The 72089-nt window shown below is 43.9% G+C and overlaps 1 protein-coding gene and 1 pseudogene across 1 annotated transcript; both read left to right on the plus strand.

Annotated features, from left to right (window-relative positions):
* The first annotated feature begins 5475 nt into the window (after window positions 1-5475).
* Window positions 5476-27100, plus strand: LOC140185458 (F-box/LRR-repeat protein 6-like; annotated as a pseudogene).
* Window positions 27101-38846: 11746 nt separating this feature from the next.
* LOC140185461 (transmembrane protein 107-like) lies at window positions 38847-54461 on the plus strand. The gene is made up of 4 exons (XM_072238798.1): window positions 38847-38933; window positions 49489-49558; window positions 50299-50395; window positions 54392-54461. The coding sequence occupies exons 1-4, from the start codon at window positions 38847-38849 to the stop codon at window positions 54459-54461; spliced, it is 324 nt and encodes a 107-aa protein (XP_072094899.1).
* Window positions 54462-72089: the final 17628 nt, after the last annotated feature.

The raw sequence follows: 72089 nt of genomic DNA on the forward strand, positions 1-72089 counted from the left end.
TTTTGCATCAGTCTTCACAGAGGAAGACATTTGCAGTATACCGGACATTCAAGAGAGTTAGGGAAGTGAAGTATTGCAGTGAAAATTACAACTGAGAAGGTGGTCAGGAAGCTTAATGGTCTGAGGCTGGATAAATCTCCTGGACCTGATGGAATTCACCCTCAGGTTCTGAAAGAAGTAGCTGGGGAGATTGCGGAGGTATTAACAATGATCTTTCAAGAATCGATAGATTTTGGCATTGTACTGGATCATTGGAAAATTGCAAGTGTTACTCAGAATCAGAATCAGGTTTATTATCACTGGCATGTGACGTGAAATTTGTTAATTTAGCAGCAGCAGTTCAATGCAAAACATAATAATAAATAAACCAGTAAACCAATTGCATATATTGAATAGATTACCAAAAAACATGCAAAAACAGAAATACTGTGTATTAAAAAAAGTGAGGTAGTGTCCAAAGATTCAATGTCCATTTAGGAATCGGATGGCGGAGGGGAAGGAGGTATTCCTGAGTTGCTGAGTGTGAGTCTTCAGACTTCTGTACCTCCTACCTGATGGTAACAGTGAGAAAAGGGCATGCCCTGGGTGCTGGAGGTCCTTAATAATGGATGCTGCCTCTCTGAGACACCGCTCCCTAAAGATGTCCTGGGTACTTTGTAGGCTAGTAACCAATATGGAGCCAACTCGATTTACAACCTCCTGCAGCTGCTTTCGGTCCTGTGCAGTAGCCCCTCTGAACCAGACAGTGATGCAGTCTGTCAGAATGCTCTTCGCGGTGCAACTATAGAAGTTTTTGAGTGTATTTGTTGACATGCCAAATCTCTTCAAACTTCCAATAAATATAGCCGCTGTCTTGCCTTCTTTATAACTGCATCGATATGTTGGGACCAGGTTAGATCCTCAGAGATCATGACACTCAGGAACTTGAAGCTGCTCACTCTCTCCACTTCTGATCCCTCTGAGGATTGGTATGTGTTCCTTCATCTTACCCTTCCTGAAGTCCACAATCAGCTCTTTCATCTTACTGACATTGAGTGCCAGGTTGTTGCTGCGGCACCATTCCACTAGTTGGCATATCTCACTCCTGTACGCCCTCTCATCACCACCTGAGATTTTACCAACAATGGTTGTATCGTCAGCAAATTTATAGATGGTATTTGAGCTGTGCCTAGCCCCACAGTCATGTATATATAGAGGGTAGAGCAGTGGGCTAAGCATACACCCCTGAGGTGTGCCAGTGTTGATTGTCAACGAGGAGGATATGTTATCACCAATCTGCACAGTTTGTGGTCTTCCAGTTAGGAAGTGGAGAATCCAATTGCAGAGGGAGGTGCAGAGGCCCAGGTTCTGCAACTTCTCAATCAAGATTGTGGGAGCGATGGTATTAAATGCTGAGCTGTAGTCGATGAACAGCATCCTGATGTAGGTGTTGTCCAGGTGGTCTAAAGCCGTGTGGAGAGTCATTGAGATTGTGTCTGCCATTGTCTATCACCACAATAGGTCAAATTGCAATGGGTCCAGGTCCTTGCTGAGACAGGAGTTCAGTCTAGCCCTGACCAACCTCTCAAAGCATTTCATTACTGTCAATGTGAGTGCTACCGGGTGATAGTCATTAAGGCAGCCCATATTAGTCTTCTTAGGCACTGGGATAATTGTTGCCTTTTTGAAGCAAGTGGGACTTCTGCCTGAAGCAATGAGAGGTTGAAAATGTCCTGAATACTCCCGCTAGTTGGTTGGCACAGGTTTTCAGAGCCTTACCAGGTACTCCATCGGGACTTTCTGCCTTGTGAGGGTTCACTCTCTTTAAAGACAGTCTAACATCAGCCTCTGAGATAGAGATCACAGGGTCATCAGGTGCAGCAGGGATCTTCACAGCTGTAGTTGTGTTCTCCCTTTCAAAGTGTGCATAGAAGGCATTGAGTTCATCTGGTAGTGAAGCATCGCTGCCATTAGTGCTATTGGGTTTCACTTTGCAGGAAGTAATGTCTTGCAGACCTTGCCAGAGTTGTTGTGCAGCTGATATCACCTCCAACCTCGTTCGAAATTGTCTCTTCGCCCTTGAAATAGCCCTCTACAAATCATACTGGGTTTTCTGGTACAGGGTTGGGTTGCCAGATTTGAATGTCACAGATCTAGACTTCAGCAGACGATGTACCCCCTGGTTCATCCACAGCTTTTGGTTTGAGAATATACAGTAAGTCTTTGTCGGCACACACTCATCCACACAGGTTAATGAAGTCGGAAACAACTGCAGCATGCTCATCCTGGTTGGAAGATGAATGCCTGAATACAGTCCAGTCCACCTGATTCAAAGAGGTCCTGTAGGTGCCCCCTGTGCTTCCCTTGTCCATACCTTCTTCATCCTTCCTGCTGGTGCTGCAGTTTTCAGTCTCTGCCGAAACTCAGGGACTAAAAGTACACCCAGGTGATTAGGCTTCCCGAAGTGAGGGCATGGAATAGCACGGTAGGCATTCTTGATGGTGGTGTAGCGATGGTCCAGTGTGTTGTTTCCTCTGGTATTGCAAGTACAGGTTTCCCCCGCCATCCGAAGGTAGAGCGTTCCTATGAAACAGTTCATAAGCCAGAATGTCGTAAAGTAAAGAAGCAATTACCATTTATTTATATGGGAAAATTTTGAGAGCTTTCGCAGACCCAAAAATAACCTACCAAATCATGCCAAATAACACATAAAACCTAAAATAACAGTAACATATAGTAAAAGCAGGAATGATATGATGAATACACAGATTATATAAAGTAGAAATACTTTTCCACAATCATTGCCGCGCTGTTCTCGGTAGCGAAAATCTCACGCAAGCACCATCGGCAAAAACACTCTCTCCAGTAACCTTTAAGCTATGAAGCTGCCAAATCATACCAAATAACACGTAAAAATACACAGCCTATATAAATTAGAAATATGTATGTACAGTGTAGTATCACTTACGGGAATTGGGAAAGCTTGCCGAGCACACTGATGATGGTGTTAGGCTCAGTCGTCGCAGGTTGGGGTGGTGCAGTTGCCCCCACCCTCTAGGCAGCAACCAATACTGATCCGCGAAGCATGCAGGGCTCCAGCGGTAGCTGGGAGGCACCCAGCACATCTTTAAGAAAAAAACCGAAATAAACATGCTAATTAATTAGGTGCCGCCTCTGATCTGGGCTGACAATTATGTGTCAGGCGGGCGGCACCTAATTAATTAGCATGTTTATTTCAAGCAACACACATCAAAGTTGCTGGTTCAGTTGAGTGAGGCTTCAGATCATAGATGGCATCTGAAGAGCCTGTGGCTCATTCAGGAAAGCAGAACTGATTTGGGGGTGGCGGTGGTTGTGAGGAAAGGAAAGAATGTGAATGAAATACAGGCCATAACATACAACATTAGAGAAAAAGTAGAGTAGGATTGCGTAACATAGACATTCGTCTCCGTTTTAACCCACATACCCCGTGGGACTGGAATGCTGCACAAGCCAAACCAGTGAGGCTGAAGCAGCAAGAATGAGAGCAGCTCATGCTAAATGTGAAGTTGAAATGCTGATAGGAAAAGCTCATGTAGGAGCTACATTGAGTGTGTTCAAGGGGGAGTGTGAAGCTGAGACTGCCTTAGCAGAGGCAAAGGTGTATGAAGCAGCCGCTGACTCTGAGAAAGTGACTGAGAAGTAATTTTGTATACTTCTATCAAATTTCCTTTCATTCTCTTACACTGTAGGAAATAAAGCTGTAACCTATTCAATCTTTCCTTATAAATCAGATCCTCAAGTGCCAGCAAATTTTCCCTGATTCTTTCAATCTTGTTGATATCTTTCCTGTAGGTAGGTGAGCAGAACTGCACACAATACTCCAAATTAGGCCTCACCATCATCTTATCTCTTTTGTTCTCATTATGACACTCAGTGGCCACTTTATCAGGTACACCTGTACACCTGCACATCAATGCTAATATCTACTCGGCCAATCCTGTGACAACAACTCAATGAATGAAAGTGCGCAGACATGGTCAAGACATTCAGTTGTTGTTCAGACCAAACATCAGAGTGGGGGAAGAAATGTGATCGAAGTGACTTTGACCGTGGAATGATTGTTGTTGTCAGATGGGGTGGTTTGAGTATCTTAGAAACTGTTGATCTCCTGAGATTTTCACATACAGCATTCTCTAGAGTTTACAGAGAATGGTGTGAAAAACCAAATAACATACAGTGAGTGGCAGTTCTGTGAGTGAAAATGCCTTGTTAATGATAGAGGTCAGAGGAGAATGGCAGACTGGTTCAAACTGACTGTGAGGCAATAGTAACTCAAATAACCACGTGTTATAACAGTGGTGTGTGCAGCAGTCTGCTGGTTGAACGGTATCTGTGGCTAGGGGACTGGTGAGGAATTGGGTGGAGACATCACCGATTCCTTACCACTCCTCTCCCCACTGGGATGCTGCTTGACCTGCCAAGTTTCTCCAGCAGATTGTTTGTTGCTCCAGATTCCAGCACCCGTTGTTTCTTGCGTATCCAGTAAATTCTTTAGTGGTTGGGAGCTCTTTTGCTGATGGTGTGGAATCGGCCCTTCAAGCCGACCGCCTCAGTAACCCCCACAATCCCAATTTAACCCTAAACTAATCACTTAACAATTTACAATGACCATTTAACCTACACAGTATGTCTTTGGACTGAGGAAGGACACTCAGGGAAAACCCACACATTCCACGTGTGGGACGTACAGAGATTGCGTATGGATGATGCTGGATTTGAACTTGAAACTCCAACACCCTGAGCTGCCATTGCTTTGCACTAACCGCTACGCCACTGTGGCATCCAAATATACGAAGTGTGTTTCTGTACGTGTGTGGTCTTCTGTTGCTATAGTACATCCACTTTGAGGTTCAACGAGCTGTGTGTTCGGAGACACTCTTCAGCACACCACTGTTGTAACGCGTGGTTATTTCAGTTACTGTTGCCTTCCTGTCAGCTTAAGCCAGCCTGGTCATCTGCCAGGTAAGACGCACTAAACATTCAGTAAACCCTTCAAGTTATACTCTGTTACTACTGCTTGTGCGCAAGGCCCTCTCTTCCTGCAGCAAACTTCCACTTTCTGTGGCACCATCTGTGATTTGGGTCACAGTGACCCACAGAGCAAAAGGAGAGCGGTTGCTTTCCATGTGCTAGATGTGAACTCCAGTGATGCCGTGGTCTCATCAGCTAAACAGCATCTAGTGAGATGGGCTGTGATGCTTCTTAAATGGGCCAGTCGCTGGCTACCACGGGGGAGTGGCTTTCGATGATGGACGCTCACTGCAACAGCATCGTAGTTGGTACAGATACTGTGGGCCGAAGGGCCTGTTCTATATACTATTTTACCTCACTGCCACGGGTGATATTTCAGTCAGCAAACAGTGAAATGATTTTTTTTTCTTTCTCTAGTGACACTGTGACGTTCCCCTTGGTGCTTTTGCTGTTGGATAAGGACTTGTCCAGCCAAAGTATTTCATGAGGAGGACTGAGAGGGGACACCCCGATAAGAGGCTATTTGTCTCTCTACACCTCCAGGCAGGCATCTCGCAAACGGGAAGGGAGTGTGGAAAGTCGGGGTGGAACACGCAGCTGGGTGACAACCAAGCCAGCGAAGTAGATGGTGCGGACAAGGCGGTGCAATGGCACTAATGATACGGTCCATGAGACCGACAGTGACAGGCTCCTGATGACTTCCAATGGGGGCAATGGGCAGAGGAGGCCCAGGGCCAGAAAGTCAAGTGGCAAGAGAAACAACTGCCGGCTGAACAAGACGCCTAATGCCCGTGCGGTGAATCTCTCTCTGCCCAAAACAAAGATGAGGGGCAACAGCTCCGAACGTGCTGAAGGTCAGGACAAAGCGACAGATCCAGAACCAGAGGACCAGAAAGAAGAGGAAGTCGACTGGTGGGGTCAACAGCTTCCGATTGAAGTGTTGGTTTATATCTTCCGTTACGTGGTGTCATCCAGAGGAGCTGTACCAAGTCTCTGCAGGTGAGGGGCCAAGGTGGGAGAGGGTGCAGAGGAGATTTACTAGGTTGCTGCCGAGATTAGAGAGCATGTCTTATAAGGATAGACTGAGTGAACTAGGGCTTTTCTCTTGGAGTGAAGGAGGATGAGAGGTGACTTGATAGAGGTGTATAAGATGATAAGAGGTGTAAATTGAGTGGACAGCCAGAGACCTTTTCTCAGGGCCAAATGGTGAATATGAAATGGCGTAGTTTTAAAGTGATTGGAAGGAAGTATAGGGGTATTTCAGAGGTAGGCTTTTTACTTGGAGAGTGGTAGATGCATGGATGTGTGGGTGGTGGTAGAGGCAGATACATTAGAAATATTTAGAGTGTAGAGAAAATTTGCAAGGATGTTGTCAGGGCTTGAGGACCTGAGTTATGGGGAAAGTTGAACAGGTCAGGACCTTATTCTCTAAAGTGTAGGAGAATGAGGGGAGACTTGATAGAGGTATATAAAATTATGAGTGGTATAGATGGGGTAATTTGTAAGCAGGCTCTTTGCACTGAGGTTGGGTGAGACTAGAACTAGAGGTTAAGAGTGAAAGGTGAAATGTTTAAGGGGAACATGAGGGGGAACTTCACATAGAAGGTGGTGAAAGTGTGGAACAAACTGCCAGTGCAAGTGGTAGATGTGGGTTCAAATTCAACGCCTAAGAGAAATTTGGATAGGTACATGGATGGTTATGGTCCAGGTGCAGGTCAATGGACTAGGCAGATTAGTTTGGCATGGACTAGATGCGCTGAATGGCCTATTTCTGTGCTGTAGTGTTATATGACTCGACTCTCAACTCTTAGGTACATGGATGACTGAGAAATGGAGCACTATGTGGGAGGGAAGGGTTAGATTGATCTTAGTGGGTTAAAAGTTTAGCACACCATTGTGGGCCAAAGGGTCTGTACTGTGATATACTGTTCTATGTTCTGCGTTGAGGTATTGACGCACATGTGTGGTGACTAGTGGTATGTGAGTGTAGGGCTGATGAAAGTGGGATTTGGAGATGGAGGGGAGGGTGGGGTGGATGGGAGGTGGATGGTGATGAGTACAGAATTTAGACAAGGACAGGAATTTTGTCCCAATGTCTGTGCTAATTATTAAACACCCATTGATGCCAATCCCACAACCAATCCTATTTCATTCTCCCTGCACTCCCATTAGCTCCCCTTTGATTCCACCACTCAGCTACAGTATACATTGGGGACCTCACTTCATTCGCCAAAGCAGAAATTCCTGGTGACCAACCATTTTAATTCCTATCCCTATTCCTGTTCTGACGTGTGCCACAATGAGGCCACTCTCAGGGTGGAGGAGGTCTAGGAGCCTCCAACCTAATGGCATGAACATCAATTACTCCTTCGGGTAACTTTTTTTCACATTTTTTTCTTTTCCCCACTCCCTTCCCTCTTCGAGACCCCACTCTGGCCCCTTACCTCTTCTCACCTACCTATCACCTCCTCCTTCCCTTTCTCCTATCCTCTCCTATCAGATTCCTGCTTCTCCAGTCCTTCAGCTTTCCCACCCACCTGGCTTCATCTATTACCTTCTAGCTTGTCCTCCTTTCTCTCCCTGCCACCTTTTTATTCTGGCATCTTCCCCCTTCCTTTTCAGTCCTGATGAAGGGTCTTAGCCCAAAGCGTCAAATGTGTTCATTTCCATAGATGTTTCCTGACCTGCTGAGTTCCTCCAGCACTTGGTGTGTGGTGCTCCAGGTTTATACTAGTTAATTAACCCTTTGGGTGTTCTGTACCGTCAATGAACTTGGGAGTACTCTGGATTTGGTAGGTGGGAGGATCGTGAGAGGGCTCGAAGTTGGAGGTGGGATGGTGACTTTAAATTTCTGTTTCATACAGTTGAATAGAACAAGAATGCCTCCTGAGAGTTACAGACTGGATATACACGGCATGGTAGCGTGGTTAGCACAGTGCTTTACAGCGCCAGCAATGGGGATTCGATCCCCACCACTGCCTGCAAGGAGCTTGTACATTCTCCGTGTGACTGTGTGTTTCCTCTGGGTGTTCCACTTCCCTCCCACATCCCAAAGGTGTACGGGTTAGAGTTAGTAAGTTATGGGCATGCTCTGTTGGCACTGGAAGTGTGCGACATTTGTAGGCCACACATTTTCTTTGGACTGTGTTGGTTGTTTCAATGCATTTGGATTTACGTGTGACAGTTAAAGCTAATCTCTATCTTTTGGCTGAGGTGTTCTTTTGATCTGATCTTTGACCCTGCATTTTGAAACAGAATGGCTCGAGTGTGTCAGCTATGGAACGCAGCCGCTGAAACCCCCACACTGTGGCGCAAGGTTACCATCTCTCGTTGCTGGGCCAGGCCTGGAAATAAATTGCAGCCTCCGGTTCAGCAAAAAATCCAGAACACCTTAAGCTGGCTGACAGAGAACAGGTTTGTTAAGGCAAAAGTGTTGTCATTAGTGGTTTCGACATGATGGGTTGGGGTTGTCAGAGCTGATGTATTTTCAGCTGGGGGACATAAATGAGGGCTCTGATGTACCGTGAAGAGAGATGAAATGGTCTGTCTCTGAATGGACTTAAACTTGAGGACAAGAACTGCAAGTCTGCAGAGGAATCGAGTCATACCCCAGGAGGGCATCGAGGACGTCTTTAAAAGGCAATGCGGCATCAGTCACTTAGGACCCCCATCACCCAGGACATGCCTTCTTCTCATTCCTACCATCAGGGAGGAGGTACAGGAGCCTGAAGACACATATTCAATGTTTCAGGAACAGCTTCTTCTCTGCTATCCAAATTCTGAATGGACCCTGAACACAAACTCACTATTTTTTACTTTTTTCTTTGCTCCCTTTTTCCATTACTTATTTAATTTAATTTGTTTTATGTACAGTATGTATTTCATATTGTAATTTATTATGTATTGGCATTGTGCTGCTGCCGCAAAACAATGTTTTAAATGGACATCCTTCTATTCTGAGGCCTAGACTCCCCCACTATAGGAAATATCCTCTCACATCCACTCTATGTAGGGCTTTCATATTTGTTAAGTTTCAGTTAGATCCCCCCCATTCTTCTAAACTCCAGTGAGTTCCGACCCGGAGCCATCAAACATTCATACGGTATTTTAAACATAGTCCTATGGCCCACTGAGTCTGCACCTATTTTCACTAATCCTGTTTTATTCCCCCCTTAATCCTGTCAACCCTTTTACCTGGATTCTACCTCTGAAAGAGAGACAATAGCAAAGGTCGTTTGGCCCACTGAGTCCTTGCAGATCCATTTTTTGATTCTCCCTGCCCAAGATTCCACACTTGCCTACATACATTGGCTAATCACCCCACCAACCTCCATGTCTTCGGGATGCAGCCCAGCACATCATGGAAACCAGCCTCCCTCAATGGACTCGCTGATTTGATACAGCGGCCAGCATAATCAATGACCAAACCTCCCCACCCCCCCCCGGACATTCTCTCTTCTTCCCTTTCCCATTGGGCAGAAGATGCAAAGACCTGGAAACACGTACCACCAAGCTCAAGGACAGCTTCTATCCCACTGTCCCACTGTTATAAGCTGTGGAAGCCAATTTATTGGGTATATTTAAAGCAGAGGTTCATGGGTACTTAACTAGTAAAGGCATCAAAGGTCACAGAGAGAAAGCAGGATTGAAAGGGAAAATAAATGGCAGAATGGCCTAATTCTGCTCCTGTGTCTGGCCGTGCTACCCAAGTTGATAAGAAACGTGCAGTGAAATGAGTTTAATGTGCAGATAGTTATTGGTTCTCCGAATTCAGGTTCCTTTCCTACTATAGAGGTAGGGAACAGAGAGAGAAGTTGCCAACTGATTGATCTGCATTGATGCGCTTTTTTACACACAGGTTTTCACAACTTCGCGTGTTCTCTCTCTGCCACTGGAACAGCCTAGTGGGTTACACCCTGAAGGTAAGCCAGTAACTTCCTCTCCTGACACATCAGCAGCATTACTTTGTTTCAGTTCGGCTCCTCAGAATTTTTTATTAAAGTACCGATATGTCATTGTAATTTTTTATTGGGATGCAACATGGAACTTCATTGAAGACCTGCACACGACAGAAATGGACAAACAGCCAGTGTGCAAACCACAATAAGCTGTGCAAATATGAAATAAAAGAAAAAATTAAAAATAAATGAGCAATAAATATTAAGAATATGAGTTGTATAGTCCTTAAAAGTGAGTTCATGGGTTGCAGGAAAAGTTCAATGTTGGGGTAAGTGAAACTGAGTTGAAGGCATCCCCTCTGGTTCAAGAGCCTGGTGGCTGAGGGGTAATAACTGTTCCTGAACCTGGTGGTGTGTGTTCTACGGCTCCTGTACCCGCTTCCTGATGGTAGCAGTAAGAACAGATCATGACCTCAGAATCAGAATCGGTTTTAATATCACAGGCATATGTCATGAAATTTGTTAAATTTGAGGCAGCAGTACAGTGCAATATGTGATAAATATTGCAAAGAAAAAACTGAATTACAGTAAGTATATATACAGGGCCTATAAAAACTATTCATCCCCTTGGAAGTCTTCATGTTTTATTGTTTTAGAATATTGAATCACAGTGGATTTAGTCTGGCTTTTTTGACACTGATCAATAGAAAAAGACACTTTTGTTTCAGAGGGAAAACGATCTCTACAAGGTGATTTAAATTAATTACAAATGTAAAACACAAGATAATTGATTGCATAAGTATTCACCCTTTTTAGTATGCCACATCAAATCGTCACGTGCAGCCAATTGGTTTTAGAAGTCACATAATTAGTTAAATGGAGATCGCGGTGTGCAATCAAGGTGTTTCAATTTATTGTAGTAAAAATACACCTGTATCTGGAAGGTCCAACTGCTGGTGAGTCAGTATCTTAACAGGAGCTATAGCATGAAGACAAAAGAACACTTGAAGCAACTCCGCAAAAAGTTTATAGAAAAGCACAAGTCAGGAAATTGATACAGGAAAATTTCCAAGTCGCTGAATATCCCTTGGAGTACAGTTAAGTCTATCATCAAGAAATGGAAAGAGTATGGCACAGCTGTAAATCTGCCTAGAGCGGGCCATCCTCAAAAACTGAGTGACCGTGCAAGAAGGGGACTGGTGAGGGAGAAATATAAGATGATGAGAGGCATTGATCGTGTGGATAGCCAGAGGCTTTTTCCCAGGGCTGAAATGGCTAACACGAGGGGGCATAGTTTTAAGGTGCTTGGAAGTAGGTACAAGGCGGATGACAGAACTAAGTTGTTCTACACAGAGAGTGGTGGGTGCGTGGAATGCACTGCCAGCGATGGTTGTGGAGGTGGATACAAAAGGGTCTTTTGAGGGATAAATGGAGTTTAGAAAAATAGAGGGCTCTGCAGTAGGGAAATAGTAGGCAGTTTCAAGAGTAGGTTACATGGTCAGCACAACATTGTGGGCCAAAGGTCCTGTAATGTGAGATAGATTTCTATGTTCTTGGTCATGCTAGGGTCGTTCCTGTCATATACATGCTCGTAGCTTGTTAAGCAGCCTTATGTGTGGCACCTTGTCAAAGGCCTTCTGAACATCCAACTACACAACATGAACAGTGAAGACATGCAAAACATTTATTCAGTTCATCCCCTATTACTACTTCTTCAGCATTGTTTTCCAGCAGTCCGATATCCACTCTCACCTCTCCTTTACACTTTATGTATCTGAAGAAATATTTAGTATCCTCCTCAATATTATTGGCTGGCTTACTTTTGTATTCCATCTTTACCTTCTGATTGACTTTTTTAGTTGCCTTGTGTTGCTTTTTAAAAGCTTCCCAATCCTCTAACTTCCCACTGATTTTTCCTTTATTAGCTGCCCTCTCCGGCTTTTTTGCTGGCTATGACTCTTCTTGTTAGACACAGTTGTTTCATATTTCCTTTAGAATACTTCTTCCTCTTTGGGATGTATATATCCTGTTCTTTCCGAATTTCTTTCAGAAATTCCAGCCATTGCTGCTCTGCTGCCATCCCTGCCAGTGTTCTTTTCAACTCCAATCAAGTGAACTTTATTGTCGTTTAACTGCATAAATGTATATAACATATATAATGTATGTAGAAATGAGACAACGTTTCTTCGAACCAGGGTGTAAAGTGTCCAACACACTTAAGGGAAATAACATACAGTTCAAAGGGAATAGAATATAAAAGCCTTTGAGGAGACTGTTAGATAGGGACATGGAGCTTAGAAAAATAGAGGGCTGTGCGGTAGGGAAGTTCTAGGCAGTTTCTAGAGTAGGTTACACGGTCGGCACAACACTGTGGGCCTGACGGCTGTAATGTGCTGTTGATTTTCTGTTTCTATGTATGGTGTAAGCCAAACACACACCATCCTTAACGTAGAACGTGGTGGTGGCTGCATCATTTTGTGGGGATGCTTCACTGCTGCAGGGTCTGGAAGGTTTGTGAAGGTGCTGGTAAAATGAATGCAGCAAAATACAGGGAAATCCAGGTGGAAAACCTGATGCAGTCTGCAAGAGAACTGCGACTTGGGAGAAGATTTGTTTTCTAGCAAGACAACAACCCCAAGCATAAAGCCAAAGCTACACAGGAATGGCTTAAAAGCAACAAAGTTAATGTCCTAGAGTGGCCAAGTCAGAGTCCAGACCTCAATCCAATTGAAAATTTGTGACTGAATTTGAAAAGGGATGTTCACTCATGATCCCCATGCAATCTAACTGAGCTTGTGCAGTTTTTTAAAGAAGAATGGGGAAAAATTGCAGTGTCCAGATGTGCTCAGCTGATAGAGACCTATTCACACAGACTCAAGGCTATTATTGCCACCAAAGGTGCATCTACTCTACTAAATACTGACTTGAAGGGGGTGAATACTTGTGCAATCAATTATTTTGTGTTTTATATTTGTAATTGATTTAGATCACTTTGTAGAAATCTGCTTTCACTTTGTCTTGCTCTGTTGATCAGTATCAAGAAAGCCAACTTAACTCCACTGTGATTCAATGTTGTAAACTAAAACATGAAAACTTCCAAGGGGGGTGAATAGTTTTTATAGGCACTGTATGTATATTAAATAGTTAAATTAAATAAGTAATACAAAAACAGAAATTTTGCAAAGTAGTGCGGTAGTGTTCATGGGTTCAATATCCATTCAGAAACCGGATGACAGAGGGGAAGAAGCTGTTATACCACCAGGTTCAGGAACAGCTACTACCCCTCAACCATCAGGCTTTTGAACAAAAGGAGATAACTACACTCATTTAAGGACTCTTTTATGTTGTTATTTCATGCTTATTATTTATTGCTATTTATTCATATCTGCATTTGCACAGTGTGTTGTGCACTGACCCTGTTTACAGTCACTGTTCTATATGCTCACAGAAAAAGATTCTCAGGTTGTATTGCGGTGGCCCATCAGCGGCAGGAGCAGGCCACAGCGACGAGGTTTGTCACAGATCAGCAATGCTTGTTTAAAAGGAGAGCTTCGTGGCATTCAGGGTCATTCTGGTGGCACAATCAGTGGCAGGAGCAGGCCATAGCAACAAGGTTTCTCGCAGTTTAAAAGTAAAAAAGGGATGGCCATTGTTGGGGCAGAGTAGGCCAGTGATGAGAGTAGAAGTGTCAGGCTTTGGCTCAAAGAAGCATTGGCTCTGGGTTATCTTCTGTTAAGGTTCCCTTTTTTCTCTCTTGCTGTACCTGGCTGTTGTGTGTTCTCCATACCGGATATCGGAGTCCTGGGAGACCCAGAATCTCCCAGGGAACTAAATCTGCGTGAAATACGTGTAGCTACAGCACCTTGAGACTATGTTAAGGATCTGGAGCAGCAGCTGAATGTCCTTCAGCTTGTACAGGAGAGTGGGGAGATAATTGATCAGAGTTACAGGGAAGTAGTCACCCCTAAGTCGCAGGAGGTGAGTAGCTGGGTGATTGTCAGGAGGAATGTAAATGTGAATAGGCAGTTAGTGCAGAGCACCCCTGTGGCTATTCCCCTCAAAAGTAAGTATACTGTTTTGGATACTGTTGTGGGGTATGGCCTCCTTGAGGAATGCCACGGCAGAGTACTGGTACAGAGCATGGGTCTGTGACGCAGAAGGGAAAGTGGGAGAAGAGGGTTGTGGTAGTGATAGGGAAGTCAATAGTCAGTGGAACAGACAGGAGGTTCTGTGGACGTGAATGGGATACCCGAATGGTATGTTGCCTCCCAGGTGCCAGGGTCAGGGACGTCTCAGATCGCATCCATAACATCTTGGAGAGGGTGGGAGAGCAGCCAGATGTCTTGGTACATATTGGTACCAGTGACATAGGAAGGAAAGGCAAAGAGCTCCTGAAAAGAGAATTTAGAGAGCCAGGCAGAAAGCTAGCCAGCGTCATGCAGCAATAAGGGTAGAAAAAGGATGATTTGGCAGATTAATGTGTGGCTGAGATGCTGGTGCAGTGGGGCAGGGCTTCAGGTTCTTGGATCATTGGGATCTCCTGGGGGAAGGTATGACTTGTTCAAAAGTGATGGGTTGCACTTGAACCCAAGGGGGACCAATATTCTCGCGGGCAGATTTGTTAGAGCTGTTGGGGAGATTCTTATCTAATCTGACAGGGTGGAACTGGAGTGAAGGGACTCAGGATAGGAAGGATGGTAAAAAAAAAGCAAAGGTTGCATGCTGTCAGACTTAAGATAGGGCAGGCAGATGATGGGACAAAATTGTAGCTATCAGAGTGAGTAGCAGTGCATTAGGGATGCAGAATCAAGAAGGGTAGCGAATACAGTACTCTTAAAGTGTTGTATCTCAATGCACAGAGTATAAGAATTTAGGTGGATGATCTAGTTGCACTATTACAAATTGTCCGGTATGATGTTGTGGCCATCACTGAATTGTGGTTAAAGGATGGTTGTAGCTGGGAGCAGAATAGCCAAAATTACACCTTGTATCGGAGGGATAGGAAGGTAGACAGAGGGGATGGTGTAGCTCTGCTGGTGAGGAATAGCATCAAACCAGTAGAAAGATATGACATAGGATCAGGAGACGTTGAATCCTTGTGGGTTGAGTTAAGAAACTGCGACGGTAAAATGACCCTCATGGCAGTTATATACAGGCTTCCCAACAGTAGCTGAGATGTGGACCACAGATTACAATGGTAAGTACAATGGCGTGTCAAAAGGGCAATGTTATGATAGTCGTGCGAAAATTTCAACATGCAGGTCGATTGGGAGAATCAGGTTGGTAATGGATCTCGAGAGTGAGTTTGTTGAATGTCTACGAGATGGCTTTTTAGAGCAGTTTGTCATTGAGCCTACTAGGAGATCAGCTATACTGGTTTGGGTGTTATGTAATTAAGCGGAGGTGATCAGGGAGCTGAAGGTAAAAGAACCCCGAAGCGACAGTGATCACAATATGATTGGGTTCAGCTTGAAACTTGATAGGGAGAAAGTGAAGTCTGACGTAGCAGTGGATTAAGAAAATGACAGTGGTATGAAAGAGGAGTTGGTCAAAGTAAATTGGACGGAGCTGCTGGCAGGGATGTCAGCAGAGCAGCATTGGTGTGAGTTTTTGGGAAAAATGAGGAAGGCGCAGGATAGGTGTATTTCAAAAACAAAGAAATACTCAAATGCCAATATAGTATAACCATGGCTTACAAGGGAGGTCAAAGCTAATGTAAAAGCAGAAGAGAGGGCATACAGCAAAGCAAAAATTAGTGAGTAGACAGAGGATTGGAAAGCTTTTTAAAAACCTACAGAGAGAAAGTAAAAGAATCATTAGTAAGGAAAAGTTGAAATATGAAAGCAAGCTAGAAAATTCAAAAAATCTGAGATGCAAAGGTACTTGGGAGTCTTTGCGGAGAACACCCTAAAGGTTAACTTGCAGGTTTGAGTTGGTGCTGAGTAAGGCAAATGCAGTGTTAGTATACATTTGAAGAGGACTGGAATACAAGAGCAGATGTGGTGCTGAGGTCTCACCTTGAGTATTGTGAACAGTTTTGGGCCCCTCATCTATGAAATAATGTGCTGGCATTGGAGAGGGTTCAGAAGGATGATTCTGGGAATGAAAGGGTTATTTTACGAGGGAAGTTTGATGGCTCTGGGTCTGTACTCGCTGGAACTTAGAAGGATGAGGGAGGGGAATCTCACTGAAACCTTTGGAATGTTGAAAGGCCTAGACCAGGGGTAGGCAGCATATTCCGGCCCGTGAAGGTATTTTGACTGGCCCACAAGGTGGTCCCAACACCGACCCCTGTGGAACTCCACTGGTCACCAGCAGCCAGCCAGAATAGGATCCCTTTATTTCTACTCTCTGTTTTCTGCCGATCAGCCAGTGCTCCACCCATGCTCGTAACTTCCCTGTAATTCCATGGGCTCTTATGTTGCCTAATGTGCAGCACCTTGTCAAAGGCCTTCCGTAAATCCAAGTACACCACATCTACTGCACCTGCTTTGTCTACCCTGTTTGTAATTTCCTCAAAGAATTGCAGTGGGTTTGTCAGGCAGAATTTTCCTTTCAGGAAACCATGCTGGCTTTGGCCTATCTTGTCATGGCTGATTGGAGCTGAGAGGCAGCAGCACTGTCCAGTGTGTCATCGTACACCTTGAAGAGTGAAGAATTAATTTTCAGTTTCACCTTGGTGAGACATCAACTCTTGGTTTTCTGTCCTCTATGGACAGAGCTGCCTAACCTGCTGAGTATTTGCAGCACTTTTGTGTTTTCTTTGTTCAATTTCCTCTCCAGTCAGACTCCTCTTTTAGCAGTGAGACCTCTGTTGGTCAGGGTCGACCATGGATGTTGCCAGGGCAGCTCAGTATGGAGAAGAAGCTGTTGTCCATGTAGCAAGCTCCCCCCTTCCATGCATCTGATGAACTCAGATTGGCACCAGCAGCACTGCAGATATTGCCAGTCAGTGTTTTTATTTTTTACTTTAAATCTTTTTATCAATTATTATTGAAAATTCACAACAAAAAATACATTAACATAATCAAGTCAATATATCAATATGTATAAGAGTCAAACTATTAACCAAGCTAAACAGTATATCAATAATAATAATTTTAAAGAACGTTAAAGCTACTTTTTTTGAAAAAAGAAAGAAGGAAAAAAGAACCCCTACTAACTAAAACAAAAAAACCCCAGCTAACAAAAAAAAATGAGGAAAAAGACCCCATTTGGAGCACAAACCCGGAGCTATACGCTATAAAAGCTTCTATTAAAAAAAAAGACATCAATCCGCCAACCAAATCTATTTACCCAAGAATCATAAGGGGACCATCTTAATTAACTCAAATCAAATGATAGTAGCAGGCAAAAGAGCCCCACCTTTTCTCAAAATCCAATCGAGGATTAAAAGTTCGACTTCTGATTTTTTCCAAATGAAGACATAGCATCACCTGAGAGAACCATTGTGGGAGCAGAAGCATCTTTCCGTTTTAATAAAATAGCCCTTCTAGCCAATAATGTAACAAATGCAACTACATGTTGGTCTGATATAGAAATACCATGTATATATTGAGGAATTATACCAAACAAAACTGTCAATTTATTAGGTTGTAAATTAATTTTTAAAGCTTTAGAAATTGTAGAAAAAATAGATTTCCAAAACTGTTTCAATACAGAAAGGCCTTTGACAAGGTCCCGCCCTCTGACAAAAGAAATTCCTCATCTCTGTACTAAGTAGGTGTCCCTCTAAATTGAGGTTGTGCCCTTCAGTCCTAGACTCCCCCAGTGTAGGAAACGTGTCAGTGATAATAAACCTGATTCTGATACATACAATCTTATTCAAATGTTTTCAGAGGAGAATTTCATCTATATGATCAGACTACAGGTGATTTAAAGTTCAAAGTAAACTTATTATCAAAGTACATATATCATCATATTTATTTATGGCATCCGTTAGTCTCATGAGACCATCAATTTGTGCCTTGGAAGGTTTCCAGGACGCAGGCCTGGGCAAGGTTGTATGGAAGACCAGCAGTTGCCTATGCTGCAAGTCTCCCCTCTCCATGCCACCGATGTTGTCCAAGGGAAGGGCATTAGGACCCATACAGCTTGGCACCGGTGTCGTCGCAGAGCAATGTGTGGTTAAGTGCCTTGCTCAAGGACACATAGGCTGCTTCAGCCAAGGCTCGAACTAGCAACCTTCAAATCACTAGACGAATGCCTTAACCACTTGGCCACACACCAACACATCATATACAACCCTGAGATTAATTTTCTTGCAGGCATTCACAGTAAATACAAAGAAAACAATAATACATATCAAAAACATGAGATGAAAAGGCCTTGAAAGTGAGTCCATAGGTTGAAGGGACAGTTCACTATTGGCGTGAGTGAAGTTATCCCCTTTGGTTCAAGAGCTTTATTGATGGTTGAGGGGTAATAACTGTTCCTGAACTTGTGGTGAAGATCCTGAGGTTCTTGTAACTCCTTCCTGATGGCAGCAGCAAGAAGAGAGCATGCCCTGGATAGTGGGGGTCCTTGATGATAGATGGTGCTTTCCTACGATAGTGCTCTGTGTAGATGTGCTCAATGGTGGCGAGGACTTTATCCACAATGGACTATCTCTGTAAAGTTACTGGAGAGGAGTTTTGATATAGGTGAGATCCAATCTTCCAATCAGCTGACAATCACCATGTTTTATTTGATGTCTTTAGCAGCTGGTTGGTATTTGGTCCAGTTTGCTAACAGTTTCGTTCACCTAATCTGTGTGCTCCTGTCTCCTAGTCTGGCTGCTGCACTGAACTCAGTGTACTGGAGATCAGCTCCGAGATCAAGCAGACTAATCCCTTCTTCCCGTTGTGCATTGAGATGCTACAGACTGGCTGCCCCAAACTACAGGTACTTGGGGTGTTGAGGGTGATGGCACTGTAACGTAGCGGTTAGTGTAATGTAATTACAATGCTAGTGACTCGGGTTCAATTCCCACCACTGTCTGTATGGAGTTTCTGTAGCATTGTGGGTTTCCTCTGCGTGCTCTGGTTCCTCCCATATTCTGAAGACGTATGGGTTAGTGGGTTAATTAGTCACAGGAATCTAATTGGGTGGTGTGGGCTTGCGTTAAGGTGCTTTATTTCTAAATGAAAATAAAATTACTGCCTGTCTATTGAACTCTCTTTCAATGACCCCTCATTCATAAAGAACACCCTTGCCTGTCGATTTACGTTCCACCTACAAAGGCTGAGGGGAGACCTATTGAAGTTTATAGCAACAAAAGATTCTGCAAGTGCTAGAAATCTTGAGCAACACAAAGAATATGCTGGAGAAACTCAGCAGGTCAGGCAGCATCTATGGAGGGGAATACAATTATAACATTTGGGCTGAGACTCCTCATCAGATGAAACGTTGATCATTTATTCAGCTCTGTTGATGCTACCTTATCCTTTCAGTTCCTCCAGCATTTTGCATGTGTTGGAAGTTACAAAAATTACAAGGGGTATGCAGTATATATAAGGTAGACATCTTCCTCCTCCCCCCCCCAGTATTTTTTAACAGGCATCCATTAGTCTCCTGAGACCATGGATTTGTGCCTCGGAAGGTTTCCAGGGCGCAGCCCTGGGCAAGGTTGTATGGAAGACTGGCAATTGCCGATGCTGCAAGTCTCCCCTCTCCACGCCACCGATGTTGTCCAAGGGAAGGGCACTAGGGCCGATACAGCTTGGCACCGGTGTCATTGCAGAGCAGTGTGTGGTTAAGTGCCTCGCTCAAGGACACAACACGCTGCCTCAGCCAAGGCTCAAACTAGCGACCTTCAGATCACTAGACAAACGCCTTAACCACTTGGCCAACCCCACCACCCCGCCAGCATAGAATGTCAAATATCACCAGTTCAGGAACAGTTATTAGCCCTCAACCAACAGGCTCTTGATCCGAAGGGGATAACCCCATCACTGAACTATTCCCACTATCTGTGGACAACAGGAATTCTGCAGGTGCTGGAAATTCAAGCAACACACATCAAAGTTGCTGCTCTATCCATGCTAGTATAGGGTTATGGGCTGAGTGCAGGTCGGTAGGACTAGGTGAGAGTAAGAGTTCAGCACGGACTAGAAGGGCCGAGATGGCCTGTTTCCCTGCTGTAATTGTTATATGGTTATATAGTATCTTTCCTGTAACACCATGGGCTCTTCTCGTGTTTAGCAGTCTCAATTGCTCATTATGTTTACTTTAATTTGGTATTGTGGTTGTCATAGCCATGATGGCTAAAGGGTTTGTGCCTGTGCTGCGTTGTCCTATATTGTAGAAATGCATCACATCACTTTGCATCGAAGCAAGCCTTTTTGCTCCCGTACTGATCAGGAGGGCTCCTGTGTTACTGCCATTTAGCAGCACTTGACTTGTGGTTTTCTATGCTAGGGTGATTCAGGTGCTCAAATCCTTTGATATATAGAAGTTACTGTCTGTGCTAACTTGCCTCTTTGCAGTAAACCAGCTACTGCCAGTCTTTAACCAATTGTGTCATTTGGTGCAGGTCCTAAGACTGCTGAATCTGGCCTGGTTCCCAAGGGTTTCCACAACGATCGTTTCCCCTGAGGTCGGCTTCTCTGAGTTGGAGGAGCTGTGCTTGGCCACCTCATGCTCGCTGGTCACAGATGAGGTTCTGGTAAAGCTGCTGCACCTGTCGACCAAGCTGCGGAGCTTGGACCTCCGAGGTTGTTATCGGATCACACCGGCGTCGCTACAGCTTCTGCCCTGCCAAGGTAGGGAGAACTGTCTCTCTCCTCTGTTTGATTCCTCTCTGAGGATTTGTGTGTCATGAGAGACTTTTATAAAAATGTAAGACACAATTATTTGGTCTCAAATATGTCAAATTGTCACTGAGTGCATTGAGGTAAAACAATAACAGTTCAGAATAAAGAGTCATGGTTCCAGAACACATTCCACACAATCAGGAAAGCTCAGGGCTCATACGTCCAAGGATAAATTAGCTCGTTATTACTCTCATATAGATCCTGTATGTGATAGATGTCATTCTGAGATAGCTTCATTAACTCATATGTTTTGGTCATGCCCTTTGTGAAGAAATATTGGGATGACATCTTTGATATTATTTCAACTGTTTTGAATGTTGATCTACAACCTCATCCTATTACTGCAATCTTTGGTTTACCAGGGATAGAACAACGTCATCTGACCTCCTCGGCTTGTCGGATGATTGCTTTTGTTACACTAATGGCTAGAAGATCCATATTATTGAATTGGAAAGAGATGAAGCCTCCTACTACATTTCAATAGTTTTCTCAAACTATGTCTTGTTTAAATTTAGAAAAAAAATTAGAAGCGTCATTTACGACCCTTCTATTAAATTTGAAGAGGTTTGGAGACCATTTATTCAATACTTTCATATGATGTAATTTGACCCTTTCCAATTCTGTTTTGTTACTTCAATGTACGGAGAGAGGAGCAGAGTTAACGACACTAATGGTCTTATCTGAGGTATCATAATAGCCAGTATCATAGACCTGACGAGTGTATGGTCCTGATGAAGGGTCTCGGCCTGAAACGTCGACTGTACCTCTTCCTAGAGATGCTGCCTGGCCTACTGTATTCACTAGCAACTTTGATGTGTGTAGCCCATTCTTTTTCTTTTTTTTCTTTAGTTTAGTTTAGTTTTCTTCTAGTTGGTTTAGGTTTTTTTTGTTTTGGGGTGTACACATATATTTTTTCTTTTTTCATGATATTTTTATATTTTCACTTTATATTTTCCTATATTATGTTTGTACTTTTTGAGATTTTGGGAGGCTCATTAATTATGTGTCAACTGAGTTTATACTTGTATAAACTATTTATCAATAGTGTAATCCCAATTGCTCTGTATCTATTTTCTGTAATGTTTATGATGCTGAAATTAATAGAAAGATTGAAAAGGAAAGCTCACTGATTTTCTGAGGAGGCTGACGAGAGCTGCAGTATGCACATCTATACTCACATCATTCTCCAGATGCATCATTGCATGGTACGGAAACTGCACTGCTGCAGACAGAAGGGTTCTACAACTGGTAGTCAAAACTGCCCAGCGTATCACTGGCACCATCAAGGACATGTATATAGAAAGAGTCAGTAGCATCATGAAGGCTCCCACCCACCTTGCTCGTGGACTGTTCGTCCCACTCCCATCAGGGACGAATCTACGTAGCATCCACACCAGGACCACCAGGCTCAAAAACAGTTACTTTCCCCAAGTACTAAGGCTGATCAACACCTCCACCCACTAACCCACCCCTCCACACCCCCCAACCACCATCATATCCTGTCAGTCACCTTATGCACAGACACTCCTGTGTCTGGCATCATTTTACGGGCATGCATGTAATCTATATATCAAAGCTAGCTATGTATTTATCTTTATTGTGGTTTTTTTATTATTGTGTTCTTTATCTTAGAGTTTTTTCATGTGTGTAATGGAAAAGCTACAGAGAAAAGCAGGTAAACAGATCACAACGAGGTAGATTGTGAGGTCAATTGTCTATATTATTGTACAAGGGAGTCCATTCAAGACTCTGATAACAGTGGGATAGAAGCTGTCCTTGAGCCTGTTGGGAGAGGGGAGAAGAGAGAATGCCTGGAGTGGGTGGTGTCCTTCTGCTTTACTGAGTCAGCAAGAAGTGCGGACAGAGTCCACGGTTTCTGTGATGTGCTGAACTGTATCCACAACTCTCTGCAGTTTCTTGCAGCCGTGGGCTCAAGACAGCTTCTACCCTGCAGTAATAAGACTATTAAACGGTTGCATAGTACGATAAGATGAACACTTGACCTCACAATCTACTGTGTTATGGTCTTGCACCTTATTGTCTAGATGCACTGCACTTCCTCTGAATGCAACACTTTATTCTGCATTCTGTTATTATTTTCCATTGTTCTACCTCAATGCACCGTGTAATTAAATGATCTGCATGAACAGAAGACGAGCTTTCACTGTACCTCAGTACATGTGACGATAATAAACCAAAACCAGTACATGTGGGGAGAGCAAACATAAGGAAAGTTGGATCTTACTGAATGGTGGAACAGACTTGAGGGGCCGAATGGCCTGCCCCTGACAATCTGAGGCTAACGAGCCAAAGTGATTTCTTTTGAAGCTCAGCAGGTCAGGCAGCACGTATGGAAAAGAGTCAACAGTCAACGTTTTGGGCCAAGACCCTTCCTGAAATGTTGACTATTCCTCTCCTTAGATGCTGCTTGACCTGCTGAGCATAATTTCCAGCATCTATGGAATCTCTTGGGTTCTTACGAAACTCTCTGCTTGTTCCATCACCAGACCTCTCGCGGTTGTTCCTGGGACTGGATTATAGCACGCTACAGCTGGTTAAGCAGGGCTCACAGCAAATAGCTCTGAAGTGGAGACACTCTTTGGAGGTGCTGGATATCAGTGGTCAGTTTTACAAGGTGAAGGACCTTGAGCTAGCCATGGAGATCTTGGCAGGGACCGAGGGCAATGTCATCCTACGCTCCCTCAACCTGGCTGGGACAAAAGTCACCCTGGATGCTGTCAGGTAGTCATCAGTGTGGTATATTTGCTATATTGTAGATCTGAAGTGTGAAAAGACCAATTAATATCAGAGACTACAGAACACCACAGCACAGTACAGGCCCTTCAGCCCATGATGTGGTGCAACTTTTTAATGTGCTCTTGAAGATCAATCTAACCCTTCTCTTCCATATAGCCCTCCATTTTTAAACATAGAACATAGAAGAGTACAACACAGGATCAGGCACTTCAGCCCACAATGTTTTGCCGAACCAGTTAAAAAGCAGATTAAAAACACCCAAACACTAATCCCTCCTACCTATATAGCATGTCCTATGCCTCCACCTTCCTCACATCCGTGTGCCTGTCCAAGCATCTCTTAAGAGACTCTAATGTATTTGCCTCTACCACCATACCAGGCAGCACATTCCAAGCATCTACGACTCTGAGTAAAAAATCTTACCCCTCACATCCAGTTTGAACCTACCCCCTCACCTTCAAGGCACGTCCTCTGGTATTAAACATTTCAATTCTGAGAAACAGATGCTCTCTGTCTACTCTATCGAAGTCTCTTATAATCTTATTAACTTCTATCAGATCTCCCCACAGCCTCTGCTGCTCCAGAGAAAACTACACTTATCTAGCTTGTCGTGATAGCACATGCCCTCTAAACCAGGCAGAGTCCTGGTAAACATCTTCTACACCCTCAACATCTTTCCTAGTGGGTCAAACAGAATTGTACGTAATACTCCATGTGGCCGAACCAGAGTTTTATGAAGTTACAACATAACCTCTTGACTTTTGGACTCAGTGCCTTGACTAATAAAAGCAAGTGTTCCATAAGCCGCCTTAACCACCTTAATCGGCCTGTGTAGCTTAATTCTATATTCTCACTGTGTATGACCTCTTCCCCCTTTCTGCCTATGTAGTTGGTGCCAATATGCAACAGGACCTCTAGCTGTTCACCCTCCCCATTGAGAATATCCTGCAGATGCTCTGATATGTCCTGGACCCTAGCAACCGGGAGGCAACACACGATCTTGGTGTTTCTTTTGAAGCCACAGAATCTCCTTTCTGTCCCCCAACTATTGGGTCCCTATAACTACTGCACTGCCTGACTTTACACTTCCCTGTTGAGCCTCAGAGCCGTCCACACACCCACCAGCCTGGCTGCTGCTGCTGTGCCCCAGTGGATGTCTCTCCACCCCCACCCCAACCCCTTGCAGTATCCAAATAGGTATACTTGTTGCTGAGGACAATGGCCACAGGACGCTCTGCACATACTTCCTAATCCTCTTACTCCTCACGGTGGTTACCCATCTACTGTCCGAAGCCTGTACTCTGGGTCTGACTACCTCTTCAAAAGAGTCAGCTTTAGTATCTTCAGCCTCCCAAATGATCCCAAGAACATCCAACTCCAGTTCCAGCTCTTTGGCCCAGTCAGTTGGACACTGAAGTTGGGTGCACTTCCTGTAGGTGTAGTCGTCAGGGAGACTGTCAGGTATCCTGAATATCCACATCTGACAGGAGGAGCATTCCATCCTGACTCCTCTATACTAAAGAAAAGGCTATCTCTTCTTATCTGTGCCTCCGCCTGCGTGCGTACACTGAAAACTGTTAAGCCAAAGCCTTCCTATCACTGGCGTACTGGCATCTCTGCTTGACCCTTGATTTTATTTGCAGCTGAGTTTTGTTTTGGCCTCTGATACCAACACTTATCACGTTGTGCTGCCAGTAAAGCCCAGCCTTACCCGAATCTGCTCCTTTTATACTCTTTTTTTCTCTCTCTCTCCCGACGTCTGTATCGCTCCAACACTGACACTCACACTCAATGTGCCTGAGCCACCGAAATTTTTTTTTCTTTTATTCATGTGGCTATCATAGAGGCTCTTAAATTCCCAAATGTATCTGCCTCTACCACCACCCCACCACCCCTGGCAGTGTATTCCATGCACCCACCACTCTGTTTTTTAAAAGAAACTTACCCCTGACATTCCTCAATACTGTTCTCCAATCACCTGAAAATCTTGCCTCCTCAAATTAGCCCTTTACTCCTGGGAAAGTGTCTCTGGCTGTCCACTCGATCTATGCCTGATATCATCTTGTACACTTTTATCAGGTCACTTCTCATCCTCATTTACTCCAAAGTGAAAAGCCCTCGCTCACTAGACCTTGCCTCATGTGACATGCTCTCTAATCTAGGCAGTGTCCTGGTGAATCTCCTCTGCACCCTCCTTAAAGCTTCCGCATCCTTCCTCTACTGAGGCACCCAGAATTGAACACAAAGTGTGGTCTAATCAAAGTTCAAAGTAAATTTATGATCAAAGTACATATATATCACCGTATACAACCCTGAGATTCATTATCCTTTTGGCAACTTCAATAACCATAATAGAATCAATGAAAGACCACACCAGCAGCATGGATAAACAGTGTTTAAAAGGCAAATACAAAAGAATAAAAGGAAATAATTATATAAATAATAAATTTCAAGAACATGAGATGAAAAGTCTTTGAAAGTAACTCCATAAGTTATGGAAACAGGTCAGTGTTGTGGTGAGTGAAGTTATCTCCTCTGGTTCAAGAGCCTGGTGGTTGAGGGACAGTAACTGTTTCTGAACCTGGTGGTGTGTGTCCTGAGGCTCCTGTACCACCTTCCTGATGGCACCAGTGAGAACAGAGCATGGCCTGGGTGGCAGCAGTCCTTGATGGGTACTGCTTTCCTGCAACAGTGCTCTGTGTAGATGCACTCAGTGGTTGGGAGGGCCATACCCGTGATGGACTGGGCCATATCCACTACTTTTTGTAGGATTTTCCACGCAAGGGCATTCCATACCAGCCTGTGATGCAGCCGGTCGATATACTCTCCACTGCACATCTATGCCAAATGTTTTCAAACTTCTAAGTGGAGGTACTGCCGTGCTTTCTATGTAATGGCATTTACGTACTACTTTTAATGAGATCTCCCCTCATTCTTCTAAACTTCAGCTAGTACAGCCATCAAACACTCCCGATGGATTAACCTTTTCATTTCCAGGATCATTCTCATGAACCTCCTCTGGACCCTTTCCAATGCCAGCACACCCTTTCTTAGATAAGGGGCCTAAAACTGCTCACAATACTCCAAAAGTGCAGTCTGACCAATGCCTTATAGACCTCAGCATTACATCCTTGCTTTTTATATTCTAGTCCTCTCCAAATGAATGTTAACATTGCTTTTGCTTTCTTTATGGTCTATGGCTATTTCGCTATACATGTGACAAATAAAGTTAATCTTTTCTTAATTCAGTTCAAAGGTCAAGTTTAATGTCAGAAATGTTTACAGTATACATCCTGAAATGCTTTCTCGTCACAAAAGCATTCGGTCTAATTAAATCTTCCTTTCCATGCAGAATCTCTGCAAGCAGAGCCTGCCTTTCATTACCACAGTTCTCTCAGGAAATGTTTCTGTTTGTTGCTTTAGGTCTGTGGAGAGAGGTTTGATTTTTCTCTTTCTCTGTTCTCCAGGGTGGTGGTGAGCAGCTGCTCACAACTCAGCTACCTGAACCTTACATCCTGTTGCTGTCTGCCCCGGGACCTGAGGTGCATCTACCGAGGCCAGCATGAGATCAGCCAGTTGATCAACCGCTTGCTGAGTGGCAGCGTGGGTGAGCAGCAACCCACTGGGAACCACAGGCCGCGGGGAGAGGCTGACAGCTAAAGGCTCTGCTCATTAGACACCAGGAACAGCTGCAGCCCAATGGTAGAAACAAAGGGTGCTGTCATAGGCGTGCCTTCATAAAGCTTTTATGTAGGATTATGCTCCTTCCTTAAAGTTCAAAGCACTATCAATAAAGCAAGCAAAAAAATATATCGACTGCATTGTGCCGGGGCCTGGGACTGCCGAGATGTATTCTAGGTACAGCTTGGAACTACTCTGGGCTGTCGCATCTGTAGATACCGATAAAAGTCTTGTTTTTCTAATAAGTGTTTCTCTTTAAGCATTTCAAAACTGAACAGTGTTCCTTCTTTCATTTTATTGCAAATAACTGTTATTCTTTTAGTTGTCCAGTCCTTAAATCTAGCATCCAGTTTATTCGGCGTAAAATCCGAGTCATATGCACACCATTTAAGAATTGCAGTATCTCCCTCTAGTTTATAGTCTTTTATAATGGTTTTGCATATTTTAAGAGTCCATTTCACCCATGGCTTATCATTAGTATTTATGTACCTTTGTACATTGTTATCAGCCAAAATTGCCTGTATGGGGATGGGAAGTATCCCGTCCTCAATGTTTTTCCATTAAGTGTCATATGATGGGTTGCACCAACATATCACAGCTCTCAACTGTGCTGCAAAATAATAATCTCTAAGAGAAGGTAGGTCCCATCCCTCCTTTTCCTTGGCTAATTGCAAAGTTTTGAGATGAACTCCAGACCTTTTACCTTGCCATATATATCGTGATAACATGTTGTTCCATTCACTGAATTGATTCTGATTAATCTCTATTGGTTGTGTCATGTACCCCATGACGGGAATAAAGAACCAACAGAAATAGAAAACACTTTGGAGTCCAGTATTGCTATTAACCAATAATAATATTTATTAGTAACTACACAATACAGTAATATAAATGTAGATAAATCAAACAGGTTAGCAATGATTATATTCAAGTAAATATATCAGTAATTGTGGAAATATATGAAAATCAAGCTTCTTCAAGTCTAGGGGTAAAAAGATACAGTCTCACGATGATGAGTAAAGTTCAGTTCAGTTCAGTTCGTGGTGTTGAGTTGAGTAGTGACGGAGAGAGAGAGAGGGAGAGATTTGAGTCTTCAGGTGAGCTGATGCCGTCAATCTTCTTGTTGTCCTCTGAGATCCTTTAAAAGTCACCGACTGTGACCACAGCATAGGGGACTGTTTTTCTGTGGTGGAGCTATCAACCTAGGCAAAGGTTGGACACATGGACAACTCCCCACCAGTCAATCCCTTTTCTCACTGCAAGAGCGACTGATCGATCTGCCTGATCGATCCTCCAAAAACTCATTTTTTCTGTGGGCACAACAAAGCTCATTCAGTGTCCCAAAACATGTGTCTGAGGTCTATATCATCTGACCTCCTATTTACCTCACGGTACTGAGTACTAACTGTCAGTCAAATAACTCCTCCTTCCTTTGTCTGTGTAAGAAATGCACTAGCATGCCATGTCCTTGGGAAGTATAAACACGCTGCTGAAAAATCATAACATGGACTGTCCATCAAATAACGCTGCCCTCAGTCACCATAGTGACTTACGAGCTGCTCGGTGCTCTCCAACTCAGCAGAAATCCAAAAGTTACTCCCCGTCCCCAGTGACAGTCCAAAAGTTAGTCTTCATCTCTCTCTCTCTCTCTCTCTCTCTCTCTCTCTCTCTCTCTCTTTCTTTCTCTCTCTCTCTTTTCAAAACAACATGTTGGTGTAAAATAACTCTCTCTCTCTTTTCACCCGCCAAGGTAGACACGATCCGCCACTTCGCCCAGCCCAACACAGTCAAAGGTCTGCAGGAGTTCGTTGGTATGGTGAACTTCTACCACCGCTTCCTCCCCTCAGCAGCCCTTTGTTCACCCTGATGTCGGGTAAAGGCAAGGACATTACTTGGGACGAAGAGGCCGCGGACGCTTTCGTTAAAGCCAAGGAAGCCTTAGCAGACGCCGCGATGCTGGTGCACCCCAGAACGGACGTGTGTCAACCAACTGGTGAGAGTGTTCAAGAACATCTTCAGTCTCTCACTGCTGCAGTCTGAGGTTCCCAAGTGCTTCAAAAGGGGCATCACTCACACCAATGCTCAAGAAGAGCAAGGTGAGCTACCTCAACTACTATTGCTCAATTGTACTCACATCTACTGAGATAAACTGCTTTGGGAGGTTGGTCATAGCTAGAATTAACTCCTGCCTAAGCAAAGACTTGGGCCTGCTGCAAGTCGCCTACTGCCACAATAGGCCTCGAGCTGATGCAATCTTCATGGTTCTCCTCTCATCCTTGTAGCACCTGGACAATAGCAATACCTACATCAGGCTGCTGTTTGTTGATTACCGCTCAGTGTTCAACACCATCGTTTTCTCAGTATTAGTCAACAAACTTCAAAACCTGGGCCTCTGTACCTCCCTCTGCAACTGGATCTTTGACTTCCTCATTGGGAGACGGTAGTCAGAATTAATATCCCCTCCTCGCTCATAATCAACATTGGTACACATCAAAGATGTGTGATTAGCCCACTGCACGACTCTCTCTCCACTCATGACTGTATGGCTCAGCACAGCTCAAATGCCATCTATAAATTGGTCAATGTCACAACTGCTGTTGGCAGAATCTCATATGGTGATGCGGAGGTGTACAGGAGTGAGGTGGATCAGCTGGTTGAGTGGTGCCGCAAACTGTAATCTTACACTCAACGTCAATAACACCAAGGGACGGATGTGGACTTCAGGAAGGGGGAAGTCGGGAGAACACATACCAGTCCTCATTGAGGAGTCAGCAGTGGGAAGGGTGAAGATCTATCCCGGGTCCAGCATATTGATGCGGTTATGAAGAAGGCACACGTGACTATATTTCATTAGGAGTTTGAGGAGATTTGGTATGTCACCAAAGACTCTCGCAAATTTCTATACAAATTGGCAAGCATTTTGACTGGTTGCATCACTATCTGATAATGGGGCACCAATTACACGATTAATAAAAGCTGCAGAGGGTTGTAAACTCAGTCAACTCTGTCATCGAGGACATCTTCAAAAGGTTGTGCCTCAAGGAGGCAGCATCCATCATTAAGGGCCCTCACCATCCAGGACATGCTCTCTCCTGATTACTACAGTCAGTGAGGAGGTACACGAGCCTGAAGATGCACATTCAACATTTTAGGAAAGGCCCCTTTCTCTCTGACATCAGATTTCTGAATGGACCATGAACACTACCTCACTATGTTGCTCTTGAAATACCTGTTTACTTTTAAAAAATGTATTTTGTATTGTAACTTTTTTATATTCACTGTATTGCTGCTACAAAACAACAAATTTCACAACGTATGTGGGTGACCTGATTCTGATTCTGATAGTGTCATTTTTGGAAAATAAGGGGTCCTCCATTTAAAGAGTTGAGGAGGAATTTCATTTTTCGTCGGGAGAATGTTTGGAATTCCCTACTCTGGAGAGCTGAGGAATCAGTCTCACTGAAGGCACTTGGGCAGTGATTGCTGATTGTTTAAGCTATAATGGAATTGAGAATTCTGAGACTGAGAGCGGAAAAGGGTGGTGGATTAGGCTTGAAAGATGCACCGACCTATTCCTGCCCTTGTCTTTGTGTTCTTGTGCAAAGCTATGCAACCCAACATTCTTCCTATAACATGACCAAAACAGTACAGTGCGCTAGCTATACTTCTTATATGTTTCTAGCATGACCTTCCTGTAATCTCTGCTTTAGATAATAAACGTACTTATCTTAGTTAATAAAGTGTAGACAGAAAGGATGAGATAGTCTGGCATCAAACACGGTCAGCTGAAGGGCCTGTCCTTGGTGTGTACTGTTCTATTGTCCCATTTCATGGCTTTCTCTACCAGTTGTGGATGATTTTTGAATGATTTGTAGGTATCCACTTCAAGGTCTCTTTTATTCTAGCATTCAACCAGAGCTCAGCTGTGAACTCTAACCCAAATATCCTTGTGGCTGACTTTTCCTTCCCCAAAAGAGATGGCAACTGAAGTCTGGCTTTACTATGATGGGACAGGTTTGGAAATAAAGAGTTGACAAGTCATAAGAGAAAATACAATAACTTGCAGAAGAAATATACACTCAGTGGCCACTTCATCAAGTACCTCCTGTAACTAATAAAGTGGCCACTAAATTTATGTTCATGGTCTTCTGCTGCTGTTAATTAAACTCAATAATTTCTAAGTTCAATATGTCGTGTGTTCAGAGATGCTCTTCTGCACACCACTGTTGTAACACGTAGTTATTTGAGTTACTGTCACTTTCCTGTCAGCTTGCACCAGTGTGCCCATTCTCCTCTGACCTCTCACATTAACAACACATTTTTGGCCCACAGATCTACCACTCACTGGATGTTTTTCTTGTTATTCGCACTCTTTCTCTAAACTCCAGGACAGGGGTTTCCATCCTGGGGTGAACAGACCCCTCAGTTAATGGTCAGGTTCCTTAGCATAAAAAGGGTTGGGAACCCCTGCTGGAGAGACCATTGTGTGTGAAATTCCCAGGAGATCAACAGTTTCTGAGATACTCAAAACACCCTGGCTGGCACCAACAGTCAATGTCACTTAGATCACATTTTTTTCCCCATTCTGATCTTTGAACAATAACTGAACCACTTGAAAAACATAAAATGTTTATCTGCATTGAGTTGCTGCCACATGATTGGCTGATTAGATATTTGCATTAATGAGCAGGAGTGCAGGTGTACCTAATTAAGTGGCCACTGAGTGTATGTTAGAGAGACATTAAGATGTTAGCTGTGCTCAGTGTTGTGACTGTGATTGAAGTCACCACAGAGACACTGAAGCTGGTGTCTTTATTCAGTACAACAAGCAGGCTTCGTACTGGAGACACTCTTAGAAGAGGCCTCCTGACCCATTGTTACATGAGTTGCTGTTGCCTTTCTGTCAGCTTGAATGAACCAGTTTGGCCGTTCTCCTCCAACCTCCTTCATTAACAAGGTGTGGTCACAGGTAGACAGACTAGTTCCTGAGGATTGGAGGGTGGCTAATGTAACCCCACTTTTTAAAAAAGGAGGGAGAGAAACCGGGGAATTATAGACCGGTTAGTCTAACGTCGGTGGTGGGGAAACTGCTGGAGTCAGTTATCATAGATGTGATAACAGCACATTTGGAAAGCGGTGAAATCATCGGATAAAGTCAGCATGGATTTGTGAAAGGAAAATCATGTCTGACGAATCTCATAGAATTTTTTGAGGATGTAACTAGTAGAGTGGATAGGGGAGAACCAGTGGATGTGGTATATTTGGATTTTCAAAAGGTTTTTGACAAGGTCCCACACAGGAGATTAGTGTGCAAACTTAAAGCACACGGGATTAGGGGTAAGGTATTGATGTGGATAGAGAATTGGTTAGCAGACAGGAAGCAAAGAGTGGGAATAAACGGGACCTTTTCAGAATGGCAGTGGGGTACCGCAAGGCTCAGTGCTGGGACCCCAGTTGTTTAAAATATATATTAATGACTTGGATGAGGGAATTAAATGCAGCATCTCCAAGTTTGCAGATGACACGAAGCTGGGCGGCAGTGTTAGCTGTGAGGAGGATGCTAAGAGGATGCAGGGTGAATTGGATAGGTTGGGTGAGTGGGCAAATTCATGGCAGATGCAATTTAATGTGGATAAATGTGAAGTTATCCACTTTGGCGGCAAAAATAGGAAAACAGATTATTATCTGAATGGTGGCCGATTAGGAAAAGGGGAGGTGCAACGAGACCTGGGTGTCATTATACACCAGTCATTGAAAGTGGACATGCAGGTACAGCAGGCGGTGAAAAAGGCGAATGGTATGCTGGCATTTATAGCAAGAGGATTCGAGTACAGGAGCAGGGAGGTACTACTGCAGTTGTACAAGGCCTTGGTGAGACCACACCTGGAGTATTGTGTGCAGTTTTGGTCCCCTAATCTGAGGAAAGACATCCTTGCCATAGAGGGAGTACAAAGAAGGTTCACCAGATTGATTCCCGGGATGGCAGAACTTTCATATGAAGAAAGACATGGTGGAGGATTACAAATACCTGGGGATACGAACTGACAATAAACTGGACTGGTCAAAGAACACTGAGGCTGTCTACAAGAAGGGTCAGAGCCATCTCTATTTCCTGAGGAGACTGAGGTCCTATAACATCTGCCCAATGATGCTGAGGATATTCTACGAGTCTGTGGTGGCCAGTGCTATCATGTTTGCTGTTGTGTGCTGGGGCAGCAGGCTGAGGGTAGCAGACACCAACAGAATCAATAAACTCATTCGTAAGGCCAGTGATGTTGTGGGGATGGAACTGGACTCTCTGACTGTGGTGTCTGAAAAGAGGATGCTGTCTAAGTTGCATGCTATCTTGGTCAATGTCTCCCATCCACTACATAATGTACTGGGTGGGCACAGGAGTACATTCAGCCAGAGACTCATTCCTCCGAGATGCAGCACAGAGCGTCACAAGAAGTCATTCCTGCCTGTGACCATCAAACTTTACAACTCCTTCCTTGGAGGGTCAGACACCCTGAGCCGATAGGCTGATCCTGGACTTATTTCATAATTTACTGGCATAATTTACATATTACTATTTAACTATTTATGGTTCTATTACTATTTATTATTTATGGTGCAACTGTAATGAAAACCAATTTCCCCCGGGATCAATAAAGTATGACTATGACTATCTCCTTCCAGCAAAGCTGGGATAGATGGTTTGCTATATATCCCTGACATTCTGTGAATGATTGTCCATAGCTGCTTTATAGGTGTCTCAGGGCCCAGGGTTCCACAAAATCTTCTCCAACTATCCCTCTTGGCATTTTTAATTACTCTCCTTGCTACTGCTCTTTCCTTTTTATACTCCATAACATTATCTAACCCTGGGTACTTTTTTAATTTCCTGTAATCTCTATTTCTGTTTCTTACTGTGTGACAAAAGACCAAGTTATCAGAAGATTGATGCCGATAAGAGAGACAAAGAGAGAAACATTCCAAATGTTAATGAGAGACGAGAGAGATTAACGAAAAGAGACACAGTTCCGAGAATTGTCAGACCGGTTGCTTTGAACCTGAACTGTTTGAAGTTTGATGGACAGGTAGGGGGATCCCAGTAGGGGGATAAAAGGAACAGGTTCGCTAAGGCAAGGGACACACCACGACATCACGAGATAACGAGACCCTGGAAGTGCGTTGTGCCCCCCCCCAACAGGTTGGTGGGAGTTTTGGAGGTCTGATCACGGGACCGACCATAGACGCACAGGTTGGAAAGATACGATCGGCGGGAACCTGTTGTGCATGTCCGCCCTTGCCTGGGTGCCAGGTTCACCGCAGAAGAACGATCGTATCCGGAACGGAGGGGTCACAGTCGGTGACCTCAGAAAACATTACAAAGGGCTCGCCCGAAAGCTAACTGCGAGGAATATCAAAGGCCTGTTTGAATCCGATTTGAATATCATCATTCGCTCGCTCTCTCTCTCCAACAGCACAACAGCGATTACTGCGAACTGAACTGAACTCTGCGTCACTTGAGACTGATCATTTTACCCCTAGACTGCGATAGAGCTTGATTGATCCTATTATCCTAGTTCTGTGTACATGTCTGTTTATTCATTGCTAACCTGTTGCATTTATATCCTTACTATTAGAGTACTGTGTTACTTATTTCTTTAATAAAACTTTCTTAGTTCCAGTAATCCAGACTCCAACTAAGTGGTCCATTTCTGCTGGTTTGGCAACCCAGTTACGGGATACGTAACAACTGCTATATCACAATTTTTATTCCACCACAGAACTAATGCTCGAGCCTTAAGTACTTTCCGTAGCGGAATAGTCAACTGAGCAACTTTATGAATTATAGAACAGAGGGATTCATTCCAATCGTCTATGGAGCCCTCGCTATTAATCTCTTCTATTATATCCACAGCTTTCTCCTGGTACTCATCCCAATGGACCAAAGAAAAATTATACCTAGCAGACCTCTCCTCAACTTCTACTACCAAATTTCTACCAAATCTAGGATAGTGATCACTTCCTAGTGTGTATCTGTCCATAACATCCCGTTCCCCAACCCTAGCTAAGTTTGAGGAAGTGATAGATAAGTCTAAGTGACTACAAGTATTCTTTACAATATTAAATCTTGTAGGCCTTCTGTCATTTCACAGTACCATGTTGTATTTATCTAGAAACTCCTCTATTACCACTACATTACTATCTGTACTTTCACTACCCCATATAGGATTATGGGCATTGAAATCTCCAACCCAGATTACTGGGGTCTTACCTTATTCATAATTTCATCCAAATCTGATAACATCATATTACCTGGATTATAAAAGTTAATCAAAGTTACTTGACCATGAGAGCTCCAAACCTCCACAGCCACAATTTCAAGGTTAGATTTAAAATCAAGTCTTCTAAATTGGAGTCCTGTTTTTATGAAAGTTGCACACCCTCCACCAGATTTACCTGTTCTGTCAGCTCTCAAACTATCATATCCAGGGATCACAAAATCTAAATGAGACTTTAACTATGTCTCCTGTATACAGATCAAATCAGGCTTGTCTTTAAAAGTTCCAACAAATCTTTTAAATTCTTGACCATTTGCAGATAAACTTCTTGCATTCCACTGTAATATTAAAAACATCCAAATACTAATTATTGGCCTCTCTTCATCCACATAAAGCTCCTCCGTACTCTTTGATCCCAAAAACTGGGAGGTATTCAGTGATTATTTGCAGACATCCCACCTCTCCTGGGAGTTCCGGGAGTCTCCCGCATATTAATAGTGGCTCCCTGATGCCCGCAAATTATATAGAATATCACGGAAATCAATTTTTTTTGAGAGAGAGCGCGACAGCGAGCGCAAGAGAGAGAGCGAGAGAGCAAGAGAGCAAGCGCGAGTGAGAGAGCGAGAGAGCAAGAGAGCAAGCGCGAGTGACAGAGCGAGAGAGCAAGCGCGAGAGAGAGAGCGCGACAGAGTGGCCACGAGTGAGAGAGCAAGCACGAGAGAGGGCAAGAGCAAGAGCGAGAAAGCAAGCGCGAGAGAGAGTGGCCATAAGTGAGAGAGAACGCACGCGCGCGAGAGAGAGCAAGCGAGAGCAAGACCATGAGCGAGCGAGTTCCAGAAAAAGTCAGAGTGGCGGAGTGTTTCAGAAAAAGAAAATATAAAACGTACGTCACCCCAGGCTACCCTAAAGTGTAGCCCTGCCTGATAGGGGTCAAAATAATGACAGTGTTGCTCGCTGCACTGTTTGCAACAGTGACTTTTCTATTGCCCATGGTGGGTTAAGACTGTAAAAGACATGTTGAGGTGAGTTTAACAGGTGTCATTCGTTCATTAGCATAGCTAACGTTATTTAAACTAGCTGGCTAGCTGCTAAGGAGCTACTCTATTGCAGACATCCTACCTCTCCCGGAAGTTCCAGGAGTCTCCCGCAAGTTGATGGTGCTACCTCCATGAAATGAGGTTTTGCAGGGTGGGATGTCTGTGTTTGTCTGTCATATACTCATGTAATTTTTCCGGTGAAATCTGTTTAATATCAAGGAATCTCTCTGCAGCTCCAACAACTACTTTTATCATATCCGACCTCTTGGCTGTAGTTTTAGCCCCGACCACTACATCAACAACAAACGCCAAAAAAGACTCTTTAGTCATCAACAACATGCCTGAAGGAACCATAGTTGGAGAACTCGGAAAGAACTGACTCCCCATCATTCCAATCTTTTCTTTACTTATCCTTTGCTCTCTATCAACTTTCTTTACTGCCTCAGCATATGATATTTTTTTTTGGATACTAACATCCTGAATCTGCTTTGCCTTACTAAAATACTCACATCCTCTGAACGCCACTACATGGTCCCCTCCACAGTTACTGCATTTAGGCACATGCTTTAATATCATGATCCTCTCCACATTTCATACATCTTCTTTTACCTCGACATGTCCAACTCTCTGGCAATTATAACAGCGTAAGGGAGGCCTAATGTATTCTCTAACTTGATAAGACACGCACCCAAGATAGACTCTAGTTGGAAGAACATCACCTGCAAAAACCAGAAGAACAGCGGAATCCCAATTACCACCTTCTCTCGATTTTAATCATTTGGCTTCAATCACTCGACCACCTTTAACATTGTCCAAAATTTCCTTTTCAGTCATGCCAGACCAAATACCATACACTACCCCCTTAACTCCCTTCCTTTCTTTCAGAGTAATACACTCCACTTTCACAACCAATTTTCCCACCATTTTAGCACTGTTATATTGGTCAATATCTTTGCAACAAATTTTCAGCAATCCATTAGACAAACTCTTGGCCTGGAATCCTTTACCTATTTCGTTCTCTAATGCTGCTGCCACTTTCAAGGATTAAAGCCTCTAAATCTTCCTTCTCCTTCCTTCTGACCTTTAGTTTTATACAGGACTATAAATTCCTCCAATTCACCCATTTTCCTCAATTTGTTGTCCCCCATTACTTCAGGTCTTTCACTTAATGCACCCCGTTTTGGCTACCCTTATTTCTGGAGTACTGTATTCCACAGTCTCCCACCCTCCTCCTTCAATCTCAACCGCCACCCCCACCTCCCTTTTGCAGCCATAGGCTGCAAGCTAACCAAACTACTAGGCTCCTCCATGCCAAAGTCCCCACCCACTCAATCAACAGCCCCAACTGGCTATTCCTCAGCCCAACAACCACCTTGCTCTGGATCTGCAGAATCTCTCACGTTTATGAATTCAGGTCATCACTCGGACGGCGCCAAGCACCAAATAATGGCTGCTGTATTACCCAGAAGGCCACGCGTCAGAGTAGGCATTCCACTCATGTTGAAGGATCTCAATGCGCAGGCGTACGGGTCAGGGCTGCCATCGTGAACCGGGAGTTAGGTGAGGTACTGTTGAGGGTGAGGGACCTGAGGGTCAAGTCAGGGAGGGGGACGCTGGAGGAGAAGGTGGGAGCAGGTCTGTTTCCGCGGGACATGGCCAGGTGCCCGGATCCAGTTGGTAATGATAGGCCGAAGTCCCACGCCCTTAGTTACCTGAGTAATCGCGCGTCCTCTGCGGAGACAGAGCGGAATGGGAGCGAGCAAGAGGCAGAAGAGGGGAGGAGGAGGAGGAGGAGGGTTTGGATGTGGGAAAGGGGCTGAATGTGTTGCTGCGGGTGGAGTTGCCCAGATCAGGGTTGGTGAAGGGACGTCCCTCTCCTTGGCCCTCCATTCCCCGCTCCTGCCGTTCACTCTGCTCTTGCCCCTCTCTGCATTAGCTGAGGGTGAGGGAGCTCAGAGGGCCAGATGGGGGACTTTCGCTGGGGATTAGTTGCAGGGAATTAATTGATAGCCGGATAAGTTTTGCTGGCATTTTCCTCGGCTGAGACGGCCGATTTCTCACAATCACAGAATTGTGGATAAGGCGGGGACATCTTCCAGGATAAAGGGAATTCTGGACCGAATAGGGGACTGTTCCTGGGCTGAAGAGAAAGGAAGCGGAGATAATGAACAGAATTGTTCCCAGGATCAAACGAGTTGGGGATAAGCCTGGAGTTGAGGCGTTTGCAGGAATCTGGGGATCAGTGCACCCAATGGTTGTATCAATATTTTATGTTTTCATTTTATTTCTCTCCAAAGTTAGCTGTAGAGCAATGCTGGTTTCAATCTTGGGGTAGACATGAGAGAATATTTGTCTTGCGTTTCAAAGATTCCTCTTTATTTCTGCAGGTACATCTTGAGTGCAGAGCAGGAACTGGAGATGTTGATGCCCAGCAGCCTTACACCATCACGATTTCTGACCCTCGTGGCTCATTTTGTCATTGTAGTTAATATCTTCTGGTCCAGGGTAAGTACAGAGGAAAGACACAGGAAAAACATGAGGGACAGTTCTTGGCCAAGATCAGGTTCAGCCTTCACTAAAGCTCAATATTTGGTGGGGGCAACATCTCAAAACGGAGGGGGTAGAGCAGAAATTTACACTTGTATGGAGCTATTGTTGAGAGACTAAGTTACAGAGAGGGGTTAAGCATATTAGCACTATTTTCACTGGCGTATGGGGGAATGAAGGGTGGCCTTATAGAGGTGTATAAAATCGTGAGGGGCATGGGATGACTGCACAGCCTTTCCAGAGTTGGGGATTCAAGAACTTGAGGGAATAAGTTTAAGGTGAGAGGGGAAAGAGTTAATAGGAATCTTGGGGGTAAATTATTCCACCAAGAGGGTGATCATTATATGGAATGAACTGCTCATGGAAGTGGTTGAGACAGGTACATTAAATCATTTGAAAGGTACTTGGATAAGTACATGAATAGAAAGGTTTCAAAGATTAAATGTATTATCAATGTATGTATGCGTGTGTGTATGTATGTATATATATATGTATATATATATGTATGTGTATGTATATATATATATATGTATGTATATACACACACACACATCCGTTAGTCTCATGAGACCATGGATTTGCGCCTTGGAAGGTTTCCAGGGCACAGGCCTGGGCAAGGTTGTATGGAAGATCAGCAGTTGCCCATGCTGCAAGTCTCCCCTCTCCACGACACCAATGTTGTCCAAGGGAAGGGCATTAGGACCCATACATCCTGGCACCGGTGTCATTGCAGAGCAATGTGTGGTTAAGTGCCTTGCTCAAGGACACAACACGTTCCCTCGGCTGGGGCTCAAACTAGCGACCTTCAAATCACTAAATGAATGCTTAACCACGTGGCCACGCACCAACTTCAATATTTGTGTGTGTGTGTGTGTGTATATATATATATAGTCACCGTATACAATCCTGAGATTCATTTTCTTGTGGACATACTCAATAAATCTAATAACCATAATAGAATCAATGAAAGACCACACCAAATAGGACAGACAAACAACCAATGTGCAAAAGACAACAAATTGTGCAAATACAAAAGAAAAAATAATAATAAATGAGCAATAAAGGTTGAGAATATGAGATGAAGAGACCTTGAAAGGGAGTCCAGTTAAAACCCAACTACTTTCATATAACTATAGCCCACCAAGAGCAATTGAAAGTAGATATCCCTGGGCATGGCAAACAGAGTCTGTCAAATATTCAGGCATCATTATGCCAAAAGATTTGGCAAAATTATCAGAATGCAATTATCAGCCAAATATAAAAAAAATTAAGGAAGATAAAACAAGATGGAACCTAATTTCTTTTCTTGGTCTCAGTTCAAGGATTGAATCTATTAAAATGCATATATTGCCCAGACTACTATATCTCTTTCAGACCGTACCAATAGAGATTTAACCAAAATCAATTCAATGAATGGAGCAAGATGCTATGAAGATATATATGGCAAGGTAAAAGGCCCAGAGTTGGTCCCAAAACTTTGCAATTAGCCAAGGAAAAGGGGGAATGGGGCCTACCTTCTCTTAGAGATTACAATTTTGCAGCACTGTTGAGAGCTGTGATATGCTGGTGCAACCCATCATATGACGCTCAATGGAGAACTTTGAGGAGAGGATACTTTCCATCCCCATACAGGCAATTTTGGCTGATAACAACTGACGAAGTTACATAAATACTATTGATAACCTGTGGGTAAAATGGACTCTTAAAATATAGAAAACTATTATAAAAGAATATAAACTAGAGAGAGACATTGCAATTCTTAAATGGTGTGCACATGACTCGGATTTTACGCCAAATAAACTGGATGCTAGACTTAAGGACTGGACAGCTAAAGGAATAACAGCAAGCTTTGTAAGCAGCCTGTGGTTCATCTTGGTAGAAGGTTTTGAGGGATATGGGCCGAACACTGTCAAATAGAATTGGGTTAGATTGAAATCTTGCTCAGCATGGACCAATTGGGCTGAAGGGCCTGTTTTCACGTTGCATAACTATGACCCTGTTATCGTGGATGACCATCCTAAAGTATTTTACAAAATTTTATTCAGATCAAAGTGGACATCTACAGAATTATTAAGCGTGAGATCCAAACATTTCCATTAGTGAAAGGGGAAATGCTGAAACCACAGCTAGAGGGATGTAGTAAAGCTGGAGGATGTTGCTCAGGTGGAAAGAGATGAGGCCATGAAGTTATGTTTTTCCGACAAAGAATTTCAGATTTAATTTCATGGTACTTCTCACGGAGAGCAAAGACTGGGATGACAAGAGCAAGACTTGATGCAAGGTGTGCCACAGGCAGCTCTGTTATGGAGATTATGCTGGAAGCTGTGAAGCTAGACGGAGCATGTGATGGGATTAAATTAACGTAACAAAGTGATAGATGAAAATTTCGGTATTGGATGCACAGAGATGGACAAAAGGCACAGAACAGCATCAGCATGTCGCAGAGTCATACGGAATGTGATCCGTAGCATTATGCAAATAATGGCTGTGGATAATGCCGTGACTATACTTCAGATGTAGTTCAGTGACTTTGGGGCATACTGAGTTTGTGCACTATCGGTTGCCAGGTCTTGAGGGACTGAGTTATAGGGAGAGGTTGGATAGGCTGGTCTTTCCTCCTTTGGGGGAGTCTGAGAGGTAATCTCATAGAGGTATATAAAAGAGCCAGGTGGCATGGTAGTGTAGCAGGTAGCTCAATGGTTTACAGTAGCAGCAATAACTGATCGGGGTTCAATTCCTGCAGCTGTCTGTAAGGAGTTTGTACCTTCTCCCCGTGACTGCGTGGGCTTCCTTCATTCCAGATTCCAACCACATCCTCTGTTTAAAAGCAAGACTTTGCTCCTTTCACCCTTAGTTCTTTAGTTCTTTTCCCTTTGTTTTAACCTGTGACCTCTATTGTCCCTTCCAAAAAAGGCATCAGCTTCCCTTTATCCACTCTGTAGGCACACATTGTTTTGCATATTTCCGTCAAATTTCTTTTTCAGAGTAGGTAGTCCCACTTCACATCCTTCCTATAATGCGGCAACCTGTCAACTTTTGATTCCGATTGGCTTGGGTCAGATCCGCTCTCACCCTTTAGCTTTTCTCTGGTTAATTATTTGTACTTAGTGTGGCTCCTTCTCTTTTGTAGCTGACTTAAAACTAGTGATCACTGTGTCCTTAGTGTTTACCTTCTAAAACTTGGTGCCCTTGACCTACCTCATTCCCCAGTATCTGATCAAGCAAAACCTGTTTTCTTATTTGACCAGTAATAGATTTCTAGAAAATTATCCAGGACAGATTTAGCCCCTCAAGTCTATGCTAGCTCACAGCAGTCTCATTCCCTCACTGATTTCCCCTGTGACCTTTTCTTCCTACATTCCTATCAATTGCCTTCAGATCCTCCAGTTTCTTGCCTCCAGCCAAACACATTTTCTTTGAATTTTTTTTGTTTTTGTCTGTGTCTTCCATCTTCTATAAAAATAAAATAGAAGAAATATAACATAGCAAAGATGAGCAGGAAGCCAGAGGATTGGGAAACTTTTAAAAAGCAACAGAGGATAACTAAAAAGGCAATACGGGGAGAAAAGATGAGATACGAAGGCAAGCTAGCCAAGAATATAAAGGAGGATAGTAAAAGCTTCTTTAGGTATGTGAAGAGGAAAAAAATAGTTAAGACCAAAGTTGGGCCCTTGAAGACAGAAACAGGTGAATTTATTATGGGGAACAAGGAAATGGCAGACGAGTTGAGCAGGTACTTTGGATCTGTCTTCACTAGGGAAGACACAAACAATCTCCCAGATGTAGTAGTGGCCAGAGGACCTAGGGTAACGGAGGAACTGAAGGAGATTCACATTAGGCAGAAAATGGTGTTAGGTAGACTGATGGGACTGAAGGCTGATAAATCCCCAGGGCCTGATGGTCTGCACCCCAGGGTACTTAAGGAGGTGGCTCTAGAAATCGTGGACACATTGGTAATTATTTTCCAATGTTCTATAGATTCAGGATCAGTTCCTGAGGACTGGAGGGTAGCTAATGTTATCCCACTTTTTAAGAAAGGAGGGAGAGAGAAAACAGGGAATTATAGACCAGTTAGCCTGACATCAGTGGTGGGGAAGATGCTGGAGTCAATTATAAAGGATGAAATAGCGGCACATTTGGATAGCAGTAACAGGATCGGTCCGAGTCAGCATGGATTTAGATTAGATAGATTATGAGGACACGCAGTCCTCTTTTATTGATATTTAGTAATGCATGCATTAAGAAATGATACAATATTCCTCCGGTGTGATATCACAAAAACACAGGACAGACCAAGACCGAAAAACTAACAAAAACCACATAATTATAACATATAGTTACAACAGTGCAACAATAACCATATAACAATTACAGCACGGAAACAGGTCATCTCGGCCTTCTAGTCCGTGCCGAACTCTTACCCTCACCTAGTACCATAACTTGATGAAGAACAGGCCGTGAGCACAGTAAAAAAGTTCAAAGTCTCTCGAAAGTCCCACATCTCACGCAGTCGGGAGAAGGAAGAAAACTCTCCCTGCCATACCCGGCCACAGTCCGACTCTGAGTCGTCCGAAAACCTCGAGCTCCGATCAGCCCTCTGACACCAAGTACCGAGCACCATCTCTGCCGAACGCTTCGACCCCAGCCTCGGTTGCCAGCAGCGGTATTTATTTAAATTGAGAATTCTCAAGTTTTTCTCTGAGAAGCAGATTGCACCCTACCTACATTCTGCAATCTTCATCGCCTCTCTGCAGCCATTATGTGTTGCTGCTAAGTGAAACATTAAAGGCTCATTGCTGAGTAACAAACTGCAGTTAGATGAATAAAACCAGGATGCATCTGTCAGGAACTGTACTGGCTCAGCTTTTTCCACTTCAGTTGGGTGCAACTGGAACGAGAGGTCAGAGGTTGAGGGTGAACAGTGAAATATGTAAGGGGTACCTGAGTGGGACTTCTTCACTCAGAAGGTAGTGAGAGTGGTATATGTTTGTAGATTATGGACCAGAAAGCATCAAGTGCATTGGGAGGTGGGTGGAATGGACTAAGTGAGTTCAAAAGGGACTCCTTCTGACAGTACGTTTAATGTAGACCACTTGGAATACTTGGAGGATTACTAGAGAAAGGACAAGGTGGGAAGAATGTAGGGTGGTCTGCATTTGTTCAATGGAAAGGCGATACAGGTGTCCCCCGCTTTTCAAACGTTCGCTTTACGACTTTACGAAACCTCACTGTTATGAAAGACCTACATTAGTTACCTGTTTTCGCTAACAGAAGGTGTTTTCACTGTTACGAGAAAAGGCAGCGCACGAAAAAGCTGCGTGCCCCGAGCAGCCAAGCTCCTCCCCCAGAACTGCATTCTAGCCGGCATTGCTTGAACACGTGCCTGTGAGCAGCCGTTAGCAAAATGAGTCCTAAGGTATCGGAAAAGCCTAAAAGAACTCGTAAGGGTGTTACACTTAGCGTAAAACTAGACATAATTAAGCGTTTCAATCGTGGTGAACGAAGTAAGGACAAAGTGGGTTTTGCTTGTGGAAGTTGACGAAGATGATGTTGAAGAGGTTTTGGCATCCCATGACCAAGAACTGATAGATGGAAGAGCTGATGCAATTGGACGAGGAAAGGATAACAATCGAAAACGAATGCAGTCGCGAATGGACCGAAAGTGAAGTCGTCCAGGAACTGAACGTGAAGCAACTGCATGAGATTTTCGCTGCAATGATAAAGTACAATTTTAATTTTGAAAGGGTACGTCGGTTTAGGGCATATTTGCAAGATGGTTTGAGTGCTTACAAAGAACTGTATGATAGAAAAATGCGCAAGGCTAAGCAGTCAAGCATACTGTCGTTTCTCAAGCCTTCCACATCAGCCATAGCAGACAACAAACCTCGACCTTCGACATCGAGGCAGGGAATCAGCAATCACCTCTGATCTAGGCCGACATTTACGTGCCAGGCGGCACCTAATTAATTAGCTTGTTTATTTCGGCTTTTTTCTTAAAGATGTGCTGGGTGCGTCCCGGCCACCGCTGGACTGCTGCATTCTCCGCGGATCGGTATCGGTTCGCTGCCCGGCGGTTGGGGGCCACTGCACCACCCCAGCCTCTGACGACTCAGCATAACACACCATCATAAGTGTGCTCGGCGCTGTCTTCCCAATTCCGGTAAGTGATACTACACTGTACATACATTATTCTACTTTATATAGGCTGTGTATTTTTATGTGTTATTTGGTATGATTTCGCAGCTTCATAGCTTAAAGGTTACTGGAGAGAGTGTTTCTGCCGAGCACGCTTGCGTAAGATTTTCACTACGGAGAACAGTGCGGTATTTCTACTTTATATAGGCTGTGTATTTATCATATCATTTGTGCTTTTACTATATTACTGTTATTTTAGGTTTTATGTGTTGGTAGGTTATTTTTGGGTCTGCGAACGCTCACAAATTTTTCCCATATAAATAAATGGTAATTGCTTCTTCGCTTTATGACATTCCAGCTTACAAACCGTTTCATCGGAACGCTCTACCTTCAGATGGCGGGAGAAACCTGTACATAGAAACAGTTAGATGAATCCCGGAAGAAAAGAGAGAATGAATAAAACCTAGAGACGGAAAAGATACAAAAAGGATAGGCACAGATAATAAACACAAAATACTCTGCAGATGCTAGGGTCAAAGCAACACTCACAACACACTGGAGGAACTCAGCAGGTCGGGCAGCGTCCTTGGAATTGATCAGTCAACGTTTTGGGCCAGAACCCTTCGTCAGGACTGAAGAGGGAAGGGGCAGAGGCCCTATAAAGAAGGTGGGGGGAGGGTGGGATGGAGAAGGCTGGTAGGTTCCAGGTGAAAAACCAGTAAGGGGAAAGATAAAGGGGTGGGGGAGGGGAAGCAGGGAGGTGATAGGCTGGAAAGGTGAAGAAGGAATAGGGGAAAACACAATGGGTAGTAGAAGGAGGTGGAACCATGAGGGAGGTGATAGGCAGCTGGGGGAGAGGGCAGAGTGAAATATGGACAGAGGAAGGGAGGGGGAGGGAATTACCGGAAGTTGGAGAATTCTATGTTCATACTAAGGGGCTGGAGGCTACCAAGACGGTATATGAGGTGTTGCTCCTCCAACCTGAGTTTAGCCTCATCATGGCAGTACAGAAGACCATGTATGGACATATCCGAATGGGAATGGGAAGCAGAGTTGAAATGGGTGGCAACCGGGAGAACCTGTCTGTTGTGGTGGATGGAGCGGAGGTGCTCGACGAGCAAAGATAACGTAGTGGAGGCAAAGATAATGGTGTCTGCTTTAAAAGGCGGAAAACAAACAACTTAAGTAAACAGTACCAGGATCTGAAGACAAATTAGATGTGCTGGGAGCAGGGTGTTGAGTTTCAGAAGTCTCAATTCCCATAGTGAAAAAGTGAGGTGGTGTTTGTGGGCACATAAACTGTTCATAAATCTGATGGCAGTGGGGAAGATGTTCTTAAATTGCTAAGTGTGGGTCGTCAGGCTTTTGTAATTCCTCCCCGATGGTAGTAACAAGAAGAGGCACCACCTCTTGATGTCCTCAGTAATGAGGACAGTTGTGCCCATGAAGGAGGTGCTTCTGTAGCCTCTTTAGATCCTACACATTGGAGGCTGCAGACCAGACTGTTATGCAGTAATCAAAATGCTCCCCACAGTAACATGAATATCGCAAAATGGTTCAAAAATCTTTCATTGCCGAGCACTTTAAAAATTCCACTCCCTCCAAGACTTTCACACTAAGGCAATCCCAGTTAATAGGGGAAAGTTGTAATCCCCTGCTACAATAACCCTATTGCCCTTGCACCTTTCCAAGATTTGTCTACATATCTGCTCATCTAGCTCCTGCGGACTGTCAGATCTGTAATCTATCTCTAGCAAAGTGATCCCCCCCCCCACTACCCCTTTGGTAGAGCTTAGGATCATGGCCTTACTTGAGGGGCCTTCTTGAATAGCCAGCCTCCCTCTTTACTGTAGTAATGAATCCTAAATATTGAATTGCTACCTCCTTTTTCCTTGCCATCCTTTTCCCATACCTATTGTATGGAAGATTCTGTACCCAAGCATATTGACTTGCCAGTTCTACCCTGTTAACCATGTCTCTGTGATCAGAGCAATATCATATTCTCATGTGCTAATAAACAATCTAAATTCATCCATTTTACTCATCAAACCCTTTTAGTTTAGTCATGTATTTTGTCCCCAAGGCTTATTACACCCATGCCTGCTCTAATTATGGGATTGACTTAGTTTTCCTTCTATATTGAGTTTAGCTGTCCCCTAACAGCGAAACTACTATGTTCCATTCCCTTGCCAAATTAGTCTGGACTTTCCAACAACACCGGCCAATCCAACTCCCCTCCACCACCACAAAGATGCTGGATCAGTTTTGGTTTAGATGTAGCCCATGCAACTTGTACAAGTCCCATCTTTCCCAGAAACTGTCCCATTATCCAAAAATCGAAACACACCTGTCACACTGTCACACTCTCCTCTCAACGACACATTGAACTGGGCTATCCTTGTACTGTTCCCCTCCAAGTTAAGGATGCCTGCCATTAAGTACAGTCCATATGTACAAAAGAAGGTTTGAGAGAGCAGTGACTTGGATTTGGCAGCTGCTACAGGTGTATTCTGCTGTGTGGGGAAATTGATTCACGGCAATGGCTGTCTCAGAGTGAAAGCTTCTAATATCAGGCATGCATTTCAGGTGAGGGGTGAGTTCAGGGATGTGCAGGGCAAGTTTTTTTACACAGAGTGGTGGATGTCTGGAAGGTGCTGCATGGCGAGATAGTGAAGGCATGTACAGTAGAAGTATTTAAAAGGCACTTGAATGTGTGGCCAATGGAGGAATATGGACATTCGCAAGCAGAAGCAATTAGTTTTGTAAGTATTTAATTGCTAGTTTAATTAGTTCAACACAACATGGTGGGCCGAAGGACCTGCTTTTGTGCTGTACTGTTCTGTGTGAGTGGTTGAATTAAATGCTCTGGTTTAACCACGCGTTGCCCAAGTTTTTGTCATCCACATTTCCAACTTGTGAACTGATAACGAATGGTTCTCAGGAGCAGGAAGACCCTGTTGTAATCTGGAAGTAATCCACAGATTGTGGCCACGGAGGTGCTGCTCATTAATCTGCAACCTAGCTCCCTAAATTCATAATGCAGGGCCCAATCCTTCTTTTTACCTTTGTGATTTGTACCAACGTGACCCTCCTCTGTTAGAATGCTCTGCAACTGTCTGTGACGTTCATCACCCTAGTACCAGGAAAGCAACGCATTGTCCTGGATTCACCTTTGCAGCCATAAAATCTGTCATTCCTTCACTACTGAGTCTCCCATCAGTCACCCTTGGACTTCTGCTCCTCTCCCCTTGTACAGGTGAGTTCCCTGTGGTGCTGCAGACTTGCTGGACTCATTATGCAGTACAGTACAGGAGGCTACTACTCTGCCCAGCGTTGTTGTGCTAGCATTTTTGGTAAACTGTTCAAATGGATCAATTCCCCAGCATTTGTACTTTCTTAATTTTTGGGAAATTATTGATACTATTCTTCTTGATTATCAAGTTTTCTCCAACTGATGAAAGGTTGATGTTTAGGGTACAGGTAACGTGCTACAAGGATGCTCTTCTGGCGGCAGTTGTTGGTTGGGAGTTAGGGTGATGAGAGGGAATGGGTCCACCACAGGGGCAGGTGGTCACCAGAATGGCAGATTTAGATATCTATCAATGTATGCATATCTAAGGCCTTTGGAGACCAGGTTTTACAAGGGAAATGGGATTATGTGTAAATGGTTTCTTCTTCTATGTTACTGCGTATGTTAATCAAAATGGCTTCTTTGTTATGTTAATCTGTTATGTTACTGCGTATGTTAATCAAAATGGCTTCTTTGTTATGTTAATCTGTTATGCCACTGCATATGTTAATCAAAATGGCTTCTGTTATGTTACTGCATATGTTAATCAAAATGGTTTCTTTGTTATGTTAATCTGTTATGTCACTGCGTGTTAATCAAAATGGCTTCTTTGTTATGTTAATCTGTTATGTCACTGCGTATGTTAATCAAAATGGCTTCTTTGTTATGTTAATCTGTTATGTCACTGCGTATGTTAATCAAGGCTTCTTTGTTATGTTAATCTGTTATGTTACTGCATATGTTAATCAAAATGGCTTCTTTGTTATGTTAATCTGTTATGTTACTGCATATGTTAATCAAAATGGCTTCTTTGTTATGTTAATCTGTTATGTTACTGCGTATGTTAATCAAAATGGCTTCTTTGTTATGTTAATCTGTTATGTCACTGCATATGTTAATCAAAATGGCTTTGTTATGTTAAATGCTGAGAAAGTCTCTAGCTAGCACTTTGCTTGGGTTATAACAGATAATAGATGTAAATGAACCAATGGGTGTCCATGTTATTCTTTCTTGGGGTGATATGGCTGGGAACCAGGGGGTTTTGGCGGGGAGAGGCCGTGAGGACGACGGACCTGCGGAAATGCTCAGTTTGATCACTCCGGGTGGTCCCCGAGGAGGTCCCCGAGCTCCAATGTGTTCACCAAGGAATTGAACTTTGGTCAGTCTGGCACCTTTTCCATTCCTTTTTTGTATCGAACTTCAATTAATCTCATAGAATTAGTAATATCTATAAAGTGTAATTGGTAAAACGTACATTTTGTGCTGGCTGATGATTGATGTTTGAAGCTGAACCAGGTGGCAGTTGTACAGCAACCGACATCACTGGGAAACAAGGTGGGCGGCGGGCGGGGTTTCCCCGAGATAAATACGAGCCAATATAGCTGAGCATTACATATGTCTTGAGGTAGGAATGTTTCCCAGAAAGAATAAAGTATATTCAGAGTAACAGACACAAAATGCTAAGTTAACAAATTTCATATCACATGGTGGTGATTCTGATTCTGAGGAACTCAGCAGGTCAGGCAGCATCTATGGAGGGGAATAAAGAGATGATATTTCAGGCCAAAACCCTTCATCAGGACACATCATCTTCATCAAGAATCAGAAAAAAGAGTGTATTTTTAAAGCACTTTTTCAGCAGAAAATTGGGAGAATATTTGAAAGGGAAACAAAAATTGGGATGATAGGAGAGACGGGGGAATTGGTTTAATTGAATATTTGTACTAAAGTGCCAGCGCATTGATAATAAGTAGAATGGCTGCCTCCTATGTTGTACGTGTGAGTTGCACCTTAGCCATTTTACATTTGCATATGTGCTTGGATTTTGTGTCTGTTCCTGTAGTGTCTCAGAAGAACTGAATTTTTATTTTTGCCACTTTCCTATAAATGTTACCTCAGCTATTGGAGCCCATGGTAGTGCCTCGGCTGCTCTTCTCTTCTTCTTGTTTGAACAATGGCCATGCAATACCTACTGGTGGATATTCACTTTCTGCAGGTAGGTCATAGAGTCATAGAAAACTACAGCACAGAAACAGGTCCTTCTGCACATCAAGTCTGTGCTGAAACATTTAAACTACCTAGTCCCATCGACCTGCAGCTGGACCATAGCCCTCCATAACCTCCCATCCAGGAACCTATCTAAACTTCTCTTAAACATTGAAATCGAGTTCGCATGCACCAATTGAATTGGCAGCTCATTTCACACGCTTTCCCCCCTCTGAGTGAAGAAGTTTCCCCTCATGTTATCCTTAACCAATGACCTCTAGTTTAGTCTCACCCAACCTAAGGAGAAAAAACCTGACTGCAATAGTGGAAAAACAGATTGTTAAAACAGTCAAGAGGCAAAGGGATGTTTTACTAAGCTTGTGCATCATTAAATATGGGGAGGATGCTAACCATTAACAGTGTGGGTGTGTGTGTGTATATATGAATATTAGTGTGTTCAAGTGTGTGTGCATGCACGCATGTAAGTCTTTGCTAACTGTCCCACTGGTTCTGTGTTGCAATTCTTCCTTGACCTGTGCTGCAGCTGTTACAGCTCATTGCAGTGGTTCCATTTGTCTGTCGTACTTTGTCTTTGGGAGATGGGAGTGCTGGACCTACTGGTACATCTTTGGATTCTGCAGGTACTTCTGCCCTTCAGAAATAGTTCAGAAAGGTACAGCACAGAACAGGCCCTTCGGCTCATCTAGTCTGTGCTGAACCATTTAAACTGCCTAGTCCCATCGACCTGCACTTGGAGCATAGCTCTCCATACCCCTTCCATCCACGTAACTATCCAAACTTCTCTTAAACATTGAAATCAAGCTCGCATGCACCACTTTGCACTGGCAGCTCGTTCCACGCTCTCACGACCCTCTGAAGAGGTTTCTCCACATTTCACCTTTGAGCCTTAACCAATGACCTCTAGTTGTAGTCTCACCCAACCTCAGTAGAAAAGCCTGCTTGCATTTACCCTATCTATACCCTCATAATTTTGTAATCAAATCTCCCCCAAATCTTCTACGTTCCAAGGAATAAAGTCCTAATCCTGAGTTATCTTTCCTTATAACTCGGGTCCTCCAGTCCCAGCAACATTCTTGTAAATTTTCTTTGTAGTCTTTCAACCTTACATCTTTCCTGTAGGTAGGTGACTAAAACTGCATGTAGTGCTCCAAATTAGGCCTCACCAATGTCTTGTACAACTTTAACATAACATCCCATCTCCTGTATGCAGTACTTAGATTTATGAAGGCCAGTGTTCCAGAAGTTTTCCTTACGAGCCTATCTACCTGTGATGCCACTTTCAATTAGTTATGGATCTGTATTCCCTGATCATTTTGTTCTACTTCACTCCTCAGTACCCTACCGTTCTCTCACTGTGTAAGATTTACCCTGGCTGATCCTAGTGAAGTGCAACACCTCGCACTTGTCTGTATTAAATTCCATCTGCCATTGTTCCAGCTGAGACAGATCCCCCTGCAAGTCATGACGGCCTTCCTCACTGTCCACTACACCCCAAGTCTTGGTGTCATCCGCAAATTTGCTGATCCAGTTAACCATATTATCATCCAGATCATTGATATAGATGACAAACAACAACGGACCCACTAATCACAGACCTCCAGTCAGAGAGGCAACTATCTACTACCGGTCTCTGGCTTCTCCCACAAAGCCAATGTTTAATCGGATTTACTACCTCATCTTGAATGCCAAGCAACTGAAACTTCTTGTCCAGTCTCCCATAAAGGACAATGTCAAAGGCCTTGCTGAAGTCCTGGACATCCACTGCCTTGCCTTCATCAACTTTCCTGGTAACATTCTCCAAAAACCATGCTGACTATCCCTAATCAGCCCCTGTCTATCCAGATACTCATCTATCTGGTCCCTTAGAATACCTTCCAATAACAGTCCCACTACTGATGTCAGGCTCACCAGCCTGTAAATTCCTGGTGTATTCTTAGAGCCTTTCTTAAACAGCGGAGCCACATTAGTCATCCTCCAATCCTCCGGTACTTCAAATTGTCGCTAAGGATGATTTAAATATCTCTGCTTGGGCCCTTGCAATTTCTGCACTTTCCCCCTACAGGGTCCAAGGGAACACCTTGTTGGGCCCTGGGGAGTTATCCACCCTAATTTGCCTCAAGACAGCGAATACCTCCTCTTCTATAATCTGTATAGGGTCCATAACCTCACTGCTGCTTTTTCTCACTTCTATGGACTCCGGGTCCATTTCGTGAGTAAATACAGATGCAAAAAAAAATGGATTTAAGATCTCCCCTATCCCTTTTGGTTCCATGCATAGATTACCATTCTGATCTTCCAGAGGACCAATATTGTCCCTTGCAACCCTTTTGCTCTTAACATATCTGTAGAATCCCTTGGGATTCTCCTTCACCTTGTCTGCTAGGGCAATCTCATACCTTCTTATAGCACCTTGTTTTTTTTTTCTTGGGGTAGCACAGTAGTGTAGTGCTTAGCACAACGTTTTACAGTACAGGTGACCCGGGATCAGTTCCTGACATTGCCTGTAAGGAGTTTTTACGTTCTCTCCATGACTGCGTGGGTTTCCTCTGGGTGTTCTGGTTTCCTCCCACAGTCCAAAGGTGTATGGGTTGGTAGTTTAATAGGTTGATCATTGTTAATTGTCCTGTAATTGGGCTAGCGTTAAATTTGTAGGTTGCTGGGTGACATGACTTGAAGTGCCAGAAGGGCCTACTCCACTCTGCATCTCAATAAATAAATCAATAATCCGGGTCCTCACTATCTCTTAAAAACCAAGGTTCCTTAAACCTGTTACCTTTACATTTTATTATGACGAGCACATCAAGCTTTGTACTCTCAAAATTTCACTTTTGAAGGCCTCCCACTTACGAAGTACACCGTTGCCATAGAATAGCCAGTCTCAATCCACACTTGCCAGATCCTTTCTGATACCATCAAAACTGGCCTTTCTCCAATTTAGAATTCCAGCCTGTGGACCAGAACTATCTTTTTCTACATTTACTTTGAAATTAATGGCATTATGATCACTAGATGCAAAATTTTCCCCTGCACAAACTTCTGTCATCCGCCCTCCCTCATGCCTTAATAGGAGATCAAGTATCACACACTCTCTGGGTGGGACTTCTACCTACTTATTAGGAAACTTTCCTGAACACAGTTAACAAACTGTCCCATCTCGTCCTTCTACAGTATGGTAATCCCAGTTAGCATGTCGAATGTTATAATCATCTACAATAACAACCTTATCATACTTGCAACAGTCTGTGATCAACTCTTGTTAGACTCTGTCTGGGTTGCCTCATTTAACTGGTTTGGACCAGTCAGAATGTAAAGACACAAATACACAAGGCTGGGGTAGGCAGAGCCATGGAACAATGTTGGTTTGTAACCCTGTACCATGACCAGTAAGAAGGTGACCCAGGTAGGTCAGGTGACCTTGAGCCAATGGGATGGAGATCCAATGGTTCAAATGATGAGGAACAGTATAAGAGTCAGGAGATCCAAATACACAGGGGCGATAACTCTCCAGCAGCCAGAGACCAACCATGGCGGATAAGGAGGACCCCACAGACACGTGGAGATCGGGACCACGAGGAACACCTGACCAATGTACACTCCTTTCCCGGGTAATACCTTTTCTCTTCGTTGCCTGTTCATGGAGTGTCAGGGGTTCTAGTAGGGAGTGCACAGGTAGATCAGGTATGAACCCATGTGCTTTTTAGTTGAAGTAATAAAAGTTACTTGTCGATAAATACAGATTCTCTGTGCCTCACTGATCATTATTACAAGGGGTGAGATTCTTGTAACAGTTCTGTAATGGGGAAAAAGACAGGAAAATTCCACATACAAGCTGGATTCTTCCAGCAACTGTCACGTAACCCATGGTGTTATTATTGAACCATTTACAACGCTAACTATTTACTCTGCTAACTTTTTACGCATGCCCATTTTCAGCTGTGGAAACTTCTTATTCTGAAATTACATGGTCTGTCTGCTTATTTTTCAGCGTGTTCCCAGCATGTATTGAAATTGTCCTCGTGATCGCAGTATTTGGACTGAAGAAGAAGCCATTTTGATTATCCTGCACATCCTCCCTAAACAAACTGGAGGTTGACCCTGGAATGGCAGTAGAAAATCACTTTAAAATGCAGTGTGCATTTGACATTAGGGTATTAACAACATTTATAGAACTTCAGCATTTGACCAAATTATGTTACATGGATTTCTCTTATTCTATTATGGACCTTATCATCTCCAAGACAAAACATGTCATCCTCCATTATAGACTGTGTGCATCAATGTCTCCATGATAAAGTATGTGTTACTCTTTTTTTCTTTTCCAGAATGTACCGCTTGTATGTGGAATTTTCCTGTCTTTTTCCCCATTACAGAACTGTTACAAGAATCTCACCCCTTGTAATAATGATCAGTGAGGCACAGAGAATCTGTATTTATCGACAAGTAACTTTTATTATTTCAACTAAAAAGCACACGGGTTCATACCTGATCCACCTGTGCACTCCCTACTAGAACCCCTGACACTCCATGAACAGGCAACGAAGAGAAAAGGTATTACCCGGGAAAGGAGTGTACATTGGCCAGGTGTTCCTCGTGGTCCCGATCCCCAAGGTCCTCCTTATCCGCCATGGTTGGTCTCTGGCTGCTGGAGAGTTATTGCTCCTGTGTTTTTGGAGCTCCTGACTCTTATACTGTTCCTCATCATTTGAACCATTGGACCATCAGATCACCTGACCTACCTGGGTCACCTTCTTACTGGTCATGGTACAGGGCGACAAACCAACATTGTTCCATGGCTCTGCCTACCCCAGCCTTGTGTATTTGTGTCTTTACACTCTGACTGGTCCAAACCAGTTAAATGAGGCAACCCAGACAGAGTCTAACGAGATTACAGATTGCAGGTCTGGCATTTTACAGAACAAGTAGAGCAGTAGATGTAGTGTATATGGTTTTCAGCAAGGCATTCGATAAGGTACCCCATACACGGCTTATTGAGAAAGTAAGGAGGTATAGGATCCAAGGGGATCTTGCTTTGTGGATCCAGAACTGGCTTGCCCACAGAAGGCAAAGAGTGGTTGTAGACAGGTCATATTCTGCAAGGATGCTGGTGACCAGTGGTGTGCCTCAGGGACCCCTTTGTGATTTTTTATAAATGGTGTGGATGAAGAAATGGAGGGATGAGTTAGTGAATTTGCTGATGACACAAAGGTTGGGGGTGTTGTGGATAGTATGGAGGGCTGTCAGAGGTTACAGCGGGACATTGATAGGATGCAAAACTGGGCTGAGAAACGACAGATGGCGTTCAATCCAGATAAGTGTGAGGTGGTTCATTTTGGTAGGTCAAATATGATGGCAGAATATAGTATTAATGGTAAGACTTTTTTTCCCCTTTTTTTTAATTGAAGGAATGACACAATACAGAATATATAATGGGTTACATTTTCCTCCATTTTGTTTTTATATCATACCCCCAAACAAACCTCCTCCCACCCGCCCTCCCCCAACATATCATGGCAGCTAATATATTTACAACACAACAATTCACAAATACAAGTACGGACATTTCACAACCATACCCCCATACTACTTCAAGACAATGGCCCACACACATCTGCAACACGTCAGATGATCCAAAATACACTCATATTTACAATTCATCAACCACCCTGTGAGGTAAATTATAAGCGTGTTAAATGGGAGGCAACTTCCTAAGTGCAATCAAATGCCCTCAACTAGTAGGTAGTTCCTTAAGACTCCCAAAATATGATAAGAAAGGTCCCCATTTCGAATAGAACTTTTTCACAGACCCCCTCAAAGTGAATTTAATCTTTTCTAATTTCAGAAAAAACATTACATCTTCTAACCAAGCAGCAGCAGTTGGGGGAGTGGCAGATTTCCAAACCAGCAAAATTCTCCTACGGGCCAATAGTGTTGTAAATGCAATGATATCCGAATGGCTTGCATTTAAACCCAAAGCATCATCTGCCACACCAAATACAGCTATAGGCGGGCAAGGTCTCAGTGTCACCCCCAAAACCTCACTGATAATTTTAAAAACCAGTGCCTAATAGTCATCAAGCCGAGGGCATGACCAAAATGCATGTACTAAACCAGCCGGAGAGAAGGAACACCTGTCACAGCCAGCGTCTGTCCCAGGGTATATGTCTGCCAGTCTGGCTTTACTTAAATGTACCCTGTGTAAAACTTTAAATTGTATGAGCCCCAGTCTAGCACATGATGATGAGAAATGAACCCTATTCAATACTTTTACCCAATATTCCTCCGAGATCCATACCGAGGTCATCCTCCCACATACTCTTAGTTTTGTTTAGATCTTGAACTCCCAAAGACATCAGCTGACAGTATAGTTCAGAGATCAGCCCTTTATTGTTAAAGCTAAGAGTGAGTTTTTCCCAGAACATAGCAAGTGGTAGATCAGGAAAAGAGGGAAATTTTTCCTTGACAAAGTGGCGAATCTGCAGCTATTTAAAAAAATGATTATGCGGAAGGCCATACTTACCGCGCAGGTTATCAAAACTATCAAATATGTTATCAGTATACAAACCCTTAATGCGCATAAGAGCACTAAAACCTCATTGTCTGAAAGCTGAATCAAATGTGGAGGGAGGAAATAAATGGTTTTTATGAATGGGGCCCAAAACTGAAGCTGATATGAACTTATAGTGGCAGTGAAATTGATTAAAAATTTTGAGGTTGGAGAGCATAACCGGGTTAGGTGTGAATTGAGAGGATTTCAATGGTAAAGAAGAATACACCAAAGCTGGGAGAGACGAGGAGTGGCAAGACCGTGACTCAAGCAGGCACCAGATTTATATCTGGCCGATGCAGCCAAAAGAATACTTTTTGAATGTTCGATGCCCAGTAATAATGAATAAAGCTAGGAAGACCCATTCCACCTACGTCACGACCTCTTTGGAGAGTGTGCTTATTAACCCTTGGGACCTTATTTTCCCAAATAAAGGAAGTTATAGCTTGATCGACTGATTTAAAAAGTAACTTAGATAAGAAAACTGGCAAACACTGAAACAAATAAAGAAACCTAGGAAGTATAGTCATTTTCACTGATTGGATTCTCCCAGCAATAGTAAGGGGTAAACTGCGCCATCTCTCGAAATCAGCCTTCATTTGGCTAACCTGAGGCCTGTAGTTAGCTTCAAACAGAGATGTAAAAGAGCGAGTAATATGTATTCCTAGGTATACAAAACCATCTTGAGATAAAGGAAAAGGCAAAGATTCCTGGTGGATCTGTAGGGCCAAGTTATTAATGGGAAAGCATTTGCTTTTTTGAAAGTTCAGTTTATAGCCAGATAAGGCTCCAAATTGACCTAATAATGACACAATAGCAGGACTACTACCTCCAGGGTCGCTAACATAAAGTAAGAGGTCATCAGCATATAGGGAAACACGGTGTTCCATGTCCCCTTTTCTAACACCTTGAAATAATGTAACTGACTTAAGTGCAATAGAAAGAGGCTCAATTGCAATTGCAAAAAGAAGAGGGGACAATGGGCAGCCTTGGCGAGTGGCACGTGTTAATGGGAAATAGTCAGATCAAAAATAATTTGTCTGTATACATGCTAAAGGCGAGTGGTATAATAGCTTAACCCAAGCTACAAATACTCTGCCACATCTAAATTTCTCCAAAACACTGAACAAGTATACCCAATCCACTCTATCAAACGCCTTCTCCGCGTCCAAGGAGATAACAACCTCTGGACTTGGAGAATCACTGGGTGAATAAACCACATCAGCCAGTCGACGGATATTAAAAAAAGAACGGCGATTTTTAATAAACCTGTTTGATCGTCTGAAATTATCTTGGGAAGGGGACGTTCTAAGTGGCATGCAAGCACTTTAGCCAAAATGTTCACATCTACGTTCAAAAGTGAGATGGGGCGATATGATCCACATTGAGTCGGGTCCTTGTCCTCTTTAAGAAGTAGTGAAATAGCTGCCTGTGAAAGAGAAGGGGGTGAGGAGCCGTTCTCCAAAGATTCCTGAAACACTTCTAGAAGGACTGGTATGAGCTTATCCTTAAATTTCTTATAACATTCTATTGGATAACCATCAGGACCTGGGGACTTACCACTCTGCATAGCCATAATGGCATTATTAATCTCTTCCTGCCCAAGAGCCCGATCTAGGTTCTCCACCTCCTCTGGTTCAAGAGTTGGTATTTCCAAATTACCTAAAAAACGTTCCATATTTGTTTTATCTGAGGAGAACTCTGAGGCATACAGAGAGGAATAAAAAGTTGCAAAGATGTTATTAATCGCTTTTGGATTGCTTGTCAAGTTTTGGTGCGTGTCTCTTATCTGGGGAATAAGTCACGACGCAGCTTGACGTTTCAACTGATGAGCCATAAGCCGGCTCGCCTTGTCACCATATTCATGATAGAGGCCACGTGTCTTAAGAATTAATTGTTCTGATAGGTTTGTAGATAGAAGATTAAACTTTGCTTGCAAATCAACCCGGCTTTTATATAATTCCGCAGTGGGTGCCTCAGAGTATTTTCTATCCAGGTCCAAAATAGATTGCAATAACACTTGCATATGAAGTAAAAGATATTATTTGACCCCTCGAGTAAGCTTTTAAAGTTTCCCAAAGTAAAGAGTACGATACCGACTCAGTTTTGTTAGTCTCGAAGAATGTGCCAATGTTAGCCGATATATAACTACAAAATTTCTCATTAGAAAGCAAAAGGGGGTTAAGTCTCCACAGAGGCCGTTCTCTAACGTTTAAAGGAAAACATAGGTCCAGTTTCATGGGCGAGTGATCAGATATAACTATAGCAGTGTATTCAATTTGTTTAATCATTGGTATCAAGGAGCTATCTATCTAGCCTGGAATAGGAGTGGTGAACATGAGAAAAGAAAGAGAATTGCCTAACTGATGGATTCAAAAATCTCCAAGGATCCATATAACCATTTTGTTGCATAAACATTGAGAAGGCCTTTGTCATGCCAGAAAATGTTCTCCTAGGGCAAGACCTATCAAGCAGTGGGTCAATACCACAGTTCAAATCTCCGGAAAAGATTAGCTTATGTGTATTTAGGTTAGGAATTAATGACAAAACCTTATTTGCAAATTGGTCATTGTCCCAATTAGGGGCATAAACATTTACCAAAGTAACAGGTATCTGAAAGAGAGAGCCAGAGACTATAATAAAGCGACCATTAGGGTCACTGATTACATCAGATGGTGTGAACTGCATTCTTTTGGTGACTAATATTACCACCCCCCTGGACCTACTATTAAATCTGGAATGAAAAATCTGACTAATCCATGCTTTACGAAGTCTATTATGGTCCTCCACTCTTAAATGTGTCTCTTGTAGAAATAGTATATCTGCTTTTAATTGTTTCAGATGAGAGAAAACTTTAGCTCTTTTAACCGGACCATTGAGCCCCTTTACATCCCAAGAAATAAACCTCACAGGGTGGCCTCCATCAGCAGCACTCACGTTAACCATATCAAAAGACACACAGGGCCTACAATCCAAAACAGTGCGAGGGCATAAGTTGCACACAATAACGCACAATGAAAAGAAAGTCTGATCAATCGGTAACACACAAAAGAATAAACTGCCATGGTAATCCCCCAAAACACTCCCCCCCACCCCTTTACACAAACAACAAAAAAACCCAATTAACCCCCGAAACCTAGATCTACCTCCCCAATTGAGGATGATCGCAGACAGTACCCAACAAAAAACTTCCAGGGCATTCCCCAAACAGCCCAACTTTCAATCTAATCTAGGATGACTCCCCTCCTTAACATTTATCCTATCACTTATATTACCTTTAATATAGCATATAGGCTAAAGATGACACAGGTCAAGCTAAGCATTAAAAACAAAAAAAAAACACTAGGCAACTTAAACGCCCGAGATACAAATCCCAAATATTTACATTTTGCTGGTTGAAAGTTTTTGTTAATCAGTTTCAGCAGCATAGCAGTTCGACCCGATCGCGTTCCACAAATTAAACTGGAAAAAATGAACAAAGAAGTGGATTGTGAAAATTAACAGTTTGCCTCGGCATAAGGCCCCTTCAATGCTGCATGAATAACCTAAAAAAAAGCCATTGCTCTTCTCCTTCTTCTTCTCCCCAGCGCAAATGGTAAATCTCTTTGGCCGCCTCTGGTGTATGGAAATAATGCTTTTTACCTTCATGCATGACCCGGAGTTGGGCAGGATACAAGAGGCCAAACCTGACCCCTTTCCCGTAAAGCAGGGATTTCGCCTCCCTGAAAGCTGCTCGTTTTTTACCCAGCTCCGCACTAAAATCTTCATAAAAATACACGCGGTGTCCGCGGAAATACAGCTCCTGCTTCTGTCTATTGATGATGCGTTGCTTATCTTGAAAGGAGTGAAAGCAAACCGGGAACGTTCTTGGTCTTGTTTGCTTGGCTCCAGACACACCGGATGGTTTACCTTTGACTCAGTGAGCACGCGAAAGTACGAGCAGCCTTGGGAAAAAATTTGTCCCCGGCACTTCATCAAAAAACTCGGTAATAAATTTAACAGGGTCCGAACCTTCCAAATTTTCAGGAATGCCGACCACTCTCAAATTGGATCTCCGCGACCGATTTTCAAGGTCATCTAGCTTTCCCTTCAGAAATGCATTTTCGCTCTGCAATGCTGCAATGGCAGCTTCGGCGCTCACCAGTTGGTCACTGTAATCATTCGGGCCGTCTTCAACCTCACGAATGTGTTCGTCGTGCGACTCGTAAGAAGACATAATTTTTTCCATGGTAGCATTCACTGGTGATAAAGCATCTTCAATTTCTCTTTTTAGGGCAGAATGCACCGCTTGCGTCATGTCAGTAATAAGTACTAAATGAAGCCTCTCCAAGTCATCGGGTAGCGCAGGTCTGGGCCCAGGTCCAGCAGCGTGCAATGGCGCCATTACTGTAACATCAGCCTTTCTGCTCGAGGCTTCGCTATCTTTTTCCCCAGTTTTACTTCCAAGGTACATTCTACTTGCCATTTCAATGTCCAGCTATGTCCCGCATTGTTCACAATGGTAAATATTCAGTTATCTCGAGCATACGGCAAAGATAAACGGGTAGATTTTCAATAAAATTCGGGAGCCACACTCACACGCACCGACTCACGCCATACTCAACCCCCCGGTAAGACTTTTGACAGTGTGGAGGATCAGAGAGATCTTGGGGTCCATGTCCATTGGACAGTTAAAGGTACTGTGCAGGTTGATTGTGTGGTTAAGGCATACGGTGCATTGGCCTTCATCAATTGTGGGACTGAGTGGCAAGAAGCCCTCCCAAGGAGCTAGGCCGATGTTGAGCCTTCTCCCCCACTCTTATAAAGATGATGGACTGTTTGGGAGTGTGCTGACTTCTGCTGTCTTGAATCACTGTGCTGATTGCGTCCGCCATAGACCTTAGGACTTGGTCATGGCGCCAGCGGTATCGCCCTTCCCCCAACGCCTTCGGGCAGCAATTTAGGATATGCTCCAAGGTGCCCGTCTTCTGGCACAGTTAACCTGCTCAAAAAATGCCGGTGGAACGCAGCAGGCCCGAAACTTCGACTGTGCTTCTTCCTATGGATGCTGTCTGGCCTGCTGCATTCCACCAGCATTCTGTATGTGTTGCTTGAATTTCCAGCATCTACATATTTCCTTATGTTTGCAGTTAACTTGCTGGAGTGTTGGCTAGGCCCCACCTGTGCAGCTTGTCCGGGCTTGGGAGAAGGTCATAGACTGATTGGATGAGAAACTTGATGCACAATGTTTCGGCTCTCCAGAGCTCTGTCCAGGTGAGCTTGCGAGGTTCCGCATGCTCCCATCTAGTCCAGGCGCCTTGTTTGTACATGCCGACCATCTTGCTGTATCTTTCTTCCTCCAGTTCTGCTCGTATCTCGTTCTGAGGCAGTTGACCCTTCTCGTATCCACTGCTTGTAGACCTTGTAAGGCACTCCACTGGGGCCAGGGGTGGAACTTTCTCTTGCTTCTTTGACCTCCTTCAGGGTGGGCTCAGAGATGTTGAATTGGGTCACTGGTATTGCAGGTGTCACCAGTGCCTCACATGGGCCGAGGTCCTGCTCTCTCTCGAGGCGTCACTGAAAGTGATACTGAGATTGTGGTTGATCTCCTCTACAGAAGAAGTGAGGTGGCCGCTTGGCTTCTGTCCTGGTATCCTCTTGGTGAAGCGGAAGGGATTGGTAATGAAAGCACTGCAGTTTCGGGCCCTCTCTTGCCCTTCCTTCGGTGCCACTCAGCCCGCCTGAGTGTGATGAGCCTCCTCTTTATGATATCTGTGAGGTCTGACAGGGCAGTTTTCTCCTCCTCCTTGGCCAACTTAAATTGGCGCTTCAGAGATTTGAGTTCTTGTCTCAGCTGGCTGATCTTCAGTTCCCACTGTTTTGGTCTCGCTGGATTACTCGTTCCATGCTTTGCCTTGACGCTAAACCATTTTGAGCCTGTGTTCATTATGAGGGTGCACATAGTCCAGAGCTTCTGGTCAGCATTGCCCTTCGATATCGCCTCCAGAATCTTGTCTACATCCTCGTCCAACTGGAGCCAGTCCTTCTTGTTAGCAGCAGGCCACTTCACCTGACGCTGTTGCAACTTTCTGCTTATTGGGGGGACTTGTGTTGCTTGGAGGTTCCGGGCACTGTGGGGTGACTCTGGGCCTGACTCCTCTGTCTGACCAGGTTCTGTAGTCAGCACCACGGAGCTTGTAGTACTAGCTACTGCTCCTGTGCATTGCTTCACTTGTTCCCTCCTCAAGCAGGCCATCTTGATGGTCTGGTGGATCTTCAGACCTCTCAGGTTTTTGCACACCTTGCCGCAGATACAGACTATGCTCATAGTCAATTGTCCATTTGCTTGAGTCATTGCCAATAGGTCCGTCCGATTGGGATGCTCATCCTGCCCTCCTCTCGGGCAGCCCTGGGGGTATGTTTCAGAAGGATTCTCTGTCGGTTGTTTGGGTGCTCCTTCACAGCAGCTGCAGCTTGGGGTGCTAGCCCTTGCTGCCACGTTTGCCGACTTTCCGCGCTGTCTGCTGTCTCTCCAGCCGTCACCATTGTATTCATGGTCGTCATCCAGACTTCCTTGGAGGTCACTGTCTCAGCCAGATGTGGTAGTTGTTGAATTCACCTTCTGGTGCTACTTGGACATGTCTTCAGTGATGAACCCGGGGTCATAAGGTGTTTCGGGACTTTAATCATCAGACAACCTCGACCGGTCGACCCAGCCGGGGGTGATCAGCCCCCAACTTGTGTCCAAGTGGTGCACTAATCTACGGATCCCACCTCCGGGTCCACAGCCACCGCGAGGCCTTTTCTGCTGCTTCCAGAATGTTCTTGGTGGCTCTTCTGCACTGCAGTCCTTTAACTCCCAGGAGCTTTAGAGTCCGCTGTAATGAATGGCCAGCAAAGCCCCAGCACACAACTTCGACCGGCTCACAGCGAGCTCTCCAGCCATTGCTCCAGCATTCTGCAACAAGATCTGTGTATCTAGCCCTCTTGTGCTCATTGGCCTCTTCAATCCGGTCTTCCCAGGGGACAGTAAGTTCCAGCATGACCATTTGCTTGGTAGGCTCTGATATTAACACCATGTCTGGGCAGAGCGGAGTGGCTGCGACGTTCTCTGGGAACTTGAGCAGCCTCCGTAGGTCGACTTGGAGCTGCCAGTCTTGTGCAGTGGCAAGAAGCCCTCCCGAGGAGCTAGCCCGATGTTGAGCCTCCTCCCCTGCTCTAATAAAGATGACGGACTGTTTGGGAGCGTGCTGATTTTCGCTGTCTTGAATCGCCACAATGCGGTGGTTCAGTTATAACCATATAACAATTACAGCACGGAAACAGGCCATCTTGGCCCTTCTAGTCTGTGCCTTTATTGAAATTTTTAAAAACAGCAAAAATCCATGCTAAACAACACTTAAAGGTTCTTGACAGTAAACATTCAATCAGCCAATGAATGCGTTTTATGTAGGCTCTGAGCCACTCTGCCAATTACGTAGTATGCTTTGCCTTCCCCGTGTGTGTAAGTGTTCTTGCTCCTTCGCTAATTTATTCAATTTTTTTCACCCATAATGTCTGGAAAACTGCCTGCAACTTCCAGTGAGGGTAGTACACTTAAGATGTCTAGGAAAAGCGTGGATATGAAACTGCAAGTGATACGGTGTTTGGAAGCTGGTGAGCGCCAGGTTGATGTTGGCGCCTCTTTGAAATTGGCTACATTGATGAACAGAACAATTATAAAAAATGCAGACAAGGTGAAAGCTGCAACAATGACCTCAAAGTTATCATAGAACATAGAATAGTACAGCACAGTACAGGCCCTTCGGCCCACAATGTTGTGCCGACCCTTAAACCCTGCCTCCCATATAACCCCCCACCTTAAATTCCTCCATATACCTGTTTAGTCGTCTGTTAAGTTTCACGAGTGTATCTGCCTCCACCACTGACTCAGGCAGTGCATTCCACACACCAACCACTCTCTGAGTAAAAAGCCTTCCTCTAATATCCCCCTTGAATTTCCCACCCCTTACCTGAAAGCCATGTCCTCGTACTGAGTAGTGGTGCCCCGGGGAAGAGGCACTGGCTGTCCACTCTATCTATTCCTCTTCATATCTTGTATAACTCTATCATGTCCCTGCTCATCCTCCTTTCCAGAGAGTAAAGCCCTAGCTCCCTTAATCTCTAATCATAATGCATACTCTCTAAACCATGCAGCATCGTGGTAAATCTCCTCTGTACCCTTTCCAATGCTTCCACGTCCTTCCTATAGTGAATCGACCAGAACTGGACACAGTACTCCAAGTGTGGCCTCACCAGAGTTTTATAGAGCTGCATCATTACCTCGCGACTCTTAAACTCTATCCCTCAACTCCTCAACTTATGAAAGCTAACACTCCATAAGCTTTCTTAACTACCCTATCTTCCTGTGAGGCAACTTTCAGGGATCTGTGGACATGTACCCCCAGATCCCTCTGCTTCTCCACACTACCAAGTATCCTGCCATTTACTTTGTACTCTGCCTTGGAGTTTGCCCTTCCAAAGTGTACCACCTCACACTTCTCCGGGATGAACTCCATCTGCCACTACTCAGCCCACTTCTGCATCCTATCAATGTCTCTCTGCAATCTTCGACAATCCTCTACGCTATCCACAACACCACCAACCGTTGTGTCATCTGAAAACTTGCCAACCCACCCTTCTACCCCCACATCCAGGTCGTTAATAAAAATCATGAAAAGTAGAGGTCCCAGAACAGGTCCTTGGGAGACACCACTCGTCACAACCCTCCAATCCGAATGTACTCCTTCCACCACGACCCTCTGCTTTCTGCAGGCAAGCCAATTCTGAATCCACCTGGCCAATCTTCTCTGGACCCCATGCCTTCTGACGTTCTGAATAAGCCTACTGTGTGGAACCTTGTCAAATGCCTTACTAAAATCCATATAGATCACATCCACTGCACTACCCTCATCTATATGCCTGGTCACCTCCTCAAAGAACTCAATCAGGCTTGTTAGATACAATCTGCCCTTCACAAAGCCATGCTGACTGTCCCTGATCAGACCATGATTCTCTAAATGCCCATAGATCCTATCTCTAAGAATCTTTTCCGACAGCTTTCCCACCACAGACGTAAGGCTCACTGGTCTATAATTACCCGGACTATCCTTACTACCTTTTTTGAACAAGGGGATAACATTCGCCTCCCTCCAATCCTCCGCTACCATAGGACCATAGAACCATAGAAACTACAGCACAGAAACAGGCCTTTTGGCCCTTCTTGGCTGTGCCGAACCATTTTCTGCCTAGTCCCACTGACCTGCACACGGACCATATCCCTCCATACACCTCCCATTCATGTATCTGTACAATTCTTAAATGTTAAAAAAGAACCCGCATTTACCACCTCGTCTGGCAGCCCATTCCATACTCCCACCACTCTCTGTGTGAAGAAGCCCCCGCTAATGTTCCCTTTAAACTTTCCCCCCCTCACCCTAACCCATGTCCTCTGGTTTTTTTCTCCCCTTGCCTCAGTGGAAAAAGCCTGCTTGCATTCACACTATCTATACCCATCATAATTTTATATACCTCTATCAAATCTCCCCTCATTCTTCTATGCTTCAGTGAATAAAGTCCTAACCTATTCAACCTTTCTCTGTAACTGAGTTTCTCAAGTCCTGGCAACATCCTTGTAAACCTTCTCTACACTCTTTCAACCTTATTTATATCCTTCCTGTAATTTGGTGACCAAAACTGAACACAAAACTCCAGATTCGGCCTCACTAATGCCTTATACAACCTCATCATAACATTCCAGCTCTTATACTCAATACTTTGATTAATAAAGGCCAATGTACCAAAAGCTCTCTTTACGACCCTATCTACCTGTGACGCCACTTTTAGGGAATTTTGTATCTGTATTCCCAGATCCCTCTGTTCCACTGCACTCCTCAGTGCCTTACCATTAACCCTGTATGTTCTACCTTGGTTTGTCCTTCCAATGTGCAATACCTCACACTTGTCTGCATTAAACTCCATCTGCCATTTTTCAGCCCATTTTTCCAGCTGGTCCAAGTCCCTCTGCAGGCACTGAAAACTTTCCTCACTGTCTACTACACCTCCAATCTTTGTATCATCAGCAAATTTGCTGATCCAATTTACCACATTATCATCCAGATCATTGATATAGATGACAAATAACAATGGACCCAGCACTGATCCCTGTGGCACACCACTAGTCACAGGCCTCCATTCAGAGAAGCAATTCTCTACTACCACTCTTTGGCTTATTCCATTGAGCCAATGTCTGATCCAATTTACCACCTCTCCACATATACCTAGCGAATGAATTTTCCTAACTAACCTCCCATGCGGGACTTTGTCAAAGGCCTTACTGAAGTCCATGTAGACAATATCCACTGCCTTCCCTTCATCCACTTTCCTGGTAACCTCCTCGAAAAACTCCAATAGATTGGTCAAACATGACCTACCACGCACAAAGCCATGTTGACTCTCCCTAATAAGTCCCTGTCTATCCAAATGCTTGTAGATTCTGTCTCTTAGTACTCCCTCCAATAACTTACCTACTACCGACGTCAAATTTACTGGCCTATAATTTCCCGGATTACTCCATCTGCCACTTCTCAGTCCACTTCTGCATCCTATCAATGTCTCTCTACAATCTTTGACAATCCTCTACACTATCTACAACACCACCAATCTTTGTGCCATCTGCAAACTTGCCAACCCACCCTTCTACCCCCACATTCAGGTCGTTAATAAAAATCATGAAAAGTAGAGGTCCCAGAACAGATCCTTGTGGGACACCACTACTCACAATCCTCCAATCTGAATGCACTCCCTCCACCACCACTTGCCTTCTGCAGGCAAGCCAATTCTGAATCCACCTGGCCAAACTCCCCTGGATCCCATGCCTCCTAACTTTCTGAATAAGCCTACCGTGTGGAACCTTGTCAAATGCCTTACTAAAATCCATATAGATGACATCCACTGCACTACCCTCATCCATATGCCTGGTCACCTCCTCAAAGAACTCAATCAGGCTTGTTAGACACGATCTGCCCTTCACAAAGCCATGCTGACTGTCCCTGATCAGACCATGATTCTCTAAATGCCTATAGATCCTATCTCTAAGAATCATTTCCAACAGCTTTCCCACCACAGACGTAAGGCTCACTGGTCTATAATTACCCGGACTATCCCTACTACCTTTTTTGAACAAGGGGATAACATTCGCCTCCCTCCAATCCTCCGGTACCATTCCCATGGACAACGAGGACATAAAGACCCTAGCCAGAGGCTCAGCAATCTCTTCCCTCGCCTCGTGGAGCAGCCTGGGGAATATTCCGTCAGACCCCAGGGACTTAACTGTCCTAATGTATTTTAACAACTCCAACACCATCTCTCCCTTAATATCAACATGCTCCAGAACATCTACCTCATTCATATTGTCCTCACCATCATCAAGTTCCCTCTGATTGGTGAATACCGAAGACTGGTATTCATTGAGGACCTCACTCACTTCCACAGACTCCAGGCACATCTTCCCACCTTTATCTCTAATCAGTCCTGTCTTCACTCCTGTCATCCTTTTGTTCTTCACATAATTGAAGAATACCTTAGGGTTTTCCTTTACCCTACTTGCCAAGGCCTTCTCATGCACCCTTCTTCCTCTCCTCAGCCCCTTCCTAAACTCCTTTCTTGCTACCCTATATTCATCAATAGACCCATCTGATCCTTGCTTCCTAAACCTCATGTATGCTGCCTTCTTCCACCTGACTAGATTCTCCACCTCACCTGTTACCCATGGTTCCTTCACCCTACCATTTTTTATCTTCCTCACCGGGACAAATTTACCCCTAACATTCAACAAGGGATCCCTAAACATCAACCACATGTCCATAGTACATTTCATCATCAATGAAGGTGACTTATTCAAGGAGCTATTTGCTTGGAAAACAATGGAAAATAGACTGAGTATATGGGTGGATGACCGAACACAATGAAACATGTCCCTAATCCAGCTGATAATATTGGAAAAGGCAAGATGCACCTTCAATCATAAGAAGAAGATACGTCGGTAACATTCACAGCCAGCAGAGGTTGGTTTGATGGATTTAAACAGCGTAGTAACTTCCACAGCATACGTATGTCTGGTGAAGCAGCTAGTGCAAACAGCAAGCAGCCCAGGATTTTCCTGCAGCACTGAAGACTTTAATCAAAAATGATTATACTCCCAACTTGTCTTCAATGTGGATGAAATGGGCCTATTTTGGACAAGAATGCCTTCTTGTACTTTCATCTCCTGAGAAGAGAAACACTCATCTGGGTTCAAGGCTGAATGGGCCGATTAACACCCTTGCTAAGAGACAATGCTAAAGGTGACTTTAAGTTAAAGCCTATGATTGTGTATCACTCTGAAACACCACGAGCAATGAAAGGCATTTTAAAGTCAAGTCCACCAGTTTTTTGGAAATCAAACAAGAAAGCCTGGATGACGGTTAAAGTTTTCCAAAATTGTTTTGTTTCCCCTTTTTGTCCAGCAGTGAAGTGGTATTGTGAGAAGTATGACCTTGAACCTAAAGCGTTCTTGGTGCTTGATAATGCCCCATGCCACCCTGAGACTCTTCACACGCTTCAGATCTGCATTCCTTCCACCCAACACCAATTCATTACTCCAACCAATGGATCAAGGAGTAAAATTGAATTTTAAAGCCTACCTGTGGAGGAAACAAAAAGTCAAAACGAGCAATCCATCAGGCAATTTTGGAAAATCTACAACGTCATGAAATCTGTAGACAATATCAGAACAGCCTGGGATGGAGTAACTTCAAACTGCATGAACGGAGTGTGGAAGAAGCTATGGCCAGAAGCATGCAATGATGTCCTAGTATTTCAGGCAGAACCAGTCATCCAAAACATCGTTGAACTGGCCAATGAAGTGGGATTAGAGGATGTTAATGATGGTGATATTGAAGAGTTACAGCACTCCCATGGTGAGAGCCTTAATAACAAAGAGTTTCGAGAATTGGCAGTGCAACGCATCTGGGTGAATCCGAGGACACGGATGGAGAAGAGACAACACCAGCAAGAAACCACACCACAAGGTTCCTCAACATTAGCATTACCACGATCACACAAATGGACCAGTTCATCGATAATGATCCTGACTGGGAGCAAAGCGATAAGGAAGGCAAAGAGAGGTCTTCTCGACATGATTTCCTGCTACCGAGAACTGCTTCATGAGATGAAACTTAAGAAAAGGCAGTCAAATCTCGATGTCTACTTGAAGAGGAAGCCAAAGTTAGAGGAGGACCTACAGCCTGGTCCCTCCTCTAAGACGTAACCACCACCCGCTTCCCTCCACTGCCGCTGCGAGGTGTTGCTGATGTACAGGTTTGGCCTATTTGTGTGTTTGCTACCCAACAAATTGTGTGTTGACGCGTGGCCAAGTGGTTAAGGTGTTCATCTAGTGATTTGAAGGTCGCTAGTTCGAGCCTCGGCAGAAGCAGCGTGTGTGTCCTTGAGCAAGGCACTTAACCACACATTGCTCTGCGACGACACCGGTGCCAAGCTGTATAGGTCCTAATGCCCTTCTCTTGGACAACATCGGTGGCGTGGAGAGGGGAGACTTGCAGCTGGTCTTCCATATAACCTTGCCCAGGAAACTTTCCAAGGCGCAAATCCATGGTCTTATGAGACTAACGACTATACTCAGCAAATTCCTGTGTACACATAAAATAATATATCATATATCTCGGGTTTGGTTTTTTAAAAATCAGGCACACACATCCATTTATCTTATGTTATGACCTCGCATCGTGCTGATTTACACAGTGCTCCACCTCCAGTGAACGCATCCTCAGCGTTAAGTGAGGTCCGAGTGTACCAGATGGTAGAAAGTGTTGGGAAGGTCAAGAAATTATCCCGGGTTCTTGCAACAAATTCCATTTTGTGGGCACTGACTCCTAAGTTCTTATTCACAGTACAAAATTTTACTGGACTGTGAGTAACATTGGTGTTATGAAAACAAATGCTGAAAACACTCAGCAGATCAGGCACCTTCTGGGGAAAGGAAAAGCATATGTTGTGATTAAGGACCTCGACTGCAGTTGTTTTGTTTTTCAGCTTTGGGTCATATTTGATTCTTATGTGAGCTTCAAACCATTAGACCATCATTAAAACCAACACAATTAGTTTCTCCCTCATCTTTGTTTTGCTGCTGAAACCCTCTTCAAAACTCTTGTTATATCTGCATTTGATTATCCCAAACCACCACTAATCTGCCTAGAGAACACATGGCCATCATTGGGTACAATACAGTATCGTGGGAAGGATATTGATACCCTGGAGTGGAAATGCAGATTAATAAGCCGATAAAAGAAAATTCAGTTAGCCTGTATAATAACTCAGAGTTTTAAACTAGTTTGGCAGGGGTATGGGAAACAGAGCACCAGGTCAGAAAGTTCAGGGATTAACAGAAAGGTAGAAGTCATGACCAACAAATCTGTAAGGAAGAAAAGGCTATAAACTTGATGGGGCATAGACATAACAAGGTCATAGACATGATGAGATGGATGGGTTGAAGTGCGTTTGTTTTAATACCAGGAGTATTAGGGGTGAGGTTGATGAACTTACAGCATGAATCAGTAAATAAAACTATGATAGCCACTACAGAGACCTGGACGAGAGAGGGACAGGACTGGATGCTTAATGTTTCAGAGCTTTGATGTTTTAGAAAAAAAATAGGGAAGTAAAAGATTGTGGGTGTTAGAGTGAGTTTTTTTGGATAGATGATTTGTTTACACTTAAATGACTTTGGCCGCCAGACTTCTATTTGACAAAGCATTGTGGATTGAGTCCACCACAATGGGCTTCCTAAAAAGGTGTGAATACCAGATGCTTCTGGCACCGTTGTTTCAAAGACAGTATTATCTATACATTGTAAATATTAATTGTCTTCTATGTTAGCACGTAAAATGCCAAGTAAATCCTAAAGGCTGTGGATACCAACCCAGACACGTTGGCGTCGGAAGGAAAGGATAGTGTGATATTTTGTATGTAGCTTCAAAAGGAAGCCTTGTCTGTAACTTTTTAAGTAGCGATTGCCTTTGTGTTTAGCATATAAATATCGAGTCCACATTGAGCTAGCAGACCT

This window comes from Mobula birostris, chromosome 20 (genome assembly GCF_030028105.1).
Source record: "Mobula birostris isolate sMobBir1 chromosome 20, sMobBir1.hap1, whole genome shotgun sequence".
NCBI lineage: Eukaryota > Metazoa > Chordata > Chondrichthyes > Myliobatiformes > Myliobatidae > Mobula > Mobula birostris.

What these genes read in the sequence shown, in the direction of transcription:
- LOC140185461 (XM_072238798.1), top strand. Translation starts at nt 38,847, where the DNA reads ATGTTGATGCCCAGCAGCCTTACACCATCACGATTTCTGACCCTCGTG. An exon ending in TTAATATCTTCTGGTCCAGG is followed by an intron (nt 38,934 to 49,488) that starts GTAAGTACAGAG and finishes GGAAATGCTCAG; the next exon opens with TTTGATCACTCCGGGTGGTC. An exon ending in CACCAAGGAATTGAACTTTG is followed by an intron (nt 49,559 to 50,298) that starts GTCAGTCTGGCA and finishes ATGTTACCTCAG; the next exon opens with CTATTGGAGCCCATGGTAGT.